General features: G+C 27.7%; 5 protein-coding genes across 5 annotated transcripts; 4 read left to right on the top strand and 1 right to left on the bottom strand.

Moving 5' to 3' along the window:
- The first annotated feature begins 12,740 nt into the window (after positions 1 to 12,740).
- LOC122856441 (chaperonin CPN60, mitochondrial-like) lies at positions 12,741 to 14,653 on the top strand. The gene is made up of 6 exons (XM_044158108.1): positions 12,741 to 12,839; positions 12,947 to 13,092; positions 13,158 to 13,409; positions 13,496 to 13,960; positions 14,060 to 14,252; positions 14,340 to 14,653. The coding sequence occupies exons 1-6, from the start codon at positions 12,833 to 12,835 to the stop codon at positions 14,651 to 14,653; spliced, it is 1,377 nt and encodes a 458-aa protein (XP_044014043.1). The 5' UTR covers positions 12,741 to 12,832.
- A 2,208-nt stretch (positions 14,654 to 16,861) lies between these two features.
- On the top strand, positions 16,862 to 17,830 carry LOC122856440. Its single transcript, XM_044158107.1, has one exon. It carries the CDS (start codon positions 16,862 to 16,864, stop codon positions 17,828 to 17,830), a length of 969 nt encoding a protein of 322 aa, XP_044014042.1.
- Positions 17,831 to 20,432: 2,602 nt separating this feature from the next.
- LOC122857683 lies at positions 20,433 to 21,705 on the top strand. The gene is made up of 4 exons (XM_044159975.1): positions 20,433 to 20,729; positions 21,183 to 21,302; positions 21,419 to 21,488; positions 21,593 to 21,705. Exons 1-4 carry the CDS (start codon positions 20,673 to 20,675, stop codon positions 21,688 to 21,690), a joined length of 345 nt encoding a protein of 114 aa, XP_044015910.1. The 5' UTR covers positions 20,433 to 20,672; the 3' UTR covers positions 21,691 to 21,705.
- An 8,251-nt stretch (positions 21,706 to 29,956) lies between these two features.
- On the bottom strand, positions 29,957 to 33,765 carry LOC122856439 (uncharacterized protein DDB_G0283697-like). The gene is made up of 5 exons (XM_044158106.1): positions 33,500 to 33,765; positions 32,627 to 33,085; positions 31,837 to 32,522; positions 31,393 to 31,614; positions 29,957 to 31,239 (listed from the first exon to the last, which is right to left on the bottom strand). Exons 1-5 carry the CDS (start codon positions 33,763 to 33,765, stop codon positions 29,957 to 29,959), a joined length of 2,916 nt encoding a protein of 971 aa, XP_044014041.1.
- Positions 33,766 to 35,047: 1,282 nt separating this feature from the next.
- Positions 35,048 to 36,331, top strand: LOC122856437. Its single transcript, XM_044158105.1, has 4 exons — positions 35,048 to 35,196; positions 35,452 to 35,555; positions 35,772 to 36,001; positions 36,110 to 36,331. The coding sequence occupies exons 1-4, from the start codon at positions 35,048 to 35,050 to the stop codon at positions 36,329 to 36,331; spliced, it is 705 nt and encodes a 234-aa protein (XP_044014040.1).
- Positions 36,332 to 60,948: the final 24,617 nt, after the last annotated feature.

The following is a 60,948-nucleotide window of genomic DNA, read 5'->3' as shown; positions in this document are numbered from 1 at the left end:
ATTAAAATCGAATACTATTTTTATAAATTCAAATCTAATAATAAAATTTTTTTTTTTGGGAAAATAAAAAAATATATAAAAAATTAAAGGGTAACAATCCTAATCCTTATCTTCCTAAATCCTAAAACAAATAAATAAAGTGCAGTTCATGGGGACCGGAAGATTTTATTGTGATATAAATGGCAACGCCGCAATATTGCATCTAACTCAATGGTAGCTGTCAGAAAATTAAAAAGAGAGAGCAGTGAAAGAAGAAAACAATATCAAGTCATCAACATGCATCAGAAAAGAAATTGAGGGGAGTTCATCAAGCAAGCTGCGACGATGGAAGTCGGAGAGGAGAGACAATGCAAGCAGAGGTAACAGATTACAATTCAAGGACATCGTGGAATACATCGAAGAAGAGGAATAAAATAAGTTATATTTTAAAATTTTTTTTTGGAATCTTTTACATTTTTTAATTGTTTATTTTAAATAATATAAATTTTTTATTATGGGAAAATTAATTAATTTTTGAACTTAGTTTTTTTTGGGGAAATTAAATAAATTTTTTTTTACTTTTTGAAAAATGATAACAATATTAAAATTAAATCTAATTTTAACATTACATTTTACTACAAAATAACATAAATTTACTGCAAAAAAATATTAAATTTCACTAAAAAGAATAGTAGAATTTTACAAAAAAATTATGAAATTTTATGAAATACAAAAGTTTTTAAGAAACAAAAAATATTTTAAAAAAATAATATAAAAATTCGTAAAAACAAAAACAAAAAAATTAAATTTTACTTTGAGTTTTAAATTACAACTTTTAAAATATTAAAAAGAGGAATATTCAATAATTACCAAAAAAATAATATTTCAATCAATTTAAAAATTTAAAAAAAATGTTGCTTAAATATTCTAATAAAAAAAATAATAAAAAACAATGATATAGAAATTTGAAAAAAAATACAAAAAAAACAAACAAAAATAAAATAATAATAAAATTTTTAGCTTAGAAATTTGTAAGGGATTTTTTATGCACGCGTCGGTGGTAAATTAATTCCGTGTGGGCAGCTGATTTACCAATAAATAATTCAATTCAAAATCAAAATAAAAATCAAAAAATAATAATAATAATCAATATAACAAAAAAAAAAATCAAAAAAAAAATAACAATAAAATTCATTCTACATCGCTGAAAAACCTTAGAAATAAAAAAATATAAACAATCAATAAATTTTCAATAAATAAATAAAAATAAAAACAATATTTTTTTTAAACAATAAACAAAAAAAAAAAAAAATAATAAATTTAATATTAAATAATTTTCAAGGTAAGATAAAAGAATGAAAGCTCAACAATATCACACGGAAATGAAACTTGAATAAAATAAAAAGTAGGTCACGCTCGACTCGCACGGAGTAATTCTAGCCGTCGATCGTCCGTAAGAGGTCTCGAATAGGACGTAGGAAAATTTTTTTTTGGAATAATTAAAATTTTTTTTTTGGGATTAAATAAAGTTTTTTTTTGGGGATTTAATATTTATAGTTTTAAGTGAACAAATTGTAACAATAATAGGTAAATTTTTCTTTTTTTATTCGCTGCTGTCGTTTTGCAGACAGACAACGACCTTTTTTGGGGGGGAATTGTTACGTCTTGGTATATTTTCAGTTAATAATCAATAATAAATAATAATTTAATAAATTCAATAGATGCAGATCAAGCAATAAAATTTTTCTTTTTTTTATTTTTTATTTTCACACGGAATTAAATTCAAATTTTGCATTTTTTATAAAACAATTTATTTTTTTTTCTTTTTTTTATATAAATTTTGGTAAGCAGTTTTCAAAGTCACCTCTGCAACGCGAGATGCCACATCCGTTGAAGTTGCTAAATTATTATTTATTAAATGTTTAAACAATTACAATATGCTGACTACTATGGGAACCATTGCATTTCATTGGTTCAAGAAATGGCACCACTTTTCATCCCTACCTAATAATTAAATTTTTATGGGAATAATTTTATTTTTAATTTTAAGGAGCGTCACTCTTGCGACAACTTTCGTTCTATTCAAATCATTGAAACTAAATTAAAAATTAAAAATTAAAATTAAAATTAAATCAATTACATCTGATAAAAATTAAATAAAATCAAGTGAACTTTTACGTTTTAAATAAATAACATTTTTCGAGTGAATTTAAACTAATTAATTCTTGTGATAAATTATTAATTTCTGTGTTATTCAACCTTCCCTAATCCTATATAAAAATTATTGACTGTGACATTTCTCCGGGGTGTTGTTTTCTGTGCTTCGAGTTTATTTTACCGTTTGGATTATTCGAGACTACAAACATCAACAGGGGACCATCCAGATTGACACGCTCTCAACAATTGTTTCGGATTATTCTTACATCAAGGTACATCTACAATCATACACATTCCCTCCTAACCCGTTACCCTGTAGGGAATAACAAAATAAGAGGATCTTTAATTTTAACGTGAAATACCAAGTTGATTTATTTTAATTATTCTATGATTATTTGGTTATTTAATTTTGATTTTACATATTCTTTCTTTTTCTTGTTATTTCATAGTTAAATTTTAATTTTTCAACTTGGTACGTAACACTATACTAAATTCTTTTACTTTGCTGTTTTATTCCCGATTTTATCTTTCTTTTTCATACAAATATGAACAAAGAGTTTTCAAAATTAAAATTTTTTATATTCAAATGAAAGTCAATAATATAACTGTGATTAAACAGCAAAGTAAAAAAATTTAGAATAGTCATATTCTTATTTATATTTTAATAAATATTTGTCATAAGATTTCTGGCTTCGAGGTAAAGTACTTGCCTCATACTCAGAAAGACCCGGGTTCGAATCCCGACGAAACATTTATTTTTTATTTTTTATTTCATTAAAATTTTAGTTAATTTTTCAAAAACATCAACTCACGGGGGAGGGGGGGAGTGATAAAAATTTTTATAAAATTTTTATAAAATCATTTTATAAATGATCATCAATTTTATAAAAACTTCTTAACGAGTTTGCCCAATTTTCATAAAATTTTTATAAAATAATTTTATAAAATGATTTTAGAAAAATTTTATAAAATCTTCTAGTTTAAACTCCAGAGCCTTACTTACCTAACCACAGCAGCTACAATTGAAAATAAGGAAAATTTGTTCTACTTAATTATACATTATAATCATAGCAATTCAAGGATCAACTAACACTCGACCGATATATAAATGTTATTTGTTTCGTATACCCCGGAATGTATTATTATGACAATATTTTATGAAAAACATTTTTTATCCACAAACACCCTTTCAATATTAAATACATAAAAGCGGTTCTCAATATATTTTTATATACATGGAAAGAATGAAAAAAAATCGGTCTTAGTGACCCGAATAAAAATCGATGAATGGCAAGTCATAGGTTGGTCAGTCTTCAATGTGCTACTGAGTTGTACAATTGTATATAATTTTATAAATGTCCATACATTGTATATGTTTCTATATAACCATATATAATTGTATACAAGATAAATAAAGTAAGCTACCAAGTTTTATAGTTGTATATGATTTTATAAATTCGTATATAAACATATATGAATATATACAGTTGTATATGTCCATATATGTTTGTATATAACCATATATGATTGTATACAAGATTAATAAACTAAGCTACCAAGTTGTATGGTTGTATATGATTGTATATAGTTTGTAACTAATTTTTCCACCGATAAAATAGAAGCGTCAGTTACTATGGGATCAACGAGGATTTCTCACCATCCTCCTCTCTTGCCGCCAGGACGGAGCCAGCTGGTGTATAACAGCAACCGACGGACCGTGGGGTAGTTTCGGGAGCAATGGCCGCCGACGGCCATTTCAGTAGCGACTAGTTCAGCAAGAAATGGTAGAGGGGCGCGGTCCACCATATTGGTTCCAAAACGTCACTCGGGCACCATACTGAAATGTATATGGATTTTGGCCGGGAGCGTAATAACCTCACTCCGTGGCGGCGGTTATTACCGTGAACATCAACTTCGGTTTAACTAACTCGCATAACCTAAGTCAATACGAGAACGAGAATATTCGTACCTCGCAGGCTTTACCAAATATCCTCCTATTGCCTACTGACTCTAGTGCACCAAGTAGTCAAACATAAATCGATTCTTCCGCAGCCACGCTGGTCTCACGTCGAACCACTCTATGCATCTGACTACTCGATTATAGGTTACCCTGACAGTAAGTAAACACACTAGAGCGAGAGAGCGAGTGATATACAACGTCCTACCTATGCAGCATAGCGAGATCGTAAATCACCCTCGGGAGCATGCACCACGCATCGGGAGCTTGGTTGGACTCATCAATGACATCAACTAGTTCCACTCAGTCGACGTCATCATCTAAGTCGGCTAACTCTACCATGGAGTCATGTCAGCTTCACCAGTGATATCAACTAGCTTCTCCATAGGAGCATGTCGACATCACCGAGTCACTCCACCAAGGAGTCAGCTAGCTTCATCGGAAGCCAACCACGGACTGTCACCAGTCCCGGTGCCATCAGCCAGCTCCGAAAGCCCAGGGTCCCAGCACTACATAGGAATCCGGGGTGGCTTATATTAGTAGGGGGGTTATAAGAGTTCTGGACCACGGAAAACCGCGAGATTGTGGGTGGGATGGGTGGGTGGTATTTAAATAAATTTGGGGTAGAAAGTAAGAGAAGAGAATGAGAGAGGGGAATAAGAGAGGGGAATAAGAGAGGGGAATATGAGTGGGGAATATGAGTGGGGAGTCTTTTCGAATTTCGGCCATTTTTATTTTATTTTTTTTTTTAAATTTGTGAGAAAAAAAAAAAGTGTTTCGAAGGAGATTTGAACTCACGGACTTCGGATTTAAAATCGAGCGCGCTATCCCCAAGACCACGGCTCAATCTTATTGGATGTTGGAAGTAGAAGGTGAGTGATACTGGAAAATTCGAAAATTTGTTGTAAATGGAAAAATTTATTTATAATAATTGTTTTTTTATTTATTTATCAATTTTTTTTCTTTTTTTTTATTATATAACTAACTGATTTTTAAGTTCTAAGCCAGTTATAAAATGAGCGTTGATTTGTTTGGTCGTTATTTGGTTGGGGCTGCTGATAGATCTAGATCAGGCCCTCCTGGAATTGGCTTTAATTTAGATGAATATAATAATTTTGATATTGGCAACCGACGAATATGCAATGTTGCAACACCTCAAGATGAGAAGGATGTTGTAACTTTAAAATTATTCAATGAAATGAAAAAAAGTGTTGAATTGAATTATGAAAAATTGGGTGATATAATTGGAATTTTAATGGCTGAAAATGTTAAAATAAAAGAGCAATTAGATGTTTTGATACATATACAACTTAACACACACACATACTAATTTATTTTAATAAAAATTTTTTTTTTGTTTAGAAATTTTTAAAATGGCATTTGCAAAAACTAAACAACTTCAAAAAGCTAAGGAACGTAAAGCAATCAAAGATTTATCAAAAAATGTAGCATATAAAATAACCAAACTGCTCAAGTTTTCTGCGGGAAAATATGGAGCAGCAGCTACGGTTGAAATTGATAATTCATGTTATCTATATCTACCAAAAAGATTCGCTGACCTTTTCGACAAGGATGAGCAAGAATATTCCGAGCTACAAAACGCTATAAAAGAGGGAAAGTTAATCATGACTCTTGATGGTGAAAATAATAGAAATATTAAATTTGACAATTGTATAATAAAAGATAATGATTTTGTTGATGAAATGATGATTGGGGAAATAAATATATAAAACAAAAATAAACCTTTTTTCCATTTATTTATTACATTAATTTTTTTGTTTACATTATTTATTTTATTTTATTATTTTTCATTCTTAAATTTAAACTTAATTTTTATTATTTTAACTTAATTTATGTACAATGCCACTGATTGGTTTATATTCAATTATATTATCATGTAAAATTAAACAATAAGCTGCAGTTCCTTGTGGAAAATTGTTTTTAGATTCAAATTCTAAACGTACATCTACAGCACCAGCTTTTAAAAGTTCATTTTGTTTACTACAATCAATTACAATTAATGGTGATTGATGGATGAAAGAATTTTTTGATATCAAATCTATTTTAGCTCCATAATAAGACTCAGAAAAATTAGCATACATATCATACAATAATGAAAATTGATTTTTCGAAATGTCAAGATTTAAATTCCCATATGGAAAAATTTGTGAGTTAAGATATAATTTAACATTTGTTATATTACAATGATCAAATCTTGCTGCATCTGCATGCCATACATTTTTTCTATTTGTTTGAAAAGCAAGAATAACATAGCGAGGTTTTTCCAGTTGAGTTGATGTCTTCACCGTCCAAATATGATGATTTGTTGTTGGTAGCAGTGGATACTCATAGAGTTCCCAGGTCCTGAACCCAATAGAAATGACTGGATCTTTTTGTATATATTCCATCATTTCCATTTTATTTCTATTCGATAGTGTTACATATGGCACTAACCATTCAACTTTTGTAATTTTTAAATCAAATTTAATTTCTTCTTGAAAAGTTGCAACATCTCTCACGATTGAATTTAAATCAGAGCGAGATCGTACCAAAATAATTTCATGTTTGGCGTTAACAATGATTTTTTGATAGTCTTCAGCAAAGCCAAAAAACATTTTCAATGGTATACATAAATCAAAATATCCATTTTCATCTGTTAACATCATCTGCTCAAGTCCATTTAACCATCCAGCATTTTCATTATTCTCTCTCGAATTAATTGATAAATAATTTTTTATTGTTGTTGTAATCCCAACATTTTTGGATTTATCAACTAAAACCCCATTTAACTCATAACGCATTTCTTCAAATAAAAAACCCATTGCATTATTAACTAGTGAAATACCAATTGGTACATCATTATTTTCTTCTTTACATAATTTTCCACTTATATGAATATAGCTTTTACATGGCAAAATGAATAAATCTTGGTTTTGTATTGATATTCTAATTTCATCACTATTCTCAAAGCTTGATGATCCAAATGTTTGATTTGCATGCAGCTCATAACTGGATATATCATTGTTGAAATGAACTGGTGCGTTGATATCAAGTATATCACCCATTTTGACGTGCAAAACAATTGAGGCAAGTTATATTTACCCAATTGAAGTTCCAAGTCCAGAATTTTTTACTTTTAACCCTAGACTTTTTAGGTATGTTATATTCTGAGTTGTTAATCTCTTCACTGCTCGATTGAGACTGGTTGGTGATGTCCATGATTTGCTGTTTTTATATGAAAATCCTCTCTTTATTGTGCGAGAATTAAACTCAATCCCCATCACTATGATTTAACATGTAGAGTGATTGTAATTGTTTCACCACGAAAATTAACAGTTCGACCTGCTTGATCAACAATTTTCAGTTGTATGTAATCTATTGACTTCACAGTAACTGGTAAATAAATAGGAGAAGTTGGTACTTCTATTATTTTATAACCAGGTGGTACAGCAGGAAAAAAACTGTGTATTGTATGTACTTTTTGGTTGTTGCAATAAGCCCCAGTTGTTATATTACACTCTATACGCAAACTATTAACTTGAATTATATTTACTGGTAGATCTGACTCATGTGTTTTACCAGCTTCCAATAATTTTGATGTAAATCCAAGTAAAGGTCCTAGTGATCTTGGTCCAGTGAAATCAATTATTTTATCGCTTTGGATATATGTATGCAGAGTATTATTGTTGCAGCTTAACTTGATAGAATGTATTTTCAAGCTTTGAATAAGATCATCTATTTCGTAGCTGCCAGTTGGTATTGTAATTGATTCAGAATGACCATTAGCCTCAATAAATTTAATTTGATTATTATGGTTATCAATATTTGGTATTGAATTAAATGTTAAAAAAGAAATAAGTGCTAATGAATAATGTTTTCCTCTTGTTAATTGAATTGGAGGAAAATATTGAGTTTCAAGCACTGATGATGTACCACTTAATGTTAAAGTAAATGTATCGTGCATGTTAAAAGTTCATTAAAGACTGATGTTAAATTATTATATTCAAGTCTTTTATAGTTTTTCAGCAAGGAATGCAAGACATAAATGGCCACAATTAAATGTATTCCAATCTTGATATCGTTTATGATTGAAATTGATGCTACCAACATCAAGGTAACTGACAAGATCTTTTGGTGGTTGCAAATTACCAAAACTATCAAAATATATTGCTAAATTGTTGTTGAGTTTTTTATATGCAACCCAATGTGTTCCAGGATTTTGTTTATCATCTAAATTAACAACTCCTGATTCTCGTGTCCAAGAACCATCTCGAGGCATATCATTTCGCATGAAAACACCACGAAATTTTTTTATTTTTAATTGATTAGCAAATTTGATAATATCACCGTCAGTCAAGGCTCTCTGTGGTAGCATCACATCTAGTTTTTTGGAGTTAAATAGAATCCCATTCCGCTTTTAAATGGTGCTAAATGAAGTCCTTTTCCAATAGCAATTGATTCCATTTGTTTATTATGTCTTACAGTTTCTTGTAATTGATTTTTACTTGATTTTACTGCATTAATTGCCTTAACAACACCTGTTGCTCCACCAACTAATCCACCTAATGCTGTTATGGCTGAAAGTATTGGAATTAATAGTGGTAATGCACCACCACCCTGACGGAACGGTGCAACCATTTTTCTTGGTTCATTAATGGTTATTTGTTGGTTCGGTTCATTTCTGGTTCTTTAACGGTTCAATAGCCGTTATTGAACTATTAAATAACCCTATAAATGGTTGCAAGTTGCGCGTTTGCAACCATTATCGAACCGTTTTTTAACGAATTTCTAATGGTTATTTCAGGGTTCTATAACCGTTTAAACTGATAATTTTTTCGAAAGTTAAGTAATGGTTATCTTTAGGTTATTTAACGGTTACTATGAAATTATAAGTTATCATAGAACGGTTTATGATTATTTTGGGAAAAAATGATGTAGATATTAAGTAAAAATCAAGAATTTTTATTAATAATTATCACTATCATGAATTTGTTCCAATTTGTTATTTGCAAAACATTGGTGTATTTATTGATACGCTGCGACATTGTTCATTTGTTTTACATGAAAAAATAAGTTTTTTCAAAGAATAAGCAGTGTTGAAAAAATACCTTCTTTTACATTCAGTATATCTAACATATTCAATCAATTTCCCAACAATTACTCAACTTTAATGCTCTAAAACCAAAAATCGAATAAATAGCGATTGCTGGAACTAATGGCTCAGTCGACTTCACAAAACATTTTTTTTTAACATCGACAACATTAAATATGAAATCGGTCTGAAAAGCTTTTTTTGACTTTTCTAATAAATTTATTATGTATCCGCTAACTTATTGGACCCTGTCGACTTTAAACTCTACAATACTTTCAATTATTCCAAAACCAATTTTTTCACAATATACTACGCAGTTGGAAAATTTAGTGTTTCCATCAGCATTGAAAGAACGATACTCTATTTTATTGGATAATACTTTAGGATAACTAATTAATTTATTGACGTGGTACCCATTAGTTGCTAAGACAACTCGCTCGCATTCGGAAGGAGATCGAATTCTTTTCGTACCAAGTCCTTGAAAGTTTCCATTTATTTCAAGATCTAATTCAAACTTGAATTTATTTACAAGAGTTAGTACAAAATTTCGGGCCATATCGCTTACTGTGTCATCTAAATAAAGAAGTTCTAATTTTTTTTTGATTAAAAAACGAGTGACGATTTGAATTGAACGTCCATTCGGACTCGTAATATTTTGCAAGATTTTTCTGTTCCAAGATTCGAAGACTGAAGCATTGTACGCGAATAAAGGACCAGCATCCTCAACAGTATCAACAACATGGAGCAAAAGATGAATATTGTACTTCATAGCAGCTTGTCCAAACAAATTTTCATACTGAAGGACAAATTTTTTAGCAGTTCTCTTACGTGAAACAATTGTGACAGTGTAATACAATCTGAGTTAAGACAGTTAATTGCTGAGAAAGCAAAGACAGATGTTTCAAATACTGGGGCTTTAAAATACCTTCTAGACAAATAAGAGAATAGTACTGAATCCAATTTCGCCACTCTTGTCCTTTCCATAATTTTAAATCTTTAATAGATCTCGGTGAACGAGTAATACGACTTGGAGGTCGAATTTTCAACAACCGTTGATCTATAATTGTCTCTGCTACTGGTTTTGATACAAATTTTATTCTTTTATTCACATTAATAAACGTTTCAGGACCTAATAAGAGCTTGGTGTATTGCTTCGAAACTCCCAAAAAAAGATGGTGAAGTGGTTCTACGACCATGCCACGAACACAATCAAAGCCTGGAACAGCAAACAAAATTGAAGGTCCAATGACTCCTAACATACGATTTCCAGAATCGTGAGCATTTTCACCAAGTTCTTCGATTTCGCCATGACTTCGTTTGATAATAGTTTGTTCAAATGGATATCTCATTGATTTATGGACAAAAGTGCCATTTTGGTAGCAATAAGTGCATCCAAAAAAACCGTTGTATTGAGCCATCCGTAAGATCATTGATCATGCAACCGAATCGACGCTACACAGCAATACCATAAATTTACTCTGGACTTCATTTCCATTTAGTTGCCATTTAATTCCGATCTGATATAAATGAGATAATTCTCTAACTAGGGGAGTCAGCATTGAATTCAAATTTGGATGTCCATTTCCAACCCATATGGTGCTTAAAAGCATATGTTTTTTTCTAAGATGTGGTGGAAGCTCGTTAATTTGCAAAAACACAGGCCAAGCACTTGTTTTCGATGAGTCAGAAACACTGGCACCATCAGTATTTAAAACGAAAGAGAAATTGTTCTTGTTACTCAAAAACCCATGTGGTTTACTTTGTTCTTTGTACAACTTTCCATCATATACGTCCTCAAGATTAGCATGATTTTTTTTAACTCTCGTAAATCGGTACTGAAGTTGGTCGTAAATACCAGGGATTGCGAAAAGATCTTTTAATTGGGACTGTAAGTCAAGTTGTATAAAATAACCAATAGAAGGTTTCGGCATTGCAGCGTTACATGATGCAACAGAACATTGTACTGGTTTTTTTGTCCCGAGATTTATTTGACAATGCTCACAAATATAGTGCCGAGTCTCAACAATTCTATTTTTACCTAACGTTCTCCATAATGACTGTTTGTATTCAGGTAATGAACCATTAAAAGTTGCTCGATTGATCCACGACAATATCATTAAAGTAGCTTCATAAGTCCAGTGATAAACTAATGACATAGTCAAAAATACAAGAATATGATCTTTCGCTAAAACAACTGGCCGCCAAAATAATGTATACATATAGTCATTCATTTGACAGTCAATAAAAGATCCTTCCTTTTTATTTGAATGCATGTCTTCATTTTCTAGCTCTTCGGTGTCTTCACTGTTGTAATCTTTTTCTAATAAATTGTCTGTTTCTATCTCCTCTGTTGACTCAAATCTACTTTCTTCATCGGCATCATCATTAGTGGAACTTTCAACGTTTAAAGCTTCATCATCGATATCAGTTGGAAATCCACTTGAATAATCGATTGGATTGATAAACTTGAGTAGTTTCTCTATCGGGTTCTAAAAATTAAATTCAGAACATTGTTTAAGATGTTTTATATAATGGACGATTGCTTTCAAAAGAGATATACAATATTAAGTATAAACTGACTTACGAATAAGTAACATTTTGGTGGTAACGAAGAAAGAAGATCTAAATTTGAAAATGTTTTTGATGACAGCTCAATAAGTTTTCGTTTTCTTCGGGACACAGCGAATTTTGAAAGTTGTTTGTTGTTACTACTTCCATGACTGAGTTGTTTTGATAATCACAGGTAATTTATCATAAAAACCAAGAACTTTATTACAAACGTATTTTAAAATATATTATAAAATAGTTTTAGTCATAATTTTCACCAATCTAAGATGCAAGGTTAGCTTTCATCAATTATAAATGTATAATTATGAAACAGTGATATACCCATAACAAATACACCGCGTAAATTACAGTAATTTACACAGCTTGGTTTTTTACATAAAGTTTATTGCGCCATCTTACAGGCCCATCACTGTTAGGAAATATTGCTCATGTAGAATCGTGAAATGTAGATCACTGTAGACTTAGGTGTGCGACCGTAATCTCTTTTATTACAATGTTTCTAATTAAAAAGAAATCATTGATAGTGAGACACAAGTGATGAGATCATAATTTTTAAACATTTGTCCACAAGGTAAAAAAGTATTTATACCGGATTTGTCAACTGTACGAGTTGCTCCGAAATGGGCTGTCAAAGAATAGTTTTCTGGCTTATACATTGTAAGTTTGACGTAAATAGCTATTTTTTTGTTAACGTCTCTAATCTGTTTTTATTCGATTGTTTATTGTCTGATTATCACTAAATTTTTTTTCTATAGATTTGAATATAATAAGATCATTAAAGTATCCTAAAAGCTTTTGGTTCAATTCCACATCTTATATTACATTATACAGCAAGTAAAAATTGAAACGATTCGAGTAGATACAACGTGGAATGAAACACAACTCCGTCGGTAACAGATATCTTTCCTGAGCTGCACTCCCGTGGAATTATTGCCGCCAGGGGCAAGTAACAATAATAGTTGGTTGTTTTTTTTTTTTTTGGCAAACGAGACAGAGAAACAAAAGAGCTATAATTTTTCCTCAGTCGTCAGTAAGTTGGAACTTAAGTGAACCGTAAGAAACATAATTTTTCTTAAACAATGGAAGGTGTGTTCATAGATTTGATTGTTGTTCACTTTTTAATTCCACTGAGTTTATTCATGATGAACTTAGCTTAACGAGTAATTATGTATTTTTTAAAATAAAATGTGCAGATCAGGAAAACGTAGAGAAGTTAGGACGTGGGCTTCGTTCTAAGACTTTGAAAAGATTCAGCTTTCCACCACGAGACGACGTATCACGAGGTGCTGCAAAACAACAGAAGTTGGATGAAGTTAAGAAAGATGCAATAAAAACAAAGGTTTGGTTTTTTTATTTTATATTTTTCAAATATATCATCTCAATTTCATGATATTCTGTTTTCAGAAACTTCCTCGAATTCAAAAAGAAGAGGTAATGAAAGAGTCTGATCGTAAGATTTTAGAAATTATCAAAAGAAAAAAAGCATTACAATTTAAAAAGCCACAAGAAATGTCAAGTTTATACGAAGATGATGAAAATCCTCGACCAAGTTTTAATATGTCACCAAAAAACTTGGATGATGCTGGTTCATCACTTGACAATGAATCTTGGAAATCACCACAATCGTACATTGGGGAAGAAACATACCATGTAAAGGTATTTTTTCTTTACATTCACATGCTGACAAACGATTAAGCCATAGAATAATTACATATATAATGAACTGTTTTTTATCTTTTCAGAAAAACAACTTTCTTGAAAGTTCTTCACGAAATTCAAAGTTTTGCATGAAAAGTAAAATATTGAAGCAACATTCTAATTCGAGTAAACGTGATGTTGAAACCGAAAATGCTGTAGAAATACTGACAGCTGAAAAAGCTAGTTTAGTTACAAAAAATGAAGAGTTAGAAAAAGAAATAAAATTGCTTCAAGAAATGACACAAAATCTTCAAGATGCAGAGAAAAAAATGCAAAATGATCTGTCAGTAATGAGAATCCAGTATGAAGAGATGAAAAATGAGTCACAGTTACATGTAAATTTGAATTCAGAGATTCAAGAAATAATTAATAGTTTACACGATGAAATGCGAGAAGATCTAAAAGTGTTTGGGGAACAACTTGTGCAGAATATCGTCGATGCTTTGAACGAGACTGGTCGTCCTGCAGTTCAAGAAATCGTCAATGACTTGGAAATCATTGATGGCAAAGTAAGTTGCTATTTTTATTGTATTGTTTTGTTATTAACTTACTTACGCTGCTCATGATTTTTTATTCTCATGTCTAAAAACTATCATAATTTATTTCAGGTCCGGATAACTGAAAATGTATCGATGAACGTGGAAACATACATGAAAGCATGCCAAGCGTTTGACATGCGTAAAAGAGCCAATATTGCGATGAGAGGTCTTTGGAAATCAGATGATCTTGCGAAATTCGTAAAAAAGAAAAGCAGTAAAAACCAAAAAATCATCACTGAGGATGACATTTTATTACTACAAGGTATGTTCACTCGTTTCTAGTCTGTAGTATCGTTATAGTTATATTTTAACTTTCCAGAGATTTTCTAATCTTTCTCGTGTGTTCTAGTTGCTATTATGAAGATGCAAGCTCACAAATCATTACTTACCAAAGATGCTATGGACATATCGAACCTTAGTAACTGGATTGCGTATCAAGCAAAAATGATCCGTACTCGTGAAAAGGCTAAACTTGATGATGCTAGTACTGATGAAAGTGCTGAAAGTGATGAACAAAGTGAAGATGACAGTAGAGACAAGCAAATTAAGAAAATAGCTTTTGTTTCTACGGATAAGGTTTCACACGATGATGAGGATGGATCAAGTTCAGTTGATGAAAACGAAGGAGAAGACGACCCCTTAACTGATGAAAGTCAAGAATAAGAAACGTCAGAATAGTTTTTGAACTATTTTTTTTTTAAATACTTCGTGTATGTTTTTATTTTTTGCTATGTATGTGTAGGCTATGTATGCCATAACTCAAAGATATGTTACTATATAAGAAAAAATAAAAGAAATACTTTATTTTCCGTAATTTAGTGAGATTGAAGTGAACTTATTTTCGTGAGTTCAATAACAGTTCAATTATGGTTTTTGGTAATTTCTCTTAAATTGAAACTCTATATAAACCATTATTAAACAGTTCTTTTATGGTTGCAAAATTTCTTGCTGATAACCGAAAATGAACCTTTTTTAATGGGTTTGATAATGGTTCATTCATGGTTTTGGTTCAACTCTCTTAAATTGAAACTCTATTTAAACGGTTATTAAACAGTTCTTTTATGGTTACCGATAACCGAAAATGAATCTTTTTCAGTGGGTTCGATAACGGTTCATTCATGGTTTTGGTTTAACTCTCTTGAATTGAAACTCTATTTGAACCGTTATTAAACAGTCATTTTATGGTTGCAAAATTTCTTGCCGATAACCGATAATGACACTGACCTTTATCAGTGGGTTTGATAACGGTTCATTTATGGTTTTCGGTTTCATTTGCGCAACTTGCAACTCTCAATGAAACGTTATTTAACGGTTTTTTCATGGTTGCACTGTTCCGTTAGGGCACTTATACTTTTAGCAACTGGTACCACTCTTGGCATCAAGATAGCAGATTTACCACCAACATTTTTAATAGCTCCTCTTGCTCCTTTTAATGCTGCTTTAATTGCTATTGATGGAACATTGGATCCCTTACTTGCTTCTTTAGCAGCTTGTACAATTTTCATAAATGATACTTTTTTCTTGAGGTTTTTTCTTTTATTTTTCTTGCTCTTCTTGCTTTTTTTCTTTTCACCAGAATTATTTCTATTTTTTATCAGTTTTTTAATTTTTTTTAATTTTCCACCAGTTGTTTTTCGTTTTTTAACACAATTTTTTTTATTTACACAACCCATACCGAATCTTGATTTGATTTTCATTGTTCCAGTTACAAGTGCAGCTGCAGCTCTTTCACCTAGACTTGAATCTTTAGCAAAAATTCGTTTTGAAGCTTCACGCGCTAAAATATCGTCAGCTAGGTTCCTGGCTTTAATATCTTTCTGATTTTTCGAATATGCGATATCGTGATTTTTACAAGCTTCGTCTAGAGGATTTATTCCTCGATCTCCTCTTGCCAAACGTTTCTCTAGCTTAGTTCCAGGTCCACAAAAAGAATATCCAGGTAGATGTAACTCGATAGGTAGTTTATTAATAATTTTATTTAATATTCCTTTTCCAAAACGTTTTTTATTTTTCTTATTATTTTTATTATTTGTATGCTCTATCATGGTTGATGATTGACTGATTTTTTCTATATAAAACAGTTGGCTTTATACTTTTTTAATTAGTGTTGATCAAGATGGAGTACAAGAAGCAAGCTCTCAAATTACCAGTGATAAACTTTGATATAATTACAGCAAAAAGTGGTGAGGGTTTAATTCAGAAAAGGCATGGAGACTTATTGCCAAATACGATACGTTGTGCTATAATTGGTGGAAGTAATTGTGGTAAAACCAACGCACTTATGAGTTTAATTGTTAATCCAAATGGTTTACGTTTTGCTAATATTTATATTTATAGTAAATCATTATACCAACCAAAATATCGATATTTAGAAAAACTATTGGAACCACTTGAAAATATAAATTATCATAAATTTTCAAGCAATGATCAAGTAATTCCTGTTGAAGAAGCAAAACCAAACTCATTGTTTATATTTGATGATGTTGCAACTGAAAATCAACAGCCAATAAGGGATTATTTTTCAATGGGACGTCATTGTAATGTTGATTCGTTTTATTTGTGTCAATCGTATGCTCGAATTCCAAAGCATTTGATTCGCGATAATATTAATTTCTTAGTTGTATTCCCTTGTGATCAGCTAAATCTCAAACATATTTGGCAGGATCATGCAAATATTGATATGGAGTATAATAAATTTCTTCGGATATGTATCAAGTGTTGGGAAGAGAAATATTGTTTCCTATGTATTGACAAAGATCGCAATATAAATGATGGAAGATATAGAAAAAATTTTGATTGTTTTATAAATATAAATAACGATACAATTTGTTAAAAAAATATTAGTTCATGTTTAAATCCTGTCGAATCAACATGCCTCTCAAGAAGGAAGCATTGTCAAAAGAAGCGAAATTTCTTGAAGAAATAGAAAAAGTTAGAGATGTAATAAAGAAGAAGCATCAATTATTAAAATTAGGGAAAGAAAGCATATCTGAAACTGCTAACGAGTACTTAAAACCAGTCATCGGACCACTTGAGAATATAGCTGCTAAAATAACACCGATAATAAACAATAAAAAAAGCAAAATTAGTAAAGACAACACATATGATTCTGAGAGAGAAGAAGACAGTATCATTTCTGATAGAACGCATTCAAGTAATTCTGGAAATATAAGCACAGAACAAAATCTCAGTTCTGATGAGGAAACAGAGGCTTTCCATGATACTATTGAAGATCTGCAACTGATAGAGCAAGAGGCTGATGAAACAGGTCTTAAAAATGATTTAACAACTCAATATTTAAATAAAATAGATACTTTACAATGGGATAAAGATTATGGGGTTAAAAGAAAAAACAGTGGAGAATATAAAATTGGAAATGCTGAATTACTATTCGAAAATAATAATATGATTGTTGCTGATGAAACGTATGAAATAACCCAAGGACTACTGGAATTATTATTTATGAAATCCCCAGAAAAAACCAAAGTCACTCAAATTGATGAAAAAAATTATGCTCAAATTCTTCTCAACACAAATGCACATTTAAGATATCATAATTCTAAAAATACAGTGAAAAATTCAGCATCACAAAAGTATATTACATTCATATTGCCTCACATGAAGAGTACACAACATCATGGTTCTGGTTTACTACCAACAAATATGATAATTCAAAGCAAAAATCAATCTAAAGTTAATTATGTTTATTGGGATAATCCGAATGAGCTTGTTGATCGTTTAAGATTGCTAGTTGCTTCACGAACAGCTGGCAATCCAAGTCACGATAATGAAATCATGTCAATCATTGAAGAACTAAGAGAGGCCAACATTATACATTAACATTAGTTAAAATTCAGTCATCATACTACTCTCAATGAAACATGACTGAATTTAAAAGAGACATAGTGCGAGAGCTTCATGCGCCAGCTCGCCGAAATTTTCCAAGACGTAAAGTTGATATTCGAGATAAGGATGAAACTTGGCAAGCTGATCTTGTTGACATGATGGAACACTCATCTGTAAATTCTGGATATAAATATATTTTGACTATTATTGATATTTTTTCAAAGTTCAGTTGGGCTGTTGAACTCAAAAGCAAGACCGGAAAAGAAGTATCAGCTGCAATGGAATCAATATTTAAAAAAGGACGAGTTTGTAAAAATCTACATGTGGATCAAGGAACAGAATTTTATAATTCCATTTTTCAAGCGATGCTAAAAAAATACAATGTTCATATGTATTCAACTTTCACCCATATGAAAGCATCAATAGTTGAAAGATTTAATAGAACAATTAAAAGTAAATTGTACTTTGAATTCAGTTTACAAGGTACTTATAAATGGGTTAAAATATTACCAAAATTAATTGAACAATATAATAATACAAAACATCGCACAATCAAAATGGCACCAGCAAAAGTTGTTGGTGACAATATAAAAATTTTAAAGCATACTGTATTTAAAAATTTAAATCAATATTATCAGAAAAATAAATTTAAATTAAATGATCATGTTAGAATAAGTAAATATAAACATGTCTTTGAGAAAAATTATAAACCCAATTGGACAACTGAAATATTTAAAATTATAAAAATAAATAACACATCTCCAGTAACATATAAACTTGAAGACTATCAACAGAACCCAATTGAAGGGTGTTTTATCAACCTGAATTACAAAAGTAAAACATCCTGACGTCTATTTAATTGAAAAAATTATTAAAAAGAAAGGAAATAAAATATATGTAAAATATCAGGGATTTGATAATTCACACAACCAGTGGGTGGATAAGACAGCTTTGTAGTAAATAAATAAAAACTCAATTCAATAAATAAATTTCTTTATTTCAATCATATTACATTGTTTTATTTATTTAATTTTATTTCTAAGTTCTTTTGCATAACCCCAAGGCAGAGTATAATTTTTACCATCAATAAGTTCTCTTTTATCATCATTCCAACTTAAAGCTATTTTTTCTGTGGTAATTGTATAAACTTGATGTCTTTCAGAGCGAATTAAATTTTGTTTTCTAGATATTTGAACATGATTTTCAACACAATTTTTATAGTCTTCAAAAGTAATCGTTTTCATTGATGATTTTTTTACTCCTTTAGCTTTTTTATGAAGTTTTACATTATTGATACAAGTCTCATCTTCAACTAGAAATGAATATGCTTTCGAACGTAAGCCAACAAATTCCTTCATAATTTTCCCATTGCATTCATCCTTCATAATACCTGGTACTTTTTTATTTTTTTGAGGAATGTTATATCGATTATTTAGAGGGTAATCAGATGTATCAAAATTATTACATTCTCTACGAATAAACTCATAGATATCTGGTGTAAAAATCTCTAAAATTGCACTATCAGTATCCATATATACAAAATTAACATTATCTTTAAATTCCTTTTTTATATAATTATAATAAAAATCATAAATGACTGTTTTTGAAATATCTAAAATAGTAAAACCACCATATATTGGTTTATCAAAAAGGATACTCAATCGTTTCATTTCAACAATAACTAAATCATCAATAATTAAAGAGCTGTGAAAATTAGGTTCTGATATTAAAGCTCTTGCTCCACCTCGACCGCCATATCTTGATACTAATTTAATTATTCTCTGTGAACGTGTTGACTCTAACATTTTACCAAAACAAATATTAATTAATGATTTAAATAGATTTTTAGCAAAGAGTGATGTTGCCTTGGTACGTAATTCAGTATTTAAGTCAATATATGGTTTCAACCAAGCTCGTTGTTTGAATTTTAAAACTCTATATACTTTTTCAATTTTCATCCCCAGAGATACGTATTGTTTTAAATTCCTATAATGAATTACATACTTTTCTTTAGGATAAAGAGTTGCTAATAATTTTGGACATTTACTTGTAGATAAAGGAGGTATTTGTCGTTCTGGTGCCAAAGGTAAGTCCCTATGTGCATCATGTAGCTCTACTGGATAGTCTAGATCTATTTCCAAAATATAACCCCACTCAGCATCATCCCCAATAGATTGTAATGAATTTATATCAAAGTTCTCAACCCACTGAAAATTACCTACTGGTAGTGTAGAAGCCATTGCATAACCATATAAATTGTTAACATCAAAGTACATTAAATATGAATCTCTAATATTTGGATTGTATTCTTTCATATACTTATTATTTGCGATGACATGACGATGTGAGCATTGTGATAAGCCACCTCTAATACCTCCCTCAATAAACAATGATTTATCAGCATCTAATAATAATTCCAACTCAATCTCTGTATATTTTAGCATCGCGTTAAAACTCAACCCTGGGAGTGTGTAATAATGAGCTGGATCTAAATCATAGGTTTTCAAACAAAAATATCTAAAATTTTCAAATATATCAGCTAAAAGAAGAACATCTGTACGGAGATATAAATCTGAGTATTCTCCCATCAATTTGAATTAGTTTTAAATTTTCCAGTTACATGGTGAAAACTAATGGCGCTAGAATCAGTAGGTAGGGAATTTTTTTATTGCTTGAAATCTTTATAAATTTTACCATTGGTTCAAAGTTCTCTCTAGAGAAAAATCCTAGAACCACCTGATTTTCCTACCTTTTTTAGGGTTATAAGGTCTTTTCATTTCAACCTGCATCCTTGCCTGCAACCTTATCCTCAAATTAAATCCTTTTATTCATAATCATGGTTCCACGTCCAAGTGTTATTTTAAGAGAGTATCGTGGAAATTTAATGAGAGAAGTAAGTAAATTTAATATAATTTTTCTTTTTTAATTTTCAATTCAATTTTTTTTTTGTAATATACAACTTAATTATTCTCTTAATTTTTATTATTTCATTGGTGCATGTGCTTATCTTTTTTTTTATACTAATCTTTTCTTTCTATTTTTCTTTAAACTTTACTAATATTTATTTTTCACCATTTATTTATTATTAATTTATTCTATTAATTTATTCTATAATTGTTTTTCTTTTTATTTTACATATCATAAAACTTTTCCATCTCATTACTCTTGCTATTATTTCGTTCGTGCACGTGTTTATTCTTATTTTCCCATTTCATTTATTCATATATAATTCATATATAATTATTTATTTCTTTATAATTTATTTATTCATCTCTCTTTTTTTGTTAATTTATGTAAAAATTTTAAAAATAATTTTTCTTATGTTTTTTTTTTTTTTATTTTTCAGAGGGAGTCAGTGGAGAGGAAGATCACGAGGAGGAGAAACAAAAAGGATGAGCTGTTGAAGAGAAATGTAGCTACAGGATTGAACAGTTCACCTGGAAGAAGATATCGTATCAACGAAGAAGTAAGTTGTAATTTTTATTTGTTTATTTATCTATTTTTTTTTTTCTTTATTTTCTTATTCAATGATTATTTGTATTTATTCTAATTCTTTTGTTTTGTTTGTTTTTTTGTTTACAGATTATCGATCTTCACATAATTAGTGAGCAGCTGGACATGGACATCCGGAATGCAACAATAGTAATCGAGAGTAAGTAATTTTTTTTTTTGTTCATTTTTCCCTCCCTTTTTTAAAAAACATTTTTTTTATTATTTCCATTTTTTAATCTTGTTTTTTTATTTATTTTGTTTCAGGGATGTTGGAAAGAGAGACTGGTGCTGCAAGGGTCCTGCCAGACGTTCCATGTCCTCTAGATGATCCCATCCATGACTCCGATGGTGAGGGACCATAGGATGGGAAAGGAGAAGAAAAGGATAATTTTTTTTTTTTTTTTTTTTCATAATTGTAATAATAATAATAATAAGTTTTTTTTTAATAAAAAAAAATAATTGTAAAAAATATATTTAATTGTGTGTGTTTTTTTCTTTTTCCCTTTCTTTTTAAAATTTAATTTATTTTTCCATTTTTGTTTTTTTTTGTTTATGCTACATAATCGTTTTCTGTTTTTTTATTTGTTTATTGTTTATTTATTTATTTATTTATTTATTTATTTGTTGAATTATTTATAGCTTCTCTAGATTAGTTTTTTTGTTTATGACACATATTTGTTTTCTGTTTTTTTATTTGTTTATTGTTTATTTATTTATTCATTTATTTTTTTTTATTGAATTATTTATAGCTTCTCTAGGTTTGGGAATTAAGGGTCAAAAATGAGAAGATTTTTTTTGAATTTTCCTGTTTTATCATTTTTTTTTTTTATTTATTTTAATTGTATTCATTTATTTATATAATACATTTATTTATTTCTTTCGAGGCATCTTTCAAACTGATTGAGGGTTGTGTTCGCATTGCATATAGTTGGACCCCATTCATACTCTTCAACTTCTTCTGGGTAGAGAGCTTGCAGGTCCTCAAAAGTTCCATCCCTAGTGATTGGTGTTAATTTTGCTTCATATTGACACCAAGCAATTTCTATAACAAAAAAAAGAAAAAAATTGTTTTATTTATGAATAAAAAAAAGATGTTAAAAACCCACAAAAATTTTTTTTACCTCTCTCACTTTCTTCCAATTTTTGCAATAATTTTATATCTTCACGTATTGAAGAATTTTTTTGATTATACTGAAAATAAATGGGTAAATAAATATTCACATAAAATGACTCATTATTATTATTAATTATTGATTATTAAAAAAGTTTTTTTATTACATAATGCACATAGTATTCACGTTGGTGTTTCCAAGTCCAATCATGCACTCGGTTGTCTTTCTCCAGTTTTAAAAACTCACCATACACTTTCCTCGTCTCAAAATGAATCTAAGAACAGTCGTTAACATTATTTAAATATATCATTTTATTTAACAATAATTATATAATTAAAATTCAAAAGCAAACCTTTCTCATCAATAATTGCTTTGTTAAATACAATGGTTGAGCGTACAACCATTCTCGCTCTCTTTCCTTTTCGTAGGCACTCATTTTTCTTCTATAATTTAACTCCATTGATATTTTTTTTATTTTTTTTTTCTTTAAATTTGGAACTTCACTCGCGAAACGATGAAAACGAAAAGAAAAAAAAAAATGAAAATGAAAATGAAAATGAAAAAACTATTTCGCAAATCAGCAAACCTTGCGGTGGGAATTGATATTAATTTTCACATGAAAGCAATACGTATGAGAAAAATAAAAATAATATAAACATTTTTCATAATTAAACAATTTGCATTAAAACTCTATGTTTAAAAGTTCATGAAAAATTATATTATATATTTAGAAAAAAATTTTATCAACTATTTAATTGTTAAATAAATAAATAAACAATTCTTCTTTTCAACAAATTTTCGAATTTTCCAGTATCACTCACCTTCTACTTCCAACATCCAATAAGATTGAGCCGTGGTCTTGGGGATAGCGCGCTCGATTTTAAATCCGAAGTCCGTGAGTTCAAATCTCCTTCGAAACAATTTTTTTTTTTCTCACAAATTTAAAAAAAAAAAAAAAAATGGCCGAAATTCGAAAAGACTCCCCACTCATATTCCCAACTCATATTCCCCTCTCTTATTCCCCTCTCTCATTCTCTTCTCTTACTTTCTACCCCAAATTTATTTAAATACCACCCACCCATCCCACCCACAATCTCGCGGTTTTCCGTGGTCCAGAACTCTTATAACCCCCCTACTTATATTTAATACTAGACGCACCGTGCGTCAGCGCAGAAGACCAATTTTCGTCGTAGAAAAAGATAGAAATTGAGACAGGAAGAAAGATAAAACGCGACGAGATATACTTTCTACAAGACCGACTTTTCTCGTAAACTATGTTACCTACATTTCATTTGTCGGCATTTTTTGAATTTATATAGAATATTTTTTATGCTTGTAATTTATTAAAATGAATTAAATGACTACTGACAAAGGACTAAGAAATAGATGATGCTTACCTGTTAATTTCTACAAAATGAATATAGCCAAAGAAAGTAACGGGTATGCAACTTCCTTCCCTAAAACATTGTTCCCATAGCATTTTGTCATTTTAAAAAAACAAAAAGCTTTGGGAAAATAGCTGAGGAAAGGAAGTTGCCACATGTTAATTTATTAAGAATTAGTTCAGCCAAAAAAATTGACATGTAGGCAACCTCTTTTCCTTAGCTAATATTTTTTCCATAGCTTTTTATTAATTTAAATAGACAAAAAGCTATAGGAAAAATGGTAGCTAAGGAAATGATGTTGTTTACATGTTAATTTATAGAAAATTAATTTTGCCAAAGAAATTAACATGCAGGCAACATCCTTTCCTTAGCTAATATTTTTCCCATAGCTTTTTATTTGATTAAATTAATAAAAAGCTATAGGAAAAATGGTAGCTAAGGAAAGGATGTTGCCACATGTTAATTTTCACAGTATTAATTTAGCCAAAGAAATTAACATATAGGCAACCTCTTTTCTTTAGCTAATATTTTTCCCATAGCTTTTTATTTATTTAAATAGACAAAAAGCTATAGGAAAAATGGTAGCTAAGGAAAGGAAGTTGTTTACATGTTAATTTATAGAAAGCAAATTTTGCCAAAGAAATTAACATGAAGGCAATATCCTTTCCTTAGCTACTATTTTTCCCATAGCTTTTTATTTGATTAAATTAATAAAAAGCTATAGGAAAAATGGTAGCTGTTATTTAAGTAGTTACATGTTAATAGTGTTAACTTGCAAATGTTAACATGCAGGCAACATCCTTTCCTTAGCTAATATTTTTCCCATAGCTTTTTATTTATTTGAATAGACAAAAAGCTATGGAAAAAATATGAGCTAAGAAAAGAATGTTGCCTGCATGTTAATTTCTTGGCAAAATTAATTATCTATAAATTAACATGTAAACCCTGGTGGAAAAAATAACCCGCCATATCCCACCAATATCCCGCGAATATCCTGTAATTGACCCATTGGCGGGTTATGTATCCCGGCAATATCCCGCAACAACATATTGGCGGGTTATAAATCCCGCCACAAAATATTGTCAGATTATGTATCCCGCCAACATCCCGCCAATATGCCATCACAAAACACTCTGAAAACACTGGTATATTGATACTCTGGTAGAAATATTTATCTGCCATTACTCCCGCTTTCTCCGCATTACGTTGAAATTACTCCGGCATGAGGTTGATGGCAAAGAAATGACTCCGGCATTAAATTGATGGTGGAGAAATTACTTTGTCATGAGATTGATGGCGGAGAAATTACTCCGGCATGGGATCGATGGTGGAGAAAATAGTATAATTATTTTTAATAAATTATCCATTTGACTATTTTTTAGCAGACAAATTAGGAGTATTTTTATCGGTTGAAGATTTTCATGATATGTGTTCGTTTGGTTCATAGAAAACCACATACAAACTCCCTCGCACCTACACCTGCTTTATCGAAAAAAAAAAATTGTCAAGTTCACTCACACATTTATAATCCAAAGCTTTTTCTTAAAAGAGCCGGATGATGTCCGAACGGATCTCACATCTCTACTCAAGGCAAGATCCGTTCACGGACCTCGATCCGTGTGAACGAGTCGACTCGTATGAATTCGAGAATAGTCTCCCTGATCACCGCTTGTTATTTAGTTTTTAGGGGTCTCCTTCCACGGCGGACGATGGCCAGAAATACCACCTCCACTGCTCACCATCCTTATGTACTTCTATATACGCGCCAGTGTAACACTCACACATATACAGGGAGGCTATTCTCGAATTCATACGAGTCGACGAGGAGTATTGACTGTAAGCAGTGGAGGTGGTATTTCTGGCGGTCGTCCGCCTTGACAGAAAGCCCCTAATAATCCGTAGCAGCAACGTGGATTTTTTTTATACATTATCTTGTTAAAAAAAAAAGTTGTAGTGTTGTGCCTTAGTGTATAAACATGAAAAAAAACATATACTTAAATAAACAAATAAAACAACGAAAAAAGTATTATTGTGCCCAGGGCTCATATTGAAACACTGAGAATAAATAAATTTTGCTTGGGTAAATTTGTGGTTGAGCAAAATGGCAGCAGCCGACTCATTAAAGGACGACAGTCTATCCGATTGCAGTTTTGATTGATAAATTGAAAAATGAAAAAGATCTGGTAACGTTTGTTGGGGCGTGTGGCCCGCGTTACCCGTTGAAAATTAAAAATTTTCAATACTCCGGCTAGGGCCATGGGTGTCTTAATTCCTCAGATATAATGAAATTATGGTTTTTTACAAAATTTTACGGTTTATTAATAACATTATTCAAAAGAAAATTTTCATGTTTATTGTTTTTTTTTCTCAAAAAATATTAGAGATAGCAAAAAAAACCGATTATGCGGGCGATAGAGTTTTTTGCGACGCAAAATAAGATCCCGTTACGAATTCTTGGTTACATGTCAAAAAAAAATTTCCAAAAAAAACTTGAAAAAAACCACGACAAGAAAAATCATGACAGAAAAAAATTACGTCATAATAAATATTTTTTTTTCTAAATAATAAATTTAATATTTCATATAAATTATTTTTCTCATATGTGTAGCCGTTAGATTTTTTACTCAGCTAGTAGATTTTTTACTTGACCTTAATAATAGCCAAACAATCAATATCTACATCATTTTACTTAGCTAGATTTTGCACTTAGCTATATTTTTTTAAAGTTATCTTATTGCCTTCTGTGTAGCCAAACAATCAATAACTGCATTATTTTTCTTAGCTAGATTTTTTACTCAGCTGTAATTGTAGCCAAACAATTACTATCAATTTTAGTCAACGATTCAAATCTTTGACTCAGTCACTAGATATTTTTTGTCTAAATTTTTTTTTTTTACTTTTTGTTGTGATTTTTTTTATCGTGATTTTTTTCATCGTGATTTTTTTTGTCAAATTTGTTTTGTCGTGATTTTTTTGTCAATTTTTTTTTTGAAAATTTTTTTTGTCGTGAAATCGAATTCTCTATTTTAATTTTACGTTGAGTTATTCATTGCCTAATTTTTCTGAATTGTTGAGAAATTGATTAAAAATATTATAACTCTCAGGATACTGAAGATAGAAACATTGTATTAGGCTCAATTGAAAGTTCTTAAAAAGCTCTGTTGTAGGAAATGTGGGTTATTTTTTGGCCTTAAATGGTTTTTGAGAAAAGAAATCAAATATTTGATTTTTTTCATTTATTTTAAAGTTTTTTTTTTTTCAAAACTATTGGAGATGTAGGGAAAAACCCACAATGCAGGCAATAAAGTTTTTTGAGACGCAAAAATATAAAGCCTAATACGAAGTCTTTATTCTAATTTTTGGTCAAGTTATTTAATATCTAATTTGTTTTAATTTGTTAAAATCCGTTATAACTTTCGGGATAATGAAGATAGATACATCATACTAGGCTTAAATGAAAGGCCTCACGAAGCTTCATTATGGGATATTTGGCTTTTTTTTCGGCCTTGAATAGTTTCTGAGAAAAAAAATTAAATATGTAATTATTTTTTTTTTTGTTCAAAAACTATTGAAGATACAGGAAAAAACCGACAACGCGGGCGGTAGAGTTTTTTGAGACGCAATAAATGAGCCTAATACAAAGTCTTTATTCTAATTTTTGGTCAAGTTATTTGATATCTAATTTTTTTTTAATTTGTTAAAATCCGTTATAACTTTCGGGATAATAGAGATGGAGATTTTTTATCGTGATTTTTTTCATCGTGATTTTTTTTGTCAAATTTGTTTTGTCGTGATTTTTTTGTCAATTTTTTTTTTGAAAATTTTTTTTGTCGTGAAATCGAATTCTCTATTTTAATTTTACGTTGAGTTATTCATTGCCTAATTTTTCTGAATTGTTGAGAAATTGATTAAAAATATTATAACTCTCAGGATACTGAAGATAGAAACATTGTATTAGGCTCAATTGAAAGTTCTTAAAAAGCTCTGTTGTAGGAAATGTGGGTTATTTTTTGGCCTTAAATGGTTTTTGAGAAAAGAAATCAAATATTTGATTTTTTTCATTTATTTTAAAGTTTTTTTTTTTTTCTTCAAAAACTATTGGAGATGTAGGGAAAAACCCACAATGCAGGCAATAAAGTTTTTTGAGACGCAAAATATAAGCCTAATACGAAGTCTTTATTCTAATTTTTGGTCAAGTTATTTAATATCTAATTTGTTTTAATTTGTTAAAATCCGTTATAACTTTCGGGATAATGAAGATAGATACATCATACTAGGCTTAAATGAAAGGCCTCACGAAGCTTCATTATGGGATATTTGGCTTTTTTTTCGGCCTTGAATAGTTTCTGAGAAAAAAAATTAAATATGTAATTATTTTTTTTTTTGTTCAAAAACTATTGAAGATACAGGAAAAAACCGACAACGCGGGCGGTAGAGTTTTTTGAGACGCAATAAATGAGCCTAATACAAAGTCTTTATTCTAATTTTTGGTCAAGTTATTTGATATCTAATTTTTTTTTAATTTGTTAAAATCCGTTATAACTTTCGGGATAATAGAGATGGAGACATCAAACTAGGCCTAAATGAAAGGCCTCACGAAGCTCCATTATGGGATATTTTGCTTTTTTTTCGGCCTTGAATAGTTTCTGAAATAAAAAATTAAATATGTGATTATTTTTTTTTTTATTTCATAGTTTTTTTTTTTCGTTCAAAAACTATTGGAGATAGAGGAAAAAACCGACAATGCGGGCGATAGAGTTTTTTGAGACGCAAAAAATAAGCCTAATACGAAGTCTTTATTTTCATTTTTGGTCAAGTTATTCGATTTCTAATTTTTTCAAATTTGTTTAAAACCGTTATAACTTTCGGGATAATGAAGATAGAGACATCAAACTAGGCTCAAATGAAAGGCCTCACGAAGCTTCATTATGGGATATTTGGCTTTTTTTTCGGCTTTGAATAGTTTCTGAGATAAAAAATTAAATATGTGATTATTTTTTTTTTTATTTTATCGTTTTTTTTTTTTCGTTCAAAAACTATTGAAGATAGAGGAAAAAACCTATCATGCGGGCGATAGAGTTTTCGAAGACGCATCATTTAAGCCTAATACGATGATTTTCCTTCAGTTAGTTCGTAAGTTATGAACGTTTTTTTTTTTTCGTTATAAAATACAATACTCCGGCTGAGCCTATGGCTCCTAGCCTCCGTAAAATGTACAAGTAAGTAAAATAATAATAATTTTTTTTTATTTGTTAGATATTTCCAAAGGATTTTGTTTGAAAAAAAAAAAAAAAAACCGGTGGGTGACAAAATCTACGCTATCATTTAAGTCTTATTTAAACTTATAAATTATATTCAATATGAATTATAAATTATATAAGTTAGATAAATTATATCAACCTGTAGTATTAAAAAAGTACCATAAAAATAAATTTTGAATTATATTTATATATATTTTAAACATATATTATTAACTGTGACTTTTGTGACTTTTTTGTTTTTTCTTTGAGACAATTAAAATAATAATAATTAATCTAATGTTCTTTCATAGATAATTACTAAGCATCAATGTAACTTTTGTGATTTTTGTGTTTTTTTTTTTTTAAATGACAATTCAAGTAATAAATATTTATTACTTAAAAATAAAAAAATTATTGTTTTTAGTTTTAATACAATTAAAATAAACGAATTTTTTTAAATTTACACCTAGTACAGCTTGAAAAAATGAATAAAATAAAAAAGGGATCAATTGTTTTGAGTATGAATGAGTGAGTGTAATTTATTATAAAAAAAATGAAAAAATAATAAACTTTTTTAAATAGAAAATAACTCATCAATTACTTTTTTTTTTTTTTTTTTGAATTTCACATTACCCATTTTAATTTTAATTTTATATTAATCATTATTAATATATATTTTTTTTTTCACACACATCTAGATATAACTGCAGTTATAATTATAAAATAAAATCCAACAATTTTATATATCAAGAAAGTAATACAATTTAAATTTTTAAATTCATAAATTATATTTAATATAAATTATAAATTAATATAAGTTAGATAAGTTGTAACAACCTGTAATATGTCTACCATCAGACTACCATCAGTGTCACAACAACAAAATTGTGTTTATATTTTTGGTGTCAAGGTGAGAGAATACAACTTTTCGACATGATCATCACGTAGTGTAATGACCTCTGTTTTCTTAATATTCTTTTTCATGTTTTTAGACACGTACAATTTAGATTTTTCTTTGGCAAACACATTAAATAATTGTGATTTTGTTCTCTTCATGTCCAGACGACCACAAATTATTACTGGCTTTTCTTCTTCAAGTTTTTCAGCATAATTAACTATTGTTTTTGGTTTTTTGATGTTTGATTTCACATTAATTAGAAAAAAGTTGTCAAATTCAATTAGTGAAAAGTTTTTGTTATTATCAGGTCCTTGTAATAATAATCCTTTTTGAAGTGTGAAAATTGCCATGGTACATGGAATAGTTGTCGTGCCTAAATTTTCGGATTGAATCTCGTACAGAGGTATATGAAGAGACGATGAGAGCATAGCATGTGATAGCTTTGATTCTTGAACTACATATATATCTGCCTTCAGTTTTATCATTAAATTTCTGACGTCTGCTAAGTTTTTAACTTTCAAGTTTTCAGCATTAAAAGAAATGATGTTTATCGTTTTTATTTCTTTCACCTTATTTTCATCTTTATCTTCTATAAAATGTTCTTGCTTTTTTTGCAATTTGTTGATGCTATCACCATCACCACAAGTTTTTCCACCGTCTTTTATTTTATTTTCATTAATTTTTTCTTTATCATTCATAATGCTTACATTATCTTTTTCATGTTTAGCTAATTGTGTTGTTGTTGCAGTTGCTGCTGATGATGTTTGTGGACTATCAGCAATTATTTTTTTATCATCATTTTGTTGATCTAAATTATTAGCAGATGTTATTATTGTTAATGATGATGATAATGGTAATACAACTGATTGTATTGTTCCAATTACTGTTGATACATTTTCTTTTTGACAATCTTGTTGTTGTTGATGTTGTTGTCGTGTTGTATTAACACTCGTATTATCCAAACTTGAATTATTATTTTCATTTGTATCTTGATTTTGTTTACTTTGCTCCATAATAACTCCAACTTCTTTTGTCATTGTTATATCAACAGCATCTTTATCAGCAATAATCCCAGTTTTTGTTGTTGATACTGTTGTTGTTGTTGTTGTTGTTGTTGCAGTTGCAGTTGTTACACAAGCGGTGGTAATTGCTTGTGTTGTTAATGTTGGTGTTTTTGTTGATGTTGTTGCTGTACCAGTTGTTGTAGATGTACTATTATTAGTACATCTGATATATGATTGAATTTGATTTTTTTTTTCTTGAACATCACTTCCAGCTTTTTCATCATTTAGCATTTGATTTCCATATTTCTTTTTTAGATAATCAAAAAAGGTGTCTCCACCACCACCACCACCATCACTTCCAGCTTTTTCATCATTTAGCATTTGATTTTTATATTTCTTTTTCATAAAATCAAAAAAGGTTTCACCAGGATTATTACTCCAAGTTTCGACATAATCGTTTACTTTATCTTCTTTTTCTTTATCATTGGCAGTGCTTTCATCACTGTGTTGATACAATTTATTAGTGGACGTTATTGTTAATGGTGTTGATGATGGTAATACAATTGATTGTAATGTTTCAGTTACTTTTGATCCATTATCAACAGATGCTTTGGTTGATTCTGATAATTTTCTAATTTCCAATGCATCTGTAAAATAATTATAAATACATGTAAATTAATATAAAAAAATAATTTATAAAACATAATTAATATTAAGATTCATTATTATCTTACCTGATGTTTCACAAACAATTAAAAAATTATTATCATTTTGTTTTTGACAATCTTGTTGTTGTTGTTGTTGATGTTGTTGTCGTGTTGTATTAACACTCGTATTATCCAAACTTGAATTATTATTTTCATTTGTACCTTGATTTTGTTTACTTTGCTCAATAATAACTCCAACTTCTTTTGTCATTGTTATATCAACAGCATCTTTATCAGTAATAATCCCAGTTTTTGTTGTTGATACTGTTGTTGTTGCAGTTGTAACACTAGCTGTAGTAATAGCTTGTGTTGTTGATGTTGTTGCTGCAACAGTTGTTGTAGTTGTACCATTATTAGAATATGATGGAATTTGATTTTTTTTTTCTTTAACATCACTTCCAGCTTTTTCATCATCTAGCATTTGATCTCCATATGTCTTTTTTATTTCATCTTCATTATCTGTGTCAACAGAAAAATGAAAGCTAGTTTCACTAGAATTATCACTCCACGTTTCGACATAATCTTTTATTTTATCATCATTTTCATTATCATTGGCAGTACTTTCATCACTGTGTTGATACAATTTTTTAGTGGACGTTATTGTTAATGGTGTTGATGATGGTAATACAATTGATTGTAATGTTTCAGTTACTTTTGATCCATTATCAACAGATGCTTTGGTTGATTCTGATAATTTTCTAATTTCCAATGCATCTGTAAAATAATCACCTGCAGTTATTGTTGTTGATACTGTTGTTGTTGTAGTAGTTATGCCAGCTGTGATAATTGCTTGTGTTGTTGATGTTGGTGTTTTGTTGATGTAATTGATGTTGTTATTGCTGCACCAGCTGTTGTAGATGTATTATTATTATTAGCATATGATTGATTTTCACTTTCTTTCTTCTTTTTTTCAACTTTCTTTTGCTGAATTTCTTCTTTCATTTTTTTGAACTTTTTAGGTGCTGGTTCTTTGGTTTTAGATGTTTTTTTATTACTTGACTGGCCTTGATCATCAGTATCATCGTCATCTTCACCAGCAGTAGCATCAGCATCATCTTTGTCGTCATCATCATCACGTTTTCTTTTTTGTTGAATTTCGTCTTTCATTTTCTTGAACTTTTTAGATGCTGGTTCTTCAGTTTTAGATGTTTTTTTATTACTTGAATGGCCTTGATCATCAGTATCATCGTCATCTTCACCAGCAGTAGCATCAGCATCATCTTCGTCGTCCTCATCATCACGTTTTCTTTTTTGTTGAAGTTCTTTCTTCATTTTTTTGAACTTTTTAGGTGCTGGTTCTTTGGTTTTAGATGTTTTTTTATTATTTGACTGGCCTTGATCATCAGTATCATCGTCATCTTCATCAGCAGTAGCATCAGGATCATCTTCGTCGTCATCATCATCACGTTTTCTTTTTTGTTGACGATGTTTTTTTAATTTCAGTCCATCCAAATTTTTTTTTTCATTTCGTTTTGCTACCCAATCTTTTTTTTCTTCTGAAAGAAGCTTGTGTGATTGTGACGAAAGATTTGAACAGAAGTTGATGGAAATGTTAAAAATCCTTGTTCATCAGCAATAATCGTGTGCTCAGCTGGACATTGAGTCATGTATTCTCTATAATGAGAAAGAAAATTGAAATTAAGTATGTTGAATGATTGTAATGTAATCATGGCTTTTATTTTTTGTATATGTAATTGTTTTAATTGATTTCATTTAAAAAATTAAAAAAAAACAAAATTGAAATTGATTAAACAGAAATTAAATTAAATTTAGATATAAGAAAATAGTTGAAATAAAATGATAATAATAATAATAATGTATGTACCTGTGAATGCCTGATTTGGATTCTCCCTTCAATTTGCAGTATCGATTAATTGAATAATATTTAAGTTTTTTATGCAATAATCTTTTGTTTGCTTTCTTTAAATGCTTATTTCTATAAGTAACTGTAACACTCGAACGATGAGCAAATTTTTGGATTTCATTGTTGTCTTGGAACACTTTTACGATACTTTCCCACGAATCAAATTTTTTATTTTTTGTTGCATTTTCCATTTTTAATTGGAATGCTTCTTCACTTTGTTCCATCATGATTATCAATAACGAATTATGAATTATCAATTAATTAATTAACAATTGTTAATCAATTAATTGATTGATAATTATCAATTTTTAATTAACAAAAGTGAAGCAATACAATGGCTACAACACGTAATGAAAAAAAATATAGCGAATGATACACACACAGCAGCCACCCACAGTTTACTCGTACGTAGGTGTATGTGTGTGCCTGTGGTAGTAGAGCGCCATTCCGGAAATCGGAAGTATAAATGGGAAAAAAATTTTTTCTACTAAATGATCTATAATTAAACAATATATTAAAAAATGAACATTATATAGAATTTATTTTTATTTTAATCATTATTATGTAATCATTATAATATCATTATAATACATAATCTTCATTAATATTTTTATATTACCGCGTAAAATTATTGTTTTTGCGCGGGAAAATGATTGTTCTAAATTAACGACCTCTCAGCTAGCATTCTTTTGTTTTGTACTGTTTTTTTCTCTCTCTTTTTTTCTCTGTCTCTAGGTTGGCTTTTTTATATATAAAAAAAAAAAAAAAAAAAAACTATACATATATTTTTATACTGATTATTGGCTAAAGTGGTACACTATAAATGTGTGTGCTCAATTGTTTTATCTGCAGTTTATACGTTTAACATTATATATATATATATTTTAATTCTTCTCTATATGTGTACTTTTTCTATATTAAATAAATCAAGAAAAAAGATTTATTATGAATGAAAAAAAAAAATTTTGTGAAGAGTGGGCATGTTTATTGAGTTTACCCTCATCTCAACAAGAAAAAAAAAAATTAGATATTCAAACCGATGCAATTGCTGAAAAAGTTAAAAAGAAAAAATACAATAAACACGTAAAACTTATTCACCACGGGCGAAAGTATCGATTCGTAAAGAAAAACTCTGATGATAGTTAGTAAGTAATAATTAATCTTTCAATTATTTTTTGTTTTCTGTGTTTTTCGTGATTTTGAATTAAGCGCTTACTATTCGCGCATGTGCAGAATTTTTTAAAATTTTTATTTAATCGGTTCAAATAAAACTAAAACTAATTTATAAATAAGTAATATTATTAATTATATTTGAAAAAAAATTAAATACCATGATAAATATTTGAATAAAGAGGCCTTTAATTAAACACATTTTATTGGTTATTATGATTCTATAGTCGTTATATGTGCTCCCAATCAAAATGTGACGGTAAACTGACGATTAAACTACCGGAAAATATTGTGGGCAACGTATGTTCAAAAACTCATGTTGAAGTAAAAGAAAACAGCATGAAACCACACAATGGAACTCTATGTTTCCCAGATCCAGCACTGGAAAACAAAGTGACCTTGGAGTTTGATTTGCTGAATACAATTGCTACCCAAAAATCCGTTGATTCATCAGAAAAAATTTTTACGGAATTGTCTAAAAATTACAGGTAAATATTATCATTTCAATTGTCATTTTTAAAAACAACAAAGTCACAAAAATCACGCCTATATTAATTGTCATGATTTCTAAAGATCACGCTTATATATATTAATTATTATTTTCAAAAATCAACAAAGTCACAAAAATCACGCCTATATATTAATTGTCATGATTTCTAAAAATCACGCTTATATATTAATTATTATTTTCAAAAATCAACAAAGTCACAAAAATCACGCTTATATTATAATATTTTTTGCAGCTCAGATGATATTGGACATATGACGTACAGCAAGCTTAAAAAAAAAGCACAGCGAATTAAAGCGACTGTACGTCCTCCACAGGTTGATAATATCAAAGAGTTGGGTAATTATTTGGCAAGTAGTTACAAAGAAATGCTAAAATTCTCGGGTGGTGAAGACAATCCCAATTACTTGCAAGCCAAGATCATTAGTGTCATTGAGAAAGAATGGCTTAAAAATAAAAAAAAAAATAAAAAAAAAACAACAACAGCAACAACAAATAAACCATCAACAATAACAACAGCAACAATAACAACAAGTAAACCAACAATAACAACAGCAACAACAACAAGAGCAAATAAACCACAAGACACAAATGCCTCTTCTTCTGAGCAGAAAATCCAGCCTAATAGTACTATGGTTGTTATTGGTGATCGTAAACTGGCTAAGAAAATACTAGATAAGCGTGAGACTACCATTGACCTTTATTTAGATGGTACTTTTAGTATTAGCCCAGCTGGACTTGATGTATGTCAAACATATATAATTCAAGCAGGTTCTCATAATCAAGTAAGTCTTCATAATTATGTCCATATATAGTCTGTATATATATATATTTAAGTGTCATAATAGAATCATAAAATAATCAGAACACTCTTATTGACTCTTATCTTGCAGGCATTTCCCATTGCATATGTTCTTATGGAAAGAAGAACCGAAAATTCATATAAAGAATTGTTTACATATGTCTTCAACGAACTAGCCCCAGAAATTAAAAATTTGTCCGTTAAAGCTCACATGGACTTTGAAATAGCTGCACACAATGCCTTACGTATGGTTTTACCAGGAGTTGAAATTATTGGATGCTTATTTCATATGACGAATGTAAGTAATATTTAAATATTATTATTTTTCCATTAAAAGTTTATTTTTAAACAAGAAAATCGCGAAAATCACTTTTATTAATATACTATAATAATAATAATAATCAATTAAGTAGAATTGTTGTTACTCAGAAACAAAAAATTTTCATATCTCAATATTGAATAATAAATAATATCTCAACATAATCGATAATATAACTCAACAATAATACATATCCAATTGAGTTTTGAATTTTTGTCATTTAAAAACAAAATAATCACAAAAATCACATTTATCGATAATGATATTCTATCAAATAAAATTAATATTTATATATATTATCCCAATTTATTTTTCTACTCTTCTTTTTTATAGGCACAAAACCGACAAGCTAAGAAAAAAGGGGTTTTAGTTGATTTTAAAAAAAATGTCGAAGAAACTGAAGAAATCTTGGAGCGAAGAAAAGAAATTCAAAAGCTATTGAGATTAATTCAATTGACTGCGTACTTGCCACCTGATAAAATTGATGAATCTTTTATCAAATTTATCCTAAAAGATGCAAGTGAAATTGTAAAAAAAAGGATGGAAAAATATATAAAATATTTTATAAAAAACTGGATCAATAATAAAACGTGGCCACCTAGCATTTGGTCAATTTATGGAGAAGCAAATGCAACAAACAATTTTTCAGAAAGCCGAAACAAGTCCATGTCTATAAAATTAGGCTGTCATCCGAGATCATGGGATTTTGTTGGTACGTTTCAATTACATTGAGAAAACAAAACTTACATCTTGATGAAAATATATATGCTAGTTGAATTAATATCGCACTAATTAGATTGTCAAATTTAAAATTCACAAAAATCACGAAAATCACCTAACGCCTGTTCATTAGATTGAAAAAACAAGACTTACTTTACATCTTGATGAAAGTATATATTCTAGTTGAATTAATATCGTACTAATTAGATTGTCAATTTTGAAATTCACAATAATCACAAAAATCACCTAACTCCATAATAGTATTTATAATTAATTTATTTATTGAAACTGAAAAGGCGAGATACTGCCCTTTATCTATCAAAATGTCTATTTATGTATTTTTAATATTTATATTCTCAAATACTTATTTGTTGACAGCAAAATTGATAAATTATCATGACACCGTTTATCGTACTTTTCATGATAATTTAGCAAAGCGTCGTAGCACCTTTGATCAAAATAAAAAAAAATATATTGAAGATTGTGAAGCTCAATTAAGGCACAACGTTCTAGAACGAGTTGAGTTTCTAGAATTAATTGCAGCATATGGACAAGATAATATAGAAGCAGGTAAAATAATTCTACTACGGTCACATGATTTTATAAAATAATATTAATTTATAAAAATAAAAAATTAATTTATTATATCTTCATTTATTTTAGAACATGCACTCATAAATATGGTTGCTAATGAAAGTTCAGACAGTGACAGCGAAAAAGATGATACAGTATTTGAAATGGGAATTATTGAAAATTGAGTTGAGGAGGAAAATACAGCTTCAAATACGGAGATTGGACAATCGACATCCCTAACTGTTGTTGCTGCGTTCTTTTCTAATTTTGAATGTTGAGTGAATTGTTTGTGCATGAATTTTCTTTTTAAAATCTCAAAAGTCACAAAATTCACAATACTTTTTGTTTGAATAATAAATATATATTATAAATTATAATATATAATTATAATTTATATATTATATATATATATTATATATATATAAATTAATTTATATATATTATATTATAATTTATAATATATATATTTATTATTCGAATGAAAAAGTATTGTGAATTTTGTGACTTTATAATTTATAAATATTATTTTAATTGTCTCAAAGAAAAAACAAAAAAGTCACAAAAGTCACAGTTAATAATATATGTTTAAAATATATATAAATATAATTCAAAATTTATTTTTATGGTACTTTTTTAATACTACAGGTTGATATAATTTATCTAACTTATATAATTTATAATTCATATTGAATATAATTTATAAGTTTAAATAAGACTTAAATTGTATTACTTTTTTTTATATAAAATTGTTGGATTTTATTTTCTAGGTATATAACTATGTGTGAAAAAAAAAAAATTATATTAATATAATGATTAATATAAAATTAAAATTGAAATAAATATAATGTGAAATTTAAAACAGTAATGGATAAGTAATTTTTATTCAAATAAATTTATTATATTTTTGTTTGAATTTTTTTATATAATAAAATAAATTACACTGCAGACTGATTCATTCATACTCAAAACGATTGATGTACCCTGTTTTATTTTGTTCCTTTTTCTAAACTGTACTAGATGGAAAATTAAAAATATTATTTAATTAAGTTTTATTTAAAAAATTACATGTTTTTTATGGAAATTTAAAAAATCACAAAAGTCACGAAAATCACCAGAGCCCAATAATTTTTTAATTTTTGACTAATAAATATTTATTATTTAAATTATCATTCAAAATAAAAAAATAAAACGAAAATCACAAAAGTCACATGTTCTAATAATAATATGTGGTTGAATTAATAAATTGTATTTAAAATTTTTATTCCTGAAAATCACAAAAATCACAACAAATATTATATATAGAACATTGATATACAAATATGTAACTGTATATATAGATATCGACCCAAAATGGACGACCCAATTGTTAAAGTTGCAAAATCACAAAAATCACCTCTTAAATACACTCTGTAAATAAAATATCATTTACCAGTGTCAAAAAGGCTTAAAACTTAATTGATAATATAGCATTTACAAAACCACAAAAATCACTAAAGCCTCAATATTGTAGAGGCGCTACTTTATCTTTCCCATCGTAGATTTTGTCACCCACCCAAAAAAACAACTCGATCTGAGTCAACAAGTGTTTGTAACAATGAGGTTACAACTGCAGTGTTTTTTTTAAAATTAATTTTATTATAATTAATAAATGTATTTTTATTTTATAGCTGCGATTGAATTTAATCAAAAAACTTTCAACTATTACTTCGGCACTTGGTGCTGAACGTACTCGTAGTGAGTTGATGCCTTTTTTGACAGAGAAAATTTATGATGGAGATAAAGTTTTATTGGCACTCACTGAACAACTAGGTACATTCACACCAGTCACCACTTGTAGTTGGACCTGATCATGTCTATTGTTTATATTGGCGGGATATGTAACCCACCAAAAAAGCATTGGCGGGATATGTAACCCACCAAAAAAGCATTGGCGGTGACCATATATTGTGGCGGGATATTGGCGGGATGTGTAACCCACCAAGAAAGCATTGGCGGTGACCATATATTGTGGCGGGATATTGGCGGGATGTGTAACCCGCTAATGGGTCAATTACGGGATATGCCGAGATATTTGGCGGGATATTGGCGGGATATTTTTTCCACCAGGGAACAACTTCCTTTCCTTAGCTACCATTCTTCCTATAGCTTTTTGTCTATTTAAATAAATAAAAAGCTATGGGAAAAATATTAGCTAAGGAAAAGAGGTTGCCTATATGTTAATTTCTTTGGCTAAATTGATTCTGTGAAAATTAACATGTGGCAACATCCTTTCCTTAGCTACCATTTTTCTTATAGCTTTTTGTCTATTTAAATTAATAAAAAGCTATATGGGAAAAATATTAGCTAGGGAAAGGATGTTGTTTACATGTTAATTTATAGAAAATTAATTTTGCCAAAGAAATAAACATGCAGGCAACATCCTTTTCTTAGCTAATATTTTTCCCATAGCTTTTTATTTATTTAAATAGACAAAAAGCTATGGAAAAAATATTAGCTAAGGAAAGAATGTTGCCGGCATGTTAATTTCTTGGCAAAATTAATTTTCTATAAATTACCATGTAAACAACTTCCTTTCCTTATCTACCATTTTTCCTATAGCTTTTTGTCTATTCAAATAAATAAAAAGCTATGGAAAAAATATTAGCTAAGGAAAGAATGTTGCCTGCATGTTAATTTCTTGGCAAAATTAATTTTCTATAAATTAACATGTAAACAACCTTGGTGAAATAAATTTTGACAAAATTTGACAAAACTTGTCAAAAATTATTTGTCAAATTTTGTCAAATAATTATATTCTTAATGCAATTCTTAATACAATATAATAATCAAATTCTTATATGCAATAATATTCTTTGAATAAAAATAATAACATTCTTTTTTCATGGACACATATTGCCTCGAATCAATACTTAATTTTTTTTTTTCAAGACTTCATTTTCTAAATTAAAAGCAATGATAGAATAACTCAAGACGTAAAAAGATATTTTAAAAGTTTTATAATGAAAAAAAAAAAAAAATTATATCATTTATTGTTAATTAGTCTTTATTATATTGATGTCTATTTATATGCCTACCTATCATGAAAAAACTAAACATATTTTTTTGTCTTAACGGGGAACCGAACCTACTATCTTCTAATTTCTAAACGCATATCTTAGCCCGCGCGGCCATCGCAAGATTATAATTTCAATGTGATTTTTATAAACTTAAAGTACACGTTGGCTAACATAGAATAAATTTGCAAAGTCTTGTAATAAAAAAAATATTTAATTATATTTTATTGAACAAATTTTAAATCCATAAAGAAACAAAATATAAGGTGTCCCAATTTGAATTTATAAATTCGTTTAATCAAATATTATTTCCAGACTAAATTTTTTTTATTATTTAAAATTTAACCATAAATTATTTGTCATTGTTGAGTTAAATTATTTGTTAATGTCAAATTTGTTTTATTGAAAGAACTATTCATTTATGATCAATTATAAATATTTAGACACGGGTAATTCTTTCAATTAAACACATTTTACTGTCATATCATAATATACATTTTGTTTCTTTATGGATTCAAAATTTGTTCAATAAAATATAATTAAATATTTTCTTCATTACAAGACTTTGCAAATTTATTCTATGTTAGCCAACGTGTACTTTAACTTTACAAAAATCACATTGAAATTATAATCTTGCGATGGCCGCGCGGACTAAGATATGCGTTTAAAAATTAGAAGATAGTAGGTTCGGTTCCCCGTTAAGACAAAAAAATAGGTTTAGGTTTTTCATGATAGGTAGGCATATAAATAGACATCAATATAATAAAGACTAATTATCAATAGAAAATATAATTTTTTTTTTTTTTTTTATAATTAAACTTTTAAAATATCTTTTTACGTCTCGAGTTATTCTATTATTGCTTTTAATTTAGAAAATAAAGTCTTGAAAAAAAAAAAATTAAGTATTGATTTGAGGCAATATGTGTCCATGAAAAAAGAATGTTATTATTTTTATTCAATAATATTATTGTATGTAAGAAGACAAATTGTATATAAAATTGAGGGACTTTATTCATAAATCTAGGCGTACAAGTATTTACATCAAGACAAAAAGTGTCTAAAATTTACACAATTTTGTTTTGAATTAATCCAGATCACTTATGAAGCAAGACGCAATAGTGTCTAAAATTTAGACAATTTCGTTTTAATAAAAATCAAATTTGTTATAAAGCAAGACGTAATATTGTCTAAAATTTAGACAATTTCGTTTTAATAAAAATCAAATTTGTTATAAAGCAAGACGTAATATTGTCTAAAATTTAGACAATTTCGTTTTAATAAAAATCAAATTTGTTATGAAGCAAGACGTAATATTGTCTAAAATTGAGACACTTTTGTTGAAAACGAAGTCTATTATGGTATGAAGCAAGACGCAATATTGTCTAAAATTTAGACAATTTTGTTTTGAATAGAACCAAATCATTTATGGAGCAAGACGACATTGTCTAAAATTTAGACAATTTTGTTGACAATGAAACCAAACATGTTATAAAGCAAGACGCAATAGTGTCTAAAATTTAGACAATTTCGTTTTAATAAAAATCAAATTTGTTATAAAGCAAGACGTAATATTGTCTAAAATTTAGACAATTTGGTTTTCAGGGAAACAAAATCTGTTATAAGGCAAGACGTAATATTGTCTAAAATTTAGACAATTTTCTTTTACTACAAACCAAATCTGTTATAAAGCAAGACGACATTGTCTAAAATTTAGACAATATTGTTTTTAATAAAACCAAGTATGTTATAAAGCAAGACGACATTGCCTAAAATTTAGTCACTTTTGTTTCTTTTCAAGACAAATATATTTATTAAATAAGAAAAAAAAAAATTAATTCAATTCCTGCAATTGTTTCAAATGAAGGATATTAGTCGTTTGAAATAAATTTATTTTTACTGTATTTGATGTTTCTAATACTCGAATTGAATCAAAAAAATATATAGTCGAGGATTTTTTTTGTTTTCAAGAAGACATATTTTTTTCTTCAATCAAACCGCTTTTTATTTCTTTCAAACGTTTTTTTTTCCTAGACAAAAATTTCTATTTTGCAGAAATTTTTTTTCACAGTGCAGTCCGAGACTTCTCGCAAGACTCTCGCGAGAGTCTCGCCGTGTCATCGATAATATCAAATTTGGTTTTCTTAATTTTTTTTTTTTGTGGTGCCTTTTTTAGTATTAAGTTCTTATACATATTCAATCTATATAATAACTATAAACAAACAAAAAAATATATAAAATCAATAAAAATTAAATTGAAATCCAGTTTGATTTAAAAAAAAAAATAAATAATGGTAAATTATATTTTGATTTAGACGTACGAAATAAATAAAGAACATCTTCATTATATATGTTAAATCAAAGTATGAGTAAGCATTTTTTTTTAAATTTAAACTTGATTTATTTATTATTAATTTATATTCATTTTATATATTTTTTTTGTTTGTTGTTCAGTACAATCGATACGTAATTTTTGAGTTAAAATAAATGCAATATTCATTGTTAATTAATAATTGAAAAAAACTAATAAAGTACTCATACGTTATAAAAGAATAATAAAGAAAAAAAAAATATTTTATATGCATATATATTACAAGAATGTATATATATTTAAAAATGTTGTATTGATAATAAAAAAAAAAAAGTTTACTTTTGTTTACTTTATATTTATACAGCCGAGACTAGACGAGACTCCGATTTTTACACTCGAGACGAGACCGAGACGAGACTCTGATTTTTTCAGCCGAGACGATACCGAGACGAGACTGTTGTTTTGGTCATTTTTCGAGACCGAGACGAGACTCGATCAAATCTCGTCTCGTCTCGTCACGTGTGCATCTCTAGTTGCCACATGTTCATTAATAGAAAATTAATTTAGCCAATGAATTAACACGGAGGCAACATCTTTTCTTAAGCTATTTTTTTCATATCTTTTTAATTATTTTAATAGACAAAAAGCTATGGAAAAAATATTAGCCAAGGAAAGGAAGTTGTCACATGTTAATTTATACAGAAATACAGAATTAATTTAGCCAAAGAAATTAACATGTATGCAACCTCCTTTCCTTAGCTACCATTTTTTCCATAGCTTTTTATCAATTTAAATAAACAAAAAGTTATGGGAAAAATATTAGCGAAGGAAAGGAAGTTGTCACATGTTAATTTATACAGAATTATATGACCTGTTCGAAAAAGAAACTGCGGATGAGAACATTGATAGGGTTAATGCAAAAGATGGAATAAATGATGTACCCGACTTGAACCAGAATGGCTTTCCTGTGACGCTTGCAGTTCAACTTGATGAAACGATGGATGTTGGGGTGAATGATTATGATTGTGGAACGATAGAGGACTCAAATCCGACTCCGAGCGTTTCGTCTGCAAAAAGAGTTCGAAAACAACGTTTCGGTAAGTTTTACATATATTTTTATTAACAGTTCGAAAGTTTCCGATAGTAGTTAGGAATAGTCAGTCTCACCTGATTTATTTGTATATCAGTAGGGACCGAAAAAAGTCGGCCAGATTATTAGGTAGCGGGAAAGAAAAATATGTCCCTAACGTCCTGTGTTCCTTACGTGATTTGCTGCCTTAGAAAATAATAATAAATAAAATAAAATAATATATTTTTTAAAAAGCAAATTAATTTTCCAATTTAAAAATAAAATTATTACCCGGAAAAAAATGAAAAGATCTTCTTAGATATAATAATATATCAAGAGATCTCAGGATATCTTGATATTAAAACATGTCGAGAGATAACTAAATATATCGATTATGGCGCTATCTTTTAATATCAAAGAAGATATCATAATATATTTAGATATATCACAATATATCACATCATCAGGAGAAAAATTTATTTAAAAAAAATACTATCTGAAATTGTTTAAAACAATTCATTATTATTATTTATATATTTGTAATGATTTATTCGATTATTATTGACCGAAAAAGTACACCATAAATACTTGACATCACCAGGACTTGAACACGGTATCTTCTAGTTGAAACTCCAGAGTCTTACTTACTTAACCATAGCAGCAACAATTGGAGGTGACGAAAAAATGTTTTACTTAAATATACATTATAATCATGGCAATCCAAGAATTAACCAACGTGAAGTAGGTGATTCTTGCACGAGTATTGACACTTTCGAAGTCTTGGAGGATCACCTATTTCTTTACAAGTTATACAATAAGGAGTTATAGATTTTTAAAAAATTATTATAGACGGTAAGACAGAGGCAAAAACAGCGTGTGAAACTGAATTGAACAAAATACCTGTTAAATGGTAGTCCTTAAGACCCAGAACACGTTGCACCTATTTCCAATCATTTTTATTGTCTGCCGTCCACAGGTAAGCCAGGTAAAACATCGATAATTTATACGACTTTAAATTGATTGGATTTTGTTTAATACTTTTAATTTTATTATATTAAGTTAATTTTAAAATTTCAATCAAATGAGTTATCATCCGGCTGAGATATTAATTTTTAAAAATTGAAAAAAACATGAATTATAGCGTACGTCTAAACTGATTGGTGAGCTAGGTTATTTTTCTTTAAGGCGACATGAAACGCGATTCTGCCTTATCTCGGGGTGCCGTGCGCTCCATCTATAGGTCCCCAGTGGCATCACTGGAGCCCTATACTTCGATCAGGAAGACGAGTCTTACCGATCGGTTAAGAGACAACTTAAGATCTAATGAAAGAGATTTCTCTCTTTATTTTTATTGTAAACAAACATTACTGTTTACAACGAATTATCAAAATTATTATCTGTTATTATTAACAACAATATAATAATAAAGCATATGAATTTTGTTTATATGCGACAAGTGTCTAATAATTAATATTATTAATTAATTAAAATAATTATTAATATTATTATATTAATATATTGAATCATTGATTCTTTTTCGAATCCAAAATTTGCAAAACACTAAATTCTGTGTTTTCCACAGTTATTATTGATTACCAATAATTATATTGAGCCATTGATTCTTCACTTGTTCGAATCTTAAATTTACAAGATACTAAATTCTGTGTTTTCCACAGTAATTTTTTCTCAATAATAATTATATTGAGTCATTGATTCTTTTCCGATTCTCAAATATAACAACATGTCTAATTCTGTGTTTACCACAGTTATTATTTATCAATAATTTAATTGAATGATTCTTTTTCGAATCTCAAATACTACGACATGCATAATTCTGTGTTTACCACAGTTATTATTTATCAATAATAATTATAAAAATAATAATGTCAATCTATCAACCCATAGACTGACGTTATTTTATATTATTTTTCTTTACAAACCCATTATACTTCTAATGAATGAATTGATGTTTTTTCATGTAACTTAGTTTCTAATCGTTTGATATGATGTATACATGAATTTTCAGTTATATTCTCAATATTATAAGTACAATTATTATAACTGAAATTACCATTAGCTTTTAATATTGATAATTCATCATCCACAACTGTTGATTGAACCAAAACAACCATGATATATTTAAAATAATGATGTTAACACTCAATATTTATGTCCAACTGAACCAATCACCAACTAATCTATCCAATACCTTTTGTTCCAATGGATAAATGAATTTTTTCTTATAAATTGTTATAATAAATATGTTTTCCAAATTGATCAATACAATCTGACAACTGATATTTTTCCACAACATAACCTATAACATATCAAGTATTTTTTGTTAATTTTTTGTATTAACTGATGACATTACTGATCCATTTATACAATTATTTAACTTATCTATTTATGTAATTTATTTGATTTATTAATATTTTAATGTTGTATATATGCTGTTGTTGATGTACTGATAATTGAATAACAACATCTTGACACCAAATACAATGACACAATAATAATGACACTTCAGATTGATTTGATTGTTCCATCAGGTTGATGTTTTAAATATATACTCCAATGACGCTTTTATTATTAATTTGTTTTTTAATTTATATCAAATAAATATTGCTTTTAATTGTTTTATTATATTGGAGAAGTATGAACATGTATCTCTGCTTGGTGCAGCGTTGTGTCGGTTGTGTCAGTTGGACGGCCATCTTGACAGGTCAAAAAGAGACAGAAAGCACAATTACTCAATCACGCATGCGCGAAAAAATAAAACTCATTGTGGTAATTTCTTATTTTTATTCAACTCTTTTTTTTTATAATTCGAGAATTTTTTTAAACGTCATTTAAAAAAAAACTGAACAATTGACACAAGTTTTCCTGTAAAGTCTGTCTGTCCTGTATACTTTCCCATACAATAAATACTATATTAATTTTTTTTATATAAAATAAATGGGCTTTGCCGGTAAAAAAGGGTGACTTGTGTTGACAATCTTATAATTATAATTATTAAAAAGTTTTTGAATTTCGAAAAAAAAAGAGTTGGGTGCAGTAGATAATATTAAAATACACCTACAGCTAAATTTTTAGAATTATTTGACACGTAGTTTTTGAAAAAAGTTGTTTCAAAAATTTCAAAAAATTACCAACTTGAAAAAAAAATTTCGAATTTTGAAAAAAAAAGAGTTGGGTGCAGTAGACAATACTAAAATACACTTATAGCTAAATTTTCAGAATTATTTGACACGTAGTTTTTGAAAAAAGTTGTTTCAAAAATTTCAAAAAATTACCAACTTGAAAAAAAAATTTCGAATTTTGAAAAAAAAGAGTTGGGTGCAGTAGATAATATTAAAATACACTTACAGCTAAATTTTCAGAATTATTTGACACGTAGTTTTTGAAAAAAGTTGTTTCAAAAATTTCAAAAAATTACCAACTTGAAAAAAAAATTTCGAATTTTGAAAAAAAAAGAGTTGGGTGCAGTAGACAATACTAAAATACACTTATAGCTAAATTTTTAGAATTATTCGACACGTAGTTTTTGAAAAAAGTTGTTTCAAAAATTTCAAAAAATTACCAACTTGAAAAAAAAATTTCGAATTTTGAAAAAAAAAGAGTTGGGTGCAGTAGATAATATTAAAATACACCTATATAGCTAAATTTTCAGAATTATTTGACACGTAGTTTTTGAAAAAAGTTGTTTCGAAATTTTTTTCAAAATTATCGACTTGAAAAAAAATTTTTGAATTAAAAAAAAAAAAGAGTTGAGTGCAGTAGACAATACTAAAATACACTTATAGCTAAATTTTCAGAATTATTTGACACGTAGTTTTTGAAAAAAGTTGTTTCGAAAATTTTCAAGGTGGTAAGGCAGAATCGGGTTTCATGTCGCCTTAATGTATTTTAAATATAAAAAAAAAAATTCCAATAAAAAAAACAAATCATTAAAAGGGTTAAAAAAATTATTAAAAATTAAATTGAATTGTAGAGTAATGCGGGGGCTGAGCGGTATGGGGAATACAGAGGGGCGTGAAAATAATAGAGTGGTGGGAGTTTTTTATCTTTTTTTTCTCTATAGTCTTCCTCTTCTAATATAAACTCCAAGCTGACTGCCAAACTCCCCACCACTCTATTATTTTCACGCTCATGGTTTATTGATAATAAAATTATTCAAAAATAAATTTTTATGTTTGTTTTTTTTTTCTCAAAAAATATTGGAGATAGCAGAAAGAACCCACAATGCGGGCGATAGAGTTTTTTGAGACGCAAAATAAGAGCTGATTACGAAGTTTTTAATCCAATTCTACGTTGAGTTATTTATTGCCTAACTTTTCAAAATTGTTAAAAAATTGATTAAAAATGCTATAACTTTCAGGATACTGAAGATAGAAACATTGTATTAGGCTCAATTGAAAGTTATTACTGCTGGCGAATGGCTAAGAAATTGTGTTTTACCTGTTAATTTCTAAGCAATTAATGTAGCCAAAGAAATTAACAGGTCAGTCACATATTTTTTTCAGCCATTGGTCGTATATATATCTTTTATAATATATCTTTTATATATCTTTTTTTTTTCAAATTTTAAGGTTTTTATTTTCTGCCACAAAAACTATTGTTCAGAGTAGACAAAGTTCATGTTGCGGGCGATAGATTTTGCAAAAACGCTATTTTCAAGCCTACAACGAAGTCTCTAGCTCAATTTTTTTACGAGTTATTGATGGCGCCATTTGGTCATTTTTTCGGACCACCATATTTGGAGTTATTATCAACATGGAGACTTCGTATTAGGCTTTTTAAATTTTTTTTTTCTCTCCCACCCCCTAAAATTTTAACTATTATATATTTTTTATATTATTTTTTAAGAAGATTAATCATTAATATATGAGATTTAAATATAAAATTTTAGATAATGAGTTTGAATAAACATATATTTTGAAAATATAATATAGAACTTAAAATTCTATTATCTTATTTATAATTTATTAAAAAAAATATTTCTAATGGGTATTTAAGTATAATTAAATATACTATAAATATTACTAAAATTAAAGGTAATTTATAATATCAACAAAAATATATTAAATTATCATATCGTGTTCGTGGTAATGTAATTCGAATTCAAACAATTAAAAAAATTAATATAATAGTAATTAAATATATTAAAATATTTATAAAATTATTATTAAAAAATATTATAACAAAAATAAATATTATAAAAATAATTCTAGTATATTCTGCTAAAAAGATAAGAATAAATTTACTATTTCTATATTCAATATTAAATCCAGAAACTAACTCTGATTCTCCTTCTGATAAATCAAAAGGAGTTCGATTAATTTCTGCTAGTATACTAATAAATATTATAATTATTAAAGGTATAAATAAAATAAAAATATATAAATATTTTTGATAATTGTATAAATAATTTAAATTAATATTATTAATTATTATTAAAATTAATAATAAAGAAATTGATAAAGTTACTTCATAAGAAATTGATTGTGCAATTGACCGTAAAGACCCAATTATAGAAAATGAATTATTAGAAGATCATCCAGATATTATTAATCCATAAACTCCTATTCTTAATAATCTTAAAAAAAATATTAAATTAAATTTTATATTAATTGAATTTGTTATAAAAGGATAAATAATTCATAATCTTAAAATTAAAATAAATATTAATATAGGAGCAAATAAATAAAAATAAAAATTTGATTTTATTGGATAAAAAAATTCTTTTGATAATAGTTTTAAAGCATCTCTAAAAGGTTGTATTAATCCTATAAATCTTACTTTATTTGGTCCTTTTCGATAATGAAAATATGCTAAAATTTTTCGTTCAAATAAAGTTAAAAATGCAACTCTAATTAAAATGTTAATTAATACTAAAAAAAATATAATTATAATATTTAATATATAAATTATAATTTGTATAATGTATTATTTGTAATTAAATATTACTTTTATAAATTCTAATTTTATTGCATAATCTGCCAAAATAATTTATATTTTATATTTATAAATATAAAAATTATTTTTATCATAAATTCCTTTCGTACAATTATGTTAAGTTTATTTAAAGATAGAATCCGATCTGGTTTACACCGATCTTAACTCAAATCATGTAAGATTTTAAAAGTCGAACAGACTTAAAATATTAAATTTTTGCTTTTAATTTAATCTTAATTCAACATCGAGGTCGCAATCTTTTTTATAAATGTGAACTTTCAAAAAAAATTACGCTGTTATCCCTAAGGTAATTTATTTTAAAATACTAAAAATTAGGATTATATAATCATTAATTAATGTTATAATTATTTAAAAGTTTATTAAATTATAAAATTACCCCAATTAAATATTAAATATAATTTATATTTAAAATATTATAAATTTAATTATATTTAATATAAAATTCTAAAGGGTCTTCTCGTCTTTTAATTATATTTAAGAATTTTAACTTAAAATTTAATTTAAATTTTTGTTTTATTTATAAAGTTTATATTTCATTTAATCTTTCATTCTAGTTTTCAATTAAAAAACTAATTATTATGCTACCTTTGTACAGTTATTGATACTGCAGCCATTTAATTTTCATTGGGCAGATTAGACTTAAAATTATTATCAATAAGACATGTTTTTGTTAAACAGGTGAATATAATTATTTGCTTAATTCATTAATAAAATTTTTATTATAAATTTATATTTAAAAAAATTATTATTTACTTATATAATCATTAATTTTATTAATTATATATTAATTAACAAAATTTAATAAATTTTTAAATTATTATAAATATTAGATATTTTTAATTAAATTATTATATATTTATTAACATTAATTATTATTATATTTATGTTATTAAGTTAATAATTATATAATTGTAATTAAAAATTAAGAGTTTATCCCCTAAATTTTTATTATAAGTAAAAATATTAATAAAATATTTTAAAATATTTTTAATTTATAATTTAATTAAATTAATTTATTAAATAACTAGATATCAAAAAAATCGTTTAATATATTGTTTCTAAGTATAAATTAAAAATATTATTTTTATAATAAAAATTTTTATACTTAATTTTTTTTTTTTCGAGATTTAATGATTTAATTAAATTTTAATTATCCCTGATACAAAAGGTAAAAATATTTAATTTAATTTTAAATTATTTGATTGTAATATTTTTATTTTAAATAATATTATTTTATTTTATTTTAATAACTTTTTTAAATTTTAATAATTTTTTTTAATTTAATTTATTATTATTAGATATTTTAAATTAAATAAAAATTTATAAATTAATATATCTTAATAATGTAAATATTAAATTTTATATAAACTAAAATTTTAATCTAATATTACTTTCCAGTAATATTACTTTGTTACGACTTGCCTCAAATTTATGAGAATGACGGGCGATATGTACATATTTTAAAATTTAAATCAATTTATAATATAAATATAAATTTACTTTTAAATTCTTTTTATTTATTAATTAATTTAATAAATTTATTTTATTAATATAGTAATTCATTATATTCTTGAATATAAATTATACTTTGACTTGAATTATTTTTTAAAAAAAATTTTAATTTTAATTTTAAAATTATTTTAAATACAGAAGTATATAAATATATAAATTTAAGTTTTTTTTATCGTGTATTATCAATTAATTAATAAATTCCTCTAAATAAGTTAAAATACCGTCAAATTTTTTAAGTTTAGTGATATAATCATTTAATATTTAAATTTGTTAAGTTTGATTTAATAATAGGGTATCTAATCCTAGTTTTTTAAAATTTTATAAATTTCATTTTTTATAAAATTAAAAATTTTTTAAATTTATATTTTATCAAAATATTAATTTTATTTTTAATTTTTAACAATTTATTAAAATTGTTTATTATATTAATTTATTTAAAATTGTATAACCGCAATTGCTGGCACAATTTTTATTTAAAATATAATTTTTTTTATTTAATAGTTTCCTATATTTATAATTATATATATTAAGTAAAATTTATTTAAATCAAAATGTTTATATATAAGTAAAAATATAAATTAATAATAAAACTAAAATTTAATTTAATTAATAATTTTATACTTATTAAATTGGCCATTAATTATTTAAATAAAGGTTAAAAATAACATATTTTATTCTATCAAAATAATCCTTTAGTTCAGGCACTTTATTAATTTAAAGGTTATAATTTAATGATTGAACAAATTATTATAGTATTATCAACATAATTCTTAGTTTAGGATACTTTATTATTTTAAAAAATTTTAATTTATAATTATTTATTTTATTTTATTTAATATAATATTTTACTTTATTTATTTTTTAATTATTAAATTTTATTATTAAATAAACTAATTTTATTTTATATTATTTTTTAAATTGTTGAAATTTATTTATAAAATATATTTTAATAAAAATATCAAAATTTTACAATAAAATATTTTTTATTTGAATTAATTAATTTACTAATAAATTGACCAAAATTTATAGTAAATATTTATATTTTGTATTTAATTATGAATTTATTAATTAATTATCAAGTGCCATTGTTTTCAAAAAATGTTCAAAAAATATTTATATTCTGTATAATTATGAATTTATTAATTAATTATCTAGTGCCATTGTTTTCAAAAAATGTTTGCTCTATGATGCATACTTTTTGAGGAAAAAAAAAAAATGTCTTTTTTTTTTTTTTTTTTAATTTCAAGGTTTTTTTTTTGGTTCGAAAACTATCGCTCAAATCGATTTTTCCATTTTTTTTTCTAAAACTTTCGGTCACAGGGAAAAAGTTTATGATGGTTTTCGAAGAGTTTTTCGAGGCGCTTCTTTTGAGCTACGAACGAATTTTCTAAGTTCAGTGGTTCAAAAGTTATAGATTTTTTTTTTTTTTCGTTGATAAATCCAATACTGCGGCTGAGCCTATGGCTCCTAGCCTCCGTAAAATTTAACACGGCCCTATCCGGTGTATTGAAAATTTTTTATTTTTAACGGTAACGCGAGCCACATGCCCCAACAAACGTTACCAGATTAGAGCTGTTAATTAGCCGGCTATTTATTTTTTTGACGGTTAATAACTGTTATTAACGGTTAATAACCGGTTTAAAACCAAACGGGGGCGGAACATCGACACGCATGCGCAAAATTTAAAGCTTCATGATAGGTCCAAAATCAGAGACTTATTTCAATGTTTAATATAATTAATTATTAATAATAAAAACAATAAATTATTATAACTAAATAAATTGTTATAAACAAACAAAATATAATATTTGAGTTATTTATATTAAATTTGGGTTAAAAAAAAAAATTTTAATGATACATACTGAAAATAACAATAAATATAAAAATCAATGATGATTGGGAATAATAATATTAGCAAGACCTGTAGATTCCATATATTATATTTATTAGTAACAATGAATGGAAGAAAAATTCAGACTAATAATATTGTAACAAGTAGAATAATACAAATTTAGAAATATACCATATGTTAACGTTTCTTATATTTTTTTATACCATGAACTTGTTGAAAACTAACAAAGCTTTCTATTTTCATTGTGACATTAGTTTGTCAATATTTTGCACTTGCAATTTGTCCTTAAAAAAAATAAATTAAAAGGAAAAAACAAAAAAATAAGCAATTTTTTGATGAGAAAAAAAAGAAAAAAAAAAAAGGACAAACTCAACTAAAAACTAGATATGTTTTTAAATTTTATATGATTAATTTTTGGTGTACTTTGAACATTACAATTTAATACTTGTAACCCTTTTTTAAATACAATAATGGTAATTGAAGCTCTGGCATATATTGCTCGTGCACAAGAAGCATTCAATTTATCACGATTTTCTTTGGACATTTTAGTACCAATAAACCTGTCAATTGAGCCTTTGTTTTAAGTTTTTTTGTTCTTTGTAATTAGTGCTACAACTTGCTCAGATGATTGTCTGACATCAAGTTTATTTTTTTGCACAATTATTTCCATAAAATTTGTTTAAATTTCATCATCACAATTTTGACATTCTTGAGCAAGATGCTTCATCATTCTACCAGCATTTGAAACATATTTTTTTCCACAATATTTAAAATTTCCTGTCTTGTATTTGCATTCAGGATTTGCAACAACATTAAAATGTTTCCAAACCTCAGATTCAGTACGACCCATTGTTAAAATTGGTATCTATAAAATATATGGACTGTTATTAAATCTCTTTGGACTAAATTTAATTACTTTTTTTACTTACATATATGACATATCAACAACAAAAACGTAGGCTGTTAACTCTGGGTTTAACCTCACTTTTCCTCTTTACAATAATCAAGTCTCTCTAGATTGAATATGACATACCCATCAACTGCAAATTATAATATTAATTATTATATAATTTTTTGAAATTTATCACTGGAAATACTTATTTTTTAGAAAAATGTTTAAAAAAATATTAATAAAAATAAAAATAAAAGTTGTTATGATGTTTACCTTTTTCACTGTGTTTTGTTATTCATAAATTTTTTAGTTGACACTACGATTGAATTTTTGTTAACATAATTTAATTATTCATATTTTTTTGACATCAAATAAATAATATTTAATGTTAATATTACTTATAATAAATTAATATTTTTATTGTTGAAAATTAATAAATAATACGTACGCAGTATAAAGTACGCGCAGCTTTTTGTGCGCAGGCTCCTCCCTTTTTTGGTTAAAAACCAAAAAATTTTCAACCGCCTGTTATTAACCGGTTAATAACCGCGGTTATTAACCGACTCACAACTCTATACCAGATCTTTTTTCTTTTTTTTGAAATTTTCGTTATGTAAAAAAAACAAATAAGTAACTGTTATATGTACATTGTACAGTATATAATAATTATATACAATTTTATACAATTACTGAACAAAAAACTTTCAATATCAACTACATAACAACGACAGTAGAAAGGGGCTCTTCTGGGCGACTTTGTGGAATGCGGTTACCCCCCATCCCTCCTCGTGTGCGTTGTGCTGGGTTGCATAGAATTGTATAGGAATAGAGGCGCCTGGGTCCGTATAGGGTAAAAATGCATGGGTGACGTCACGGGGCAACGGTGAAAATATATAATATTATTCTTATCCTATGGAAATAAATTTTAAGAATTTTTTTTTTTAAATATAAATTAAATTTTTATTTTCTCAAATTTTTATTTTTTACAATTTTTATTTCAAACATCAGTTTCATCCACACCGTGTATACTTCCAGGATAATCTATTTCAGGCTCACGAGGTGTACGTAAATGTTCTTGTATAGCAACAGCCTCCTCATAATTTCTTTGTTTAACAAATTCATATCTATTCTTCATCCACTTTTTTATTTGACGCGCAACTTGGAGGGCGCATCCTGTTTCTTTCTGTAACCCATGGTGAATACAGGTTGTTGACGGTGGTAATTGTTTGATAAATTCCGGCCAAAATTTCTCTTTATCAACATCTCTGATTGCCGCGCATAGTACTTTCTCGAGATATTCACAGAATTCATTGCCAGAACTCAAAATAAGTCTGCTTTTTGATGCGAGGGTCCCTAAAACTTTGATGACTTGTGCTTCCTCAGACTCACCATCGAACCAATTTATTTTTAGTCTACGGGTACGCTTCAGGTTTTCATAACGGCCATACGCTGAGAGTGTTGTAAAGTCGCAAGGTGACGTTAAAAGCCAATGACCAGCTATTTTTTTATTTATACCAAACACAGCAATTTCTTTTGGTGAAAAAGTAAAACCTTTTTCTACAAAACCAAGAACAACAATAGCGATATCCATGACGGTCAAATAAAGACTGAAGTAGTTTTCGAAAACACAGATAAATCCAAAATTCTTATTATGATTATTATTATAGAGGTAGGGGAAAAAATATACAAGTCAAATTATTTTCAAATACAAGGAATTAATTATTATTATTTTTATTTATTTATTTATATTTCAAATACAATCATTCATTATTATTATTTATTTATTTATTTTTTTTAAATACAAAGAATTTATTATTTTTTTTTTTTTATTACGGAGCCTAGGAGCCATAGGCTCAGCCGGAGTATTGTATTTTATAACGAAAAAAAAACACGTTCATAACTTACGAACTAATTGAAGGAAAATCATCGTATTAGGCTTAAATGATGCGTCTTCGAAAACTCTATCGCCCGCATAATAGGTTTTTTCATCCATCTTCAATAGTTTTTGAACGAAAAAAAAAACTATGAAATAAAAAAAAACATAATCACATATTTAATTTTATTTCTCAGAAACTATTCAAGGCCGAAAAAAAGCCAAATATGCCATAATAGAGCTTCATAAGGCCTTTCATTTAAGCTCAGTTTGATGTCTCTATCTTCATTATTCCGAAAGTTATAACGGTTTTAAACAAATTTGAAAAAATTAGAAATCGAAAAACTTGACCAAAAATAAGAATAAAGACTTCGTAATAGGCTCATATTTTCGTCTCAAAAAACTCTATCGCCTGCATTGTGGGTTTTTCCTTACATCTCCAATAGTTTTTGAAGAAAAAAAAAAATAATCACATATTTAATTTTTTTTCTCAGAAACTATTCAAGGCCGAAAAAGAAGCCAGATATCCTATAATGAAGCTTCGTGAGGCCTTTCATTTAAGCCTAGTATGATGTATCCATCTTCATTATCCCGAAAGGTATAACGGATTTTAACAAATTAAAAAAAATTAGATATTAAATAACTTGACCAAAAATTAAAATAAAGACTTCGTATTAGGCTCATATTTTGCGTCTCAAAAAACTTAATCGCCTGCATTGTGGGTTTTTCCCTACATCTCTAATAGTTTTTGAAGAAAAAAAAAAAAACTTTAAAATAAATGAAAAAAATCAAATATTTGATTTTTTTTCTCAAAAACCATTTAAGGCCAAAAAATAGCCCACATTTCCTACAACAGAGCTTTTTAAGAACTTTCAATTGAGCCTAATACAATGTTTCTATCTTCAGTATCCTGAGAGTTATATTATTTTTAATCAATTTTTCAACAATTCAGAAAAATTAGGCAATGAATAACTCAACGTAAAATTGAAATAGAGAATTAGATTTCACGACGAAAAAAATTTTCAAAAAAAAAATTGACAAAAAAAATCACGACAAAACAAATTTTGACAAAAAAAATCACGATGAAAAAAATCACGATAAAAAAATCACAAACAAAAAGTAAAAAAAAAAAAATTTAGACAAAAAATATCTAGTGACTGAGTCAAAGATTTGAATGGTTGAATAAAATTGATAGTAATTGTTTGGCTACAATTACAGCTGAGTAAAAAATCTGGCTAAGAAAAATAATGCAGATATTGATTGTTTGGCTATAATCACAGCTAAGTTGAAAATCTAGCTTTATAAAAATATAGTTAAGTGCAAAATCTAGCTAAGTAAAATGATGTAGATATTGATTGTTTGGCTATTATTAAGGTTAAGTAAAAAATCTACTAGCTGAGTAAAAAATCTAACGGCTACACATATGAGAAAAATAATTTATATGAAATATTAAATTTATTATTTAGAAAAAAAAAAATTTATTATGACGTAATTTTTTTTAAAAATTTTTTCTGTCATGATCTTTCTTGTCGTGGTTTTTTTCTAGTTTTTTTTGACATGTAACCAAGAATTCGTAACGGGATCTTATTTTGCGTCGCAAAAAAATCTATCGCCCGCATGATCGGTTTTTTTTTGCTATCTCCAATATTTTTTGAGAAAAAAAGACAATAAACATGAAAATTTTCTTTTGAATAATGTTATTATTAATAAACCGTAAAATTTTGTAAAAAACCATAATTTCATTATATCTGATGAATTAAGACACCCATGGCACTAGCCGGAGTATTGAAAATTTTTAATTTTCAACGGGTAATGCGGGCCACACGCCCCAACAAACGTTACCATATTTTTTTCATTATTATTATTATTATTATTTTTATTTATTTTTTTTTAAATACAAATCATTCATTTATTTAAAATTATTTTTTATTTAGTGTCGCTGGCCATATGGTCTACATAATGAGAAGGTGTTCGTCCACGATACTCCACAGGATTTAAACTGTTTGGTGCAGTGGCAGGATAAAGAAAGTCGTATAACTGATCAAAATTCTTGACTAAAATATCATTATACAATAAAGGCAAACATGGATCCATAAAACCCGGTTCAAGTTTTGTGTTGTCTTCAGTGGATTTCTGTATTTCCTCAAATAGATAGTCCCCAACAGTCATCTGTAAATAATGCTGAAGAGTTTCTTTATGAATACGTGCACCTCCAAAGTTTTTTCGTAGATATTCTATAATGCCATCCGAGTAAATATCTGCAGGATTATGAGTCAATATTTTTTGACAAGCTGCTACCCATGTTCCGAGAGAGGATAATGTCCTCAAAGTTTTTTTCAGAAATAATAAACGGACATTCCCTTGTTCAAAAAGAATACCTCGTTAACGTTTATGGTCTGTGGCTGGAAAACTTATAGTCAAATCTCCAAGATGTACTGGTTGAGTGTAATTGAGTTTGAAGTCCGGTCTCGAATCGTCACCATCATAATAATATGAAAATGATCTACACATTTTCGTCAACGGTATCCATTGCGTCTCGTTATCCAAAAAAATACTTCTTTTAGTATCACTGGCTATAATTTGTATTGCAGATTTGAAATACTCGCCACTTGTCCACTCAAGACCAACACAGAATGATTTTGTATTAGATTTATTAAGAGCAGATGTATATGGTAGAACGAGAACCCTGTCGTACTGAGCCATGTTGAACAGAGTTGCCAGGTACTGAATGAGTCAAAGCGCCACAGTGCGGCGACGACGGAGCCAAAAAGCGCCATTTTTTCTTGCTCAGAGAGCCAATAAAAGCGCCAAAATTTAAAGCAAGGAATAATAATAAATTCACATACAGATATTTTTCTTAGATTTATTTATTTTTATTCATGTTTTTTAACTCATTTTTAACCTGAAAATAGACATATATTCTGTTTATTATTAAATATAAATTAAGTTATTTATATACTAAAAAATTTCTGTAAACATATTAAATTACGTATATAGTATATATTTGTTTATACTTTTAATATTGCTCATGTTCATTTTCTTTGGTAGATGTCGATTGAACAACTTCATCGAACATTTCAAATGCTTCTAACAACTCAAAATCACTTGCATGATCATGAGTTTCTCTATCATCGGTTAATAAATTATCATACATTGTTTGATTAAAATGATGGAACATATCATCTGTTGGAGCGAAGTTCTTGCAACAAATTTTATGAACTTTTAGATGCATTCGAATTCTGATAAGGGCAACAAGCATCGACATCTGCATACGGTTGCGAATCTTTGTTTTAACAGCTGCCATCACACTAAAGACTCGTTCTACTCCTGCATTGCTAATTGGTAAAGACAATGCTCTTAAAGCAAATTCAGCTAAATCCTTGAAAGTCCTTTCACCATTATAATTGTTCTGTTGCCAAACTGCAATCCAAAAATCAGAGATGTCTCAATACTTTGATGAGTCATATTCTGGTAAAATTTCTTGCATTCTCATACTCTGGAGCAGACGTAGCTGTGACTCAATATTTTCTTTTGTACAATTTTTAGCTGCTAAATTCCAAGGTAGATTTTTTATTGGAATACGAACAGTTGAAATACACACTTGAGGAGAAAAATATTTAATTTTCTCAAAAACACCAACATTTTGTGGTAATCTTTCCTCAAGCTCCTTACATAATCGTACAAGAAAATTAGCAGCTCTTTCTTTGACAACTTTTGCATTTGATGTTGAAATTATATGCTTTTCAATAGCTTCATCAAAGTTGTAACCAAAATCTATTGAGTCAACAGGAAGCATAGAATTACCAAACTCATCATTTGATTTTTGGACTGCTCGTCTTACTCCATCAAGATCAGCTTGATGCAGCATCTCTGTTGAATCATCAGAAAAATGTAATGGATCAATTAACTTCAAGGCACTAGGTTCAAAAACACGTCTAGCTGTTGATAACAATAATAGTCAGATAGCTCTCATTTTTCAAGATAAAAATGCACTCAAAGTCAATACTGTATTAGCTTTAAACTACGAAATTGAAAAACCATCTGATAATAGTGTGGAAGTTGAAACGAAATATTTCAGTGAAGGTAGTTTTGAGGTTTTACAATCATCAGATCTAAATCAATTATTCAAGGAAAATTTTGAACATTTTATAGAAGATGTTGAGGAAGCTGAATTGAAAGGATCTGGTTGGAAACTGCTTGAAATTCTTCATCTTGAAATCCAAGTCAATGATTACATATCATTGCAAGGTGGTATTTCATCTTTCGTTGAAATGTCATCATGGATACTGAAAACACACTCAGTCGTAAACGTCAAAAATTCTGATAATTTGTGTTTCATTTGGTCAGTTTTAGCATGTTTATACAAAGTGCCAAATCATTGTGAGCGTGTGAGTCATTATATGAAACATCTCGATAAATTGAATTGTAGCGGAATAACTTTTCCAATAACATGGGAAAAAATCAAAGTTTTTGAAAAACAAAATAAGTTGAAAATTAATATTTACGGAATTGAAGATGACGATGATAATGTTATTTTAAAAAAGTCACAAAATATATTAAGATCTCATAAACATGAAGTAACGACAAGAACAATTGAAAAAATAGCTCTGAGTTGGGAAGATGATAAACGGCAGCTAATTGTTGGTAAGACTGACACTTTGCCTTGTGGCTATATACCTGTTGAACGAATGTGTTTGAGTAAAAGTATATATAAAAGAAAATATGAATGATGTAAATAAAAGTTGTATAAATGTATATAATAATAAAAATAATTGTTAGAAAA

Source organism: Aphidius gifuensis, linkage group LG5, assembly GCF_014905175.1.
Source record: "Aphidius gifuensis isolate YNYX2018 linkage group LG5, ASM1490517v1, whole genome shotgun sequence".
Taxonomy (NCBI): domain Eukaryota; kingdom Metazoa; phylum Arthropoda; class Insecta; order Hymenoptera; family Braconidae; genus Aphidius; species Aphidius gifuensis.
Note: the sequence above shows the minus strand (reverse complement) of the source record. Positions and strands in the feature narration are given on the sequence as shown.

What these genes read in the sequence shown, in the direction of transcription:
- LOC122856439 (XM_044158106.1), bottom strand. Translation starts at nt 33,765, where the DNA reads ATGATGGAACAAAGTGAAGAAGCATTCCAATTAAAAATGGAAAATGCA. An exon ending in GCAAAGTAAACAAAATCAAG is followed by an intron (nt 31,615 to 31,836) that starts GTACAAATGAAA and finishes ATTATTTTACAG; the next exon opens with ATGCATTGGAAATTAGAAAA. An exon ending in AACTTGGAGTAATAATCCTG is followed by an intron (nt 31,240 to 31,392) that starts GTGAAACCTTTT and finishes ATGATGAAAAAG; the next exon opens with CTGGAAGTGATGTTCAAGAA.
- LOC122856437 (XM_044158105.1), top strand. Translation starts at nt 35,048, where the DNA reads ATGAAACCACACAATGGAACTCTATGTTTCCCAGATCCAGCACTGGAA. An exon ending in GAATTGTCTAAAAATTACAG is followed by an intron (nt 35,197 to 35,451) that starts GTAAATATTATC and finishes TATTTTTTGCAG; the next exon opens with CTCAGATGATATTGGACATA. An exon ending in AAGCAGGTTCTCATAATCAA is followed by an intron (nt 36,002 to 36,109) that starts GTAAGTCTTCAT and finishes CTTATCTTGCAG; the next exon opens with GCATTTCCCATTGCATATGT.
- LOC122856440 (XM_044158107.1), top strand. Translation starts at nt 16,862, where the DNA reads ATGCCTCTCAAGAAGGAAGCATTGTCAAAAGAAGCGAAATTTCTTGAA.
- LOC122856441 (XM_044158108.1), top strand. An exon ending in AAGATGCAATAAAAACAAAG is followed by an intron (nt 13,093 to 13,157) that starts GTTTGGTTTTTT and finishes TTCTGTTTTCAG; the next exon opens with AAACTTCCTCGAATTCAAAA. An exon ending in TGACATTTTATTACTACAAG is followed by an intron (nt 14,253 to 14,339) that starts GTATGTTCACTC and finishes CGTGTGTTCTAG; the next exon opens with TTGCTATTATGAAGATGCAA.
- LOC122857683 (XM_044159975.1), top strand. Translation starts at nt 20,673, where the DNA reads ATGGTTCCACGTCCAAGTGTTATTTTAAGAGAGTATCGTGGAAATTTA. An exon ending in GTGGAAATTTAATGAGAGAA is followed by an intron (nt 20,730 to 21,182) that starts GTAAGTAAATTT and finishes TTTATTTTTCAG; the next exon opens with AGGGAGTCAGTGGAGAGGAA. An exon ending in GATATCGTATCAACGAAGAA is followed by an intron (nt 21,303 to 21,418) that starts GTAAGTTGTAAT and finishes TTTTGTTTACAG; the next exon opens with ATTATCGATCTTCACATAAT.